Source organism: Sorex fumeus, unplaced genomic scaffold (genome assembly GCF_029834395.1).
Source record: "Sorex fumeus unplaced genomic scaffold, SorFum_2.1 ptg000044l, whole genome shotgun sequence".
Classification (NCBI taxonomy): Eukaryota; Metazoa; Chordata; class Mammalia; order Eulipotyphla; family Soricidae; genus Sorex; species Sorex fumeus.
The window spans coordinates 69,959,587-70,031,675 of record NW_026606101.1 but is presented as its reverse complement, the minus strand read 5'-3'; the positions used below and the strand labels follow the sequence as shown (position 1 = coordinate 70,031,675).

The window sequence follows — 72,089 nt, the reverse complement described above, 5'->3', positions numbered from 1 at the left end:
ACAATTTTGTTCAAAGCTATCCCTTTGTAATTATTCCCTTTATCTTGATTTTTTTTTTTTTTGCTTTTTTTGGGGAGGTCACACCCAGCAATGCACAGGGTTTAATCCTGGATCATGCACTCAGAAATTACTCCTGGTGGTGCTCGGGGGACCATATAAGATTCTGGGAATCAAACCCGGGTTGACCACATGCAAGGCAAATGCCCTAACCGCTGTGCTATCACTCCAGCCCCTATCTTGACTTTGTTTGTCTTTTTTGTTTATGTTTTTGGAACACGTCCAGCATGGGGCTCTGTGCTCAGGGATCACTCCTGGGGTTCATCTGTGGTGGTGATCAAATCCGGGTCTGATGTGTTTGAGGCAAGTGCCTCACCCCCGTATCATCTCTGGCCCCTTCCACAGGGGAAGGCATGTGTTATCTTTCTCCTGGCCTGGGGCTGCTCAGCGGGGAGCTGGTAACTGCAGGAAGGGGGTTTTCCTTCTTGGGGGCTCTAAGGTCATTAAGACGGGGACCATGAGGATTGGCCACTCGGGCCAGTGTGGGCTGGACTAGACTAAAATAGCCAAGGGGCATCTGAAATCAGCCCAAGCTGGGTGCTTCTCTTTTCCACCCCAGACTCTCTCTCACTGACCTCCAGCTGGCTGGACCTGCCCTCTGATCCAGTCCGAGTCCCTTTCTCCCAAGACACTTTCTTGGCCTTGAAGGATGGCATCCTGCCAAATCTCCCATGTAGCTCCCTACCTTGGGTTTGGAGGATGAGTAACTGGGGTTTTCTGAACGCCAGCTCCATGCCCTGACCCTTTCCATGTGGGAACCCTGCTGCCCAGTGCTGAGGTGAACAGATGCTCAAGTCTGTACACCTGGCCCCCAGCCCACCTGCTTTGCACAGTGCATGTGTGTGGTCCTCGCCAAGACTCAGTTCCTGGAAAGCAGGAGTACCATCCTCTCCTTCTCTGATCAGCCTAGTGCTGGAGAGGAGACAGAAAACGACCTCTTTCAACCTCATCAAACCTGTGGACAGGCGCCAGGCTCTGCAGACCGTCCACGCACCTCAGTGAGAACCCAGATGGTGGACCTGGGGGGGAGGAGATGGGGTTCCAGCCTTTCTGCACCTGTGCACAGCAGCTGTCTGCAGACTGCAGTGGAAGGCCACTTTTTTTTGGGGGGAGGGGTGCCTTTTGGGTCACACCCAGCGAAGCTCAGGGGTTAGTCCTGGCTCTGCACTCAGAAATCACCCCTGGAAGTGCTGGAGTACCATATGGGATGCTGGGGATCAAACCCAGGTCGGCCGTGTACAAGGCAAACACCCTCCCCGCTGTACTAGCGCTCCGGCCCCAGAAGGACACATCTTTCAAACATTTCTTAGGACCAAAGAGATCGTTCGTCCAGCGGGGAGATTGCTCATCCTGCACGCAGCCACCTCAGGTTTGATCCCGTCACCACATAGGGTCCCCTTAGCCTCCTGAGCACAGAGCCCGGAGTATACCCTGAGCACCGTGCCACAAAACAGAACAAAAGGCAAACAAACAAACAAAACTTATTAATGGGGGTGGGGGAGGTCAAGGTAATGGCTCACAGATGGTACCTGCAGGAGCCTCAGGCCAGATCTGCTACATCCTAGACCCCTGAGCACCACCAAGAGTGGACCCCAGCACATTCATTTTCTTTTCATTTTCCTCTTTTTTGTTTGCTTGGGGGCCTCACACGGCAGCGCTCTGAGCTTGCTCCTGACTCCATGCTCAGGGATCACTCCTGGTGGGGCTTGGGTTGAGGTCCCCAGCACTGGAACCTAGGCAGGGCATGTGCCAGGCCTACCCTACCCACTGTACTACCTCCCTGACCCTAGTTTTCCTTATTGAGGGTGGAAGGGGGCATTCTCATTTCCCCATGCAAAACATGTCTTCCATCCTTTGGACCCCTAACTTTCCTTTATAAAAAAAAAAAGAAGTGGCAGGGGGGTCCAGCTGTAGTACAGCAGGTAGGGTGTTTGCCTTGTATGCAGCCGTCCTGAGTTAAATCCTCAGCATCCTATATGGTCTCTCCAATAACTGCCAGGAGTAATTCCTGAGTACAGAGCCAGGAGTAACCCCTGGGCATTGCTGGGTGTGATCTAAAAAAGCAAAAAAGAAAAAAGAAGTGAGTCACTCTTTGCCCTGCCCCCCAGAGAGACTCACCAGGGTGGAGTGCGGTTAGGGGGGCTGTTCTCTGTCTGCTGGGGTGTGAGCTGTGACTTGGGATGGCTGGGAGGATGTAAAGACAAGCAGAGCTTTGCTGCTTCACAGCAAATCCAGGGAAGCCACGGAAGGCAGGGACACACAGCAGTAGTGAGCACGTCACTGACTGTTGTCCTTTTCTATCGAATCAAAGTGGGGTGGAAACCAAGATTTCTTTTTTCTTTTCTTTTTTTTTTTTTTTGCTATTTGGGTAGGGCGTCCACCTTACAACATGGTCGACCCGAGTTCGATTCCTCCGCCCCTCTCAGAAAGCCCGGCAAGCTACTGAGAGTATTCGATATGCCAAACACAGTAACAACAAAGTCTCCAATGGAGACGTTACTGGGCCCGCTCGAGCAAATCGACGATCAACGGGAGGGCTATTTGGGTCACACCCAGTGATGCACAGGGGTCACTCCTGGCTCATGCACTCAGGAATTACTCCTGGCAGTCTCAGGGGACCATATGGGATGCTGGGAATCGAACCCGGGTCGGCCGCATGCAAGACAAACGCCCTATCTGCTGTGCTCCAGCCCCAAGATTTCTTTTTGGGATTTGTTTTGGGGTCACACCCAGCAGTGTTGGAGGCTACTCCCAGCTCTGTGCACGGGGGCGACTCGTGGCGCTACTGGGGGGACCATGCGATGCTGGGAATGGAACCAGGATTGGCCACATGCAAGGCAGAGTCTAAATTTAGCTCATCATCTGTATCACTAAGATAAAAGCTACGATTTTTTTCTAATGAAGAATAAAGAAGGAAAAATGAAGTCTCTTCATGTTACATTCCTGATCAGTGGCTCCTTTGGTTGTTTTTTTTTTTTTTTTTTTTTTTTTTTTTTTGTCGTTGTTGCTCCTTTTGTTGTTATAAGTAGCCTTCTGGCCCTGGGTCAGGATTTCTTAGCTGCATTGAGCCGCCCAGCACCAACAGCAATAAATTACAGAACTGGAATTCGAATTTTGGCCTGGCTGGCTCCGAAGCCGCCAGCTGCTAGGGTATACAAGGCTAATTTGGGGAGGACCCTCCTTGTTGAGAGGGAGGCCAGCCTCGGGCTCATGGGAAACAAGTGACTCAGAATAGCTCCCCTCCCTGGTCTGAATGATCCACTCCTTCCCTCATCTGTCACCGCTTGGGGACTTTTTGTCGGCTCTCGCCTCTGTGGCTGTCAAGCATTGCACCTTTTCCACTGAATTATCTCATGATATCCTCGACACAGCCTCTCATTCCCTTGGAAAATGAAGGCGTTTCTGATGAAAATGGACATTACCAGGCCATCTATTAAAAGGTCTGGGGATTCCCGGAGTGCTTCAAGGAATGCATAATGGCCAATTAAAGGAAAGCATGCTCCTAGCCCACACTGGGGATTGCAAAGAAATTTGGAAGACGTTCAGAGCGTTTTCCTGCACCAATTCCTGTTCCTTATCCCAGAACCCAGAGGAATCTGTGGGAGGCTCCGAGAGACTGATAACCCTCCATCAACCAGCGGTACGCTCCGGACCCTGAAGAGTGCCTGTTTGAAATGTGACACGCAGGGAGCCATTGTAGATTCTACAAGGTTTCACAGGGCTCACAAGCCGGCCTCCTAACCCTGCTAGGAGTAGCCTTACTGGTGCTTGCACCTCTGGGCAGGTTTAAAGATATATTCAGGCTATGGGCGATATGGTTATAGTCGAGTGGTCATGTACAAGCTTAGCATGTTTGAAATGTGTGAAGCTCTGAGTTTAATCCCTGGCAGTGAAAACAAACAGGAAGCAAAGAGGGAATGAGGTTACCACAGAAGCCAAGCAGGATCTTTGCATGTATGAGGCCCTGGATTAGATACACACACACTCTCTCTCTCTCTCTCTCTCTCTCTCTCTCTCTCTAGGGAGACCTGATATCTTACTGTAATATACACATCTAGATTGGATCAGACCTGGAAGAAAATTTGCTGCTGATAATATTTGGGCAGTTTGAATATAGATTAGATACTAGCACTTATGAATGTGAAAACTCTGCTCAGGAGTAGAGCACCAGGGCCAGGCCTACGCCTCTGAACTTGATGATCCAACTCGCTGCACTGCGGGTGCATGTAAGGATTCTCTGCTTTTAGGGGCTGGAGCGATAGCAGAGCAGGTAGGGTGTTTGCCTCGCATGCGGCCTTCCATATGGCTGGGTTCGATTCCCAGCATCCCATATAGTCCCCCGAGCACTGCCAGGAGTCATTCCTGAGTGCAGAGCCAGGAGTAACCCCTGAGCATCGCCGGGTATGACCCAAAAAGAAAAAAATAAATAAATAAAAGAATTCTCTGCTTTTAGAAGTGTCACAGGCAACAGAGAATTGATGCATAGAATTGAGGTTCTTTTGGGGGTGAGGGTGGGGAGATGAAAGGGAGGAGCCTTGGGGGAGGAACATGGGTACACTGGTGAGGGGCTTGGAGCTGGAATTGTGGACAGGGAAACCAACATTCACAGTACTGTAGATCACAGTACCTCGATCAACAAAGTGACTTAATTAAAATTGTAAAAATAAAAAAGGATTCCGCACTTTTTTTTTTTGGAAAGGCATACGGAAGTAGGGGTGAGATCGTATGATGCAGGGCTGGAGAGAGAGCACAGTGGCCAAGGCGCTTGCTTTGTATGCAGCTGACCGGGTTCGATTCCCAGCACTCGCTACAGTCCCCTGAACCCACCGGAAGTAATCCCTGAAGTAGCACACATTGAATAAGATGTAAGGTAGAAGGCAACCGATCTCAATTAAGAAAATGTTAGCACACGAGGCCATGTTAGTAATCTCCGATACAAGGGCTCCATAGCCACAGGGTGAGATACAACAGTCTTCACACAGTTTCTTCTAAGAAAAACACTTTTTTTTTTTTTTTTTTGCTTTTTGGGTCACACCCGGCGATGCACAGGGGTTACTCCTGGCTCTGCACTCAGGAGTTACTCCTGGCGATGCTCAGGGGACCATATGGGATGCTGGGAATTGAACCTGGGTCGGCCACGTGCAAGGCAAATGCCCTACCCGCCGTGCTATCCCTCCAGCCCCTTTTGTTTGTTTTTATTTATTATTTTTTTTGAAAACTTTTTTGATCACTACAAAATAAATTATTTAGGGCCTGCTATTGGGGCAGGCTTGGGTGGTGGTTCGGAAAGTTCAAAACAACGGTTTGGGAATGTGTAATGTGGTGGGGTTGGTGTTGGACTATTCCATGTAATAAATTATTGTGAACAACCTTATAAAAATTTAAATCAAATAAAAAAAAACCAAGTAGTGATCCCTGAGTACAGAGGCAGGAGTAAGTCCTGAGCATAGCTGGGTGTGGCTCAAATGCAAAAAGTATCAAGATGTGTAATAACAGTTTGGGTGCTCTAAGCCATTATACTTAAGTTTTTAATGCAAAAACTACTTTTATCTATGCACTTATACTTTGGGGGCCTCCCAAGTGGTGTTCTAGAGGTTTCCAGCCACAGGGCCAGCAGTTCAACCCCAAAGTCCACAGACACAGGCTACCCGTGGCGCTGGGCCCCAGAGCTGCAGGCAGTCGTGGTGCTGTGCTGTCTCTAGTCTCTTTACAAAATAAAAGTTTTAGTTTACTTTTGGGCCACACCCTGTGGTGCTCAGGGCTTCCTCCTGGCTCTGTTCTCAGGGATCACTTCTGGCAGGGCTCAGGATGACATACAGGGTTCTCAGTAGGCAGTATGTAATGCAAGCTGTATTATCTCTGCAGCTCCTCTTAAAGAAAATACACAGAGATCTATAATTAGTACTAGTTGATCGACTAGGAAAAGGATGCATTCTTGCAGGGTTTCTACAAATTTGGCTTAGCTTTAATTAGAGGAAAAAAAATCAGATCAGGGATGTATCTCTTTGGTAGAACACTGGCCTTCCTAGGTTTGATCACTGGTCAGAAAATATAATTTAAAAAAAAAAGAGCCAGAGCGATAGTACAGGGGTAAGGAACTTGCCTTGCACATAGCTGACCTGGGTTCTCTTTCTGACACTCCATATGGTCCCCTAAGCCCCAACAAGGGTGATCCCTGAGTGCAGACCAGGAGGATGTCCTGAACACAACCAGCTATAGCCCCAAAACCAAATTTTAAAAAATTATATATATATATATATATTGATTTGCTTGAGTGGGCCCAGTTAACGTCTCCATTGTGAGACTTGTTGTTACTGTGTTTGGCATATCAAATACGTCACGGGGAGCTTGGCAGGCTCTGCTGTGCGGGCGAGATACTCTCGGTAGCTTGCCGGGCTCTCAGAGAGGGGCAGAGGAATCGAACACTGGTCGGCCACGTGCAAGGCAAATGCCCTACAAGCTGTGCTACCGCTCCAGCCTATATAATATATATATATATATATATTTAATAGTTGAAAATGAGTATTTGTGCGTAAACCAAAAGCTCTTTTTCTTGGCAGGAAAATAAATTAGCAATCTCTTAAGTATGTGCCCACCTCAACCTGCTCAACCCGCGTGAGTGGAGATCATAGGAGGTTCTGGTGCAGTGGGTTGGAGCTCCTGCTTAGATTTGCAGAGTCCCTGAGCACTGCCCGCTGTGCCCACCCCCCAGGGGAGATCCTGAAGGCGGTTACCAAGCTTTGATCCCCAGACTAGAGCCAAGATGCGAGCAGGAGGCAGTTCCCGAGCTGCTCAGCATGGTCTGACTTACTCCCAGTCTCACTCCAGCCCTGGCCACCAGGCGGACCAAGCCCAGCCTCGGGAAGGCCCTGGCCTTCTCTCACTGCCCTTGTCCTCTCTGGCCGGGACCCTGCTGCTTCTCCAACCCTGCCCCCCACCTCCTTTTCCTTTTGTCCCCCCCCTTAGATCTCCACAGGAATCCAGTTTCAGCCCCAATCACTTCCCTGCTGACACCATCCAAGTCTGGCTTTTGTTTTCACACTTCCTGCAGGAAGTCATAGAGGGAAAACTTTCATTTGACCAGGAAGTCAAGTCTGAAGAGGCAAGGGGTTGCGGGTGGAGGTTGGGGGTGGGGGGGTGGAGGGGTGGAAAGGCCTGAACCTATCAACCATGTTGTGACTTATCAGCAGGCCAGCTCCAAATAACAAATTGAAGGGAAAGGTATACACACAGGTTTTCCTACGTGACCTGTAATCTGAACTCCTGTTAGAGACCTCAGATCCTCTTAGTTTTGAAAGCCAGGCCTTAAATCATAGGAAGTAAGCTACAACTAACTCATCTGGGCTGTGGGTACCAGATATATAAATAGATAAACTAAACTAAGTAAAATTTGTGCTGACTTTGAGCTGTGTAAAGGATCTGAGAGAGAGTAAGGGGTTAAGGCACTTGCCTTTCACACAGACAACCCTGGTTCAAAGCCTCAGCACCACCTCTGGGCTCATATGATCCCCCTAGAGCCCTCCTCGCCCCCACCCCCAGTGATCCCTGAGCACAGAGCCAGGAGGAAGCCCTGAGCATTGGTGGACTGCTGGGTGTGGCCCTAAAAAAACAAACTTTTTATATGTTCTGATACTTGTGCCTTCAAATTTCCTGGGCTTTGACTAAGGAGCAAGAGACAAGAGCTAGATTACGTGCCTGATATGTACAAAAACCTCCTGAGCTCCTTGGGTCCTGAGCACCTCAGGACCTGAAAGGAAGTGACCCCCCCAACCCCCCACACACATCAAATTGACATGGCTCTCACGAATTTTTATGATAGAGGAGAGAGTACGGTATGGCTGGCCATGTCTCAGCAGGCATGTGAATGTTTGCAGAATGAGCAAAGTCTGTCTACAGTTCTGAATGAGCGTCTTACAGAGACGTCTGGACACTGATAACAGACTCTAAGATGCTTGACTCAATAGCCATTGATTTCAAGTGGACGCTCTCCCTTTGGGTCAGGAGGTAATTGAGGTGGTTCCAGGCCACTGTTCTACTGCTAAGCTGAGGCCAGGGACAAGACAGTGGCAAAGAGCCAGAACCACAAGAGGCCGGAGTGCCTCCAACATGTCCCTTTTTTGTCTGTTTTTGTTTGGATGCTATATCCGATGGTGTTCAGGGCTCACTCCTGGCTCTACGCTCAGGATCACCCAGGCGGTGCTCAGGGGACCAAATGAGATGCCGGAATCAAACTCCAACTGACAGCATGCAGGGCAAACATTCCAGCCATTGGCTCCAATAGGTGCAATCTCACTGAGAAACGCCCTGGAGGGAGGCCACAGCCCCCTAACCCCCATCACACAGCCCTGTAAGTCAGCAAGGCATGCACCCAAACACCTGCACCAGCTCCAACTTACAGCTTTCTTTTTCCCTTTTTGGGTCACACCCAGCAATGCACAAGGGTCACTCCTGGCTCTGCACTCAGGAATTACCCCCGGCAGTGTTCAAGAGACTATATAGGATGCTGGGAATTGAACCCGGGTTGATCACGTGCAAGGCAAAAGCCCTACCCGCTGTGCTTTCGCTCCAGCCCCCAACTTATAGCTTTTAACCTGAAGCTAAATCACATCTCCCTGTTGCCCCCAGAACCCTCCACAATGGGTAGCAAAACCTCTGCTCGTTTTTGACATAAAAAGTTCAGAAGAAAAACTCTCAGAGATTTATGGATTTATGGATTGTGTGTGTGTGTGTGTGTGTGTGTGTGTGTATGGGTGTATGGGAGGTACGCATGGCCACATCCAGCAGTGCTCAGGCTTACTCCTGGTTCTGTGCTCAGCAAACACTCCTGGTGGGCTCGGGAGACCATATGGGTGCTGGGGATGGAATCCAGATAGGTCATGGGCAAAGCAAGTGTTCCACCCACTAAACCATCTCTCTCACTCTTGAGCAGATGGATTTCGAAGCAGCTCTTATGCGAATGCACAACTGTAATTCTTTTTATTGTCTTTGTTGTGGGGTCAGACCCAGCAGTGTTTGGAAGCAGGAGATGCTGAAGAACAAAACTAGCCATCTGCATGCAAAGCATTTTCAACATCTTCCCAGCCCTGTACTGGAACACAAACTTCCCGGAATTAGACAGACAGAGGCTGCTTCCTGACCTCCCACCCAGAGAAGAACCTGCAGAGACAAGTGTGGGATTGAATTTCCTCAGAACCAGTAGGTTCTGTCCTTTGCATCTGAAAAGGAATAGAGAAAGTTCTCCTCCTTTCTTGAGAGACCAGCCACTGAGGGGAGGAATACATGCATGCGGAATGCATATCCAAGAGAGGAACTGAGAATTTATGGCATGCTCTCACAGTTCAATAACAAGAAAACAAACAAGTCAGCTAAAAAGGGGCAATAAAATTCATGTATGTAACAGGGCCAGGATGATGCTTCAGTAGATGAGAACATGCTTTGCATGTAAAGACCCTGGGTTCCACCCACTGCCTGGCCTGCACACACACACACACACACACACACACACACACACACACACACACACACTTTTTTGGGGGGATAGGGATGGAGGTGGTGAGGTTTTTTGTTTTAAAAAGTATTTACTTTTTTTTTTTGCTTTTGCTTTTTCGGTCATACCCGGTGATGCTCAGGGGTTACTCCTGGCTCTGCACTCAGGACTTACTCCTGGAAGTGCTCAGAGGACCGTATTGGGATGCCGGGAATTGAACCCAGGTGGGCCATTTGCAAGGCAAATACCCTCCCCGCTATACTATTACTCCAGCACCAGTATTTACTTATTTTAATTCATTTTAAAAATTGAATCTGTGAAACACATTTACAGAGTTGTTCGTGATTGGATTTAAGGCCATGCCAAGTAGTACTTGGGTTATTCCTGGCTCTGTGCTTAGGGATCACTCCTGACAGTGCACTGGGGACCCCGAGCAGTGCTGCTGAGAATTAAATTGAGCTCTTCAATCTCAGCACTCTCTCTGGTCCCACTGAGCCACTTCCCTGACCCCAAGAGAAACCAGAAATGCTAACAGTCCCCGCCCCCGCGGCCACCAACAAACATGCAAAAATAATAATAGCACAGAAATAATAATAGCACACGAGCAAAGGTTTGGCTGACGCATCGTGCGAATCATTTGCCCTCTCTCCGCGCATAGGTCGCAGTGCTACTGTATGTGCCGCTTATACCTTAAACAGAAGCACATCGGTGGTACCTTAGTAAAGCGGGGGGCATCCCCAGGGCTGGGGGTGTGAGCTTGTGCCCTGAACCCGGCAGGCTCTCTCACGGGCTCTACTGCGCAGACCCCAACAGTAACAACCTAAATCCACAGGCAGTGCAAGAAAATTAGACGTGAGACCTTTCTAGGGTGTGTGTGTGTGTGTGTGTGTGTGTGTGTGTGTGTCACACTGAAAGGGTTTTTGGGGGCCACTCCTGGCTGTGCTGGGGGACCGTAGGTGACTCAAGTCCAAAAGAGACAAAATAAGTTCCCATAAACACAGACGCCTTCGAGCCCCGCGCCTGCTCAGGACCCACCAAGCCCAAAGCCCGCGCAGACCCACAGGGAGCCCAGAAGCAGACCTTGTCCCCACCCCGCACCCCACCCCCGCGCCCCTCCAGGGTCCCCGCTGCCGCCTCTCCAAGGCCCTGGGTCGCCCGCCCCGGCCCATCTGGGCTAGGCTGGGAGACTGGGGGGCGGGGGACCGGCAGGCAGACACAAAGCAGAGCCTGCCGCCAGGTCCCCCATAAGGCGACTCTCATTGTTCTCCGGAGCCTCTCCGAGCCCGGGGGAGGGGCGCAGGCGACTCCCCCAGCGTGGACAGATGGCGAACAAAGGGGGCGAAGGCGCCAGGTCACACACCACAGGCCCGGCTGTGTCCTCCTGCAAGGCAGCTGCTGCCCGCAGGACCGGGAGGGAGTGGAGCTGAGGGGGGCGGGGGGCAGGGGTAGCTGGGAGCTGGGCCCACCTCCAGCCCCACCGCCAGACCCTAGCCCTGTCCCACCGGCGAGGGAACGGAGTCTGAGAAAGGCTCTGTCCCGGCCCGCCTGAGGTCCGGGCCTCTTGCACACAACTCCTCGCCAAGGTCACAGACAAAACGGAAAGAATTCCTCTACCTGCATTAGCGAAACCAGGACAAGTCCCAACCCTCTGCAGGGAGAGGGGAGGGATTGACTCAACTGCCTGCCAGGAAATACATCTCAGGTGTTAAGAACCATCCTCAACTATGTAGTTTTCTTTGTACAGGTCCTTCAGGCTAGGGGGAAAGGCAGCTCAGATAGAGAGGGGAGTAGGAAATAAAGGGTGTTGGGAGGACCCTCCCAGGATGGGAGAGGCATGCTGAAAGTAGACTATAGACCGAACACGATTGCCACTCAATGCCTCTTTAGCAAACCACAGCACCCAAAAGGAGAGAGAGAACAAAGGGGAATGCCCTGCCACAGAGGCAGTGTGGGTGGGGGGTGGGAGGGATACTGGGACCCGTGGTGGTGGAGAATGGGCACTGGTGGAGGGATGGGTACTCGATCATTGTATAACTGAAACCCAAGCACAAAAAAAATTGTATGTCTACAACCGTACCTCATGGTGTTTCACAAATAAAAATTAAAAATAAATAAAATTAAAAATGAAAAAAGAATGATCCTCAAAGAACGCCAGGGGGGCTCACGGCTGTGCATGAATGTGGTCTGCATTTAGGGGGCTCCCTGGGGTGAGAGTGGCGGTGGGGGGTATGGTCATTCAAGCCCCCCCCAGTCCCTTTCTGCCTCCATGGGAGATGCTGGGCAGAGGGGCTGCGTGTATTGGGCCAGAATTCATGGCCCTTCTCCCCTTTCTGGACACACAGTGACAGTGGAAGGGTACCTGATGGTGGAGGGGTACCTGCTGTCCTCTGGCCCAGGACCACATCCCCTTCCAGTTACAGCCACTCAACACCTATGTATGATTCTGGCAGGACTGGGGGGCTCCAGGGGGGGCTGTGTGCCTTGGAAGAGAAGCTGACCTCTGTCAGCTGGGCTGCAGGTGGGGGCAGGTGGTCACATGGCCTGGGGGAGCCCATGGAGGTGGGGGGGGTGAGCCTGCCCTGAGGGTGACCAAGCTAAGGAGGTCAGAGAGGATAAGGGGATCAGGGCATCTCAATCCTGCACTGCAGGCTGTGAGCTAAATGTTCCTTCCTTCTTTCCTTCCTTCCCTCCTTCCTCCCTCCCTCCCTCTCCTGTTCTCTCTCTTTCTTTTTTGTTTTTGGGCCACACTGGGCTATGTTCAGGCATTACTGCTGGCTCTGCATTCAGGAATTATTCCAGGTGGTGCTTGGGGGACCTTATGGAATGCTGGGGATCAAACACAGGTTGGCCGTGTGTAAGGCAAACACCCTATCTGCTGTACTATCACTCTCAACCCTGATTTATTTCTTTGTTGTTCTTTGTTTTCTGGGCCACACGGGGCTGTGCTCAGGGCTTTATCCTCCCTGACCCTGTGCTCAGGGATCAGTCCTAGAAGTGCCCAGGGGACCAGACGTATGTGGTACTGTGACAGGGATGGAACCTGGGCCAGCTTTACCTGCTAAACTCTCTCTCTCTCTCTCTCTCTCTCTCTCTCTCTCTCTCTCTCTCTCTCTCTCTCTCTCTCTCTCTCTCCCTGGCCCAGAATAATAACTTCTTACTCTAATCTACCAACTTAGAGTCTCACCACCAGGTTTTAAGGAGTAGCCCTTAAAGAGGGTGCAGCGTACAGATGCAATTTCAATAAGTTGCAATGGTTCCTCTGGGGTGGGTTGCGCGGCACCCAGCTGTGCTTGGGGGTCATTGCCAGCAGCACTGGGGGGATTCAACAGGTCTCCTGCGTGCAAAACCCACCAACCGCTCCCTTTTTTCTTTTCTTTTTTGAGGGAGTGGCACAGCCAGCTCTGTGTTCGGGGATCACTCCTGGTGGGCTACTGGGGGTTGAACACAGGTGAGCTGCACCTTATTCACTGTACTATTTCCCTCGAAACTGTGCCCCACCCCAGCCCTTCCCAGACTTTGGGCCTCTGCCCAACCCCAGGGTCTCCTGCTAGCTTCCTCGAGTTCTGGGAGGAAGTGTCCCAGGCGGATCTGCTACGCCCACCCTCCGTCCCTCCCCCCTTGTCTGGATTCCGAGGAGGCCTGGTTCCTTTTGGTGGTAAATGGGGCTGAAAAGAACACAGCCCTCTGAAAGGCTGACAGGCAGTTCCCACAATCCCCTGTCCGGGCTTTTGTGGAGCAGTCAGGGGAGACAGATGCTGAGAACAACCTCTCGGCGCTCACAGACTTGGCCTCTGGCTGGCCCTGCCGGAAAGGACCGTGGAGAAAAGCCCAGAAAAGCCCAGCCCAGCTGTCTTTGCATCCCCGCTGAAGAATGGCTGGCCAAGAGCTGACAGGTGTGGGGCTGTGTCTTCCTGGGACCCGTTCCTCCACGCAGCTAACTGACCTTTTGTCTGGTTTTGTGTGGAGAGACTTTGGGCCATAACCAGAGGTGCTCAGGGCTTACTCCTTGTTCTGCATCAGGAAGTGCTCCTGGCGGGGCTGGGGGAACCTCGTGCCCTGCCGAGGATCAAACCTGGGCAGCTGGGGGGTTAGAGAGATAGCACAGAGGGTAGGGCATTTGCCTTGCGCGCGGCCGACCCGGGTTTGATTCCCAGCATCTCATATGGTCCTCTGAGCACCGCCAGGAGTAATTCCTGAGTGCATAAGCCAGGAGTAACCCCTGTGCATCTCTGGGTGTGACCCAAAAAGAAAAAAAACTGGGCAGCTGCGTGCAAGGCAAGAACTATCTCACCGGCCCCACCAACTAAAGTTCTGGAAGAAATGTGTGCGTTGTCTTCACAGAGAACCCAGTGGCACTAAGTGTGCTATTGGATACGTGTGTGGGAAGCGGGTGCAGGTTCCCCAGGGCTTTGATACGGTGTGGGAAATTTATTAAAACCCCACAACTGGGGGGGCTGGAGTGATAGCACAGCGGGTAGGGCATTTGCCTTGCATGCAGCCAACATGGCCGACCCGGGTTCGATTCCCAGCATCCCATATGGTCCCCCGAGCACCACCAGGAGTGCACCTGAGTGCATGAGCCAGAAGTAACCCCTGAACATCACCGGGTGTGACCCAAAAAGGAAAAAAAAACAAAAACAAAACAAAAAACAAAAACCTCACAACTGGGGCCAGAGCGATAAGACCGCTGGTAGGGCATTTCCCTCGCAAGCAGCTGACCTGGGTTCGATTCCCAGCAACCCATATGGTCCTCCAAGCACTGCCAGGAGTAATTCCCGAGTGCAGAGCCAGGATTAATCCCTGAGCATTGTTGGGTGTGACCCCGAAAACATAACTAACTAACTAACTAAATAATAAAACCTCACAACTGCCCTAGGAGCTCAGGGCCATTTCCATCCCTGTTGTACCAATGAGAACTAAGGTTGTGTGAGGCCAGTGCGATAGTCCAGTGGGGACGCTAAGGGATGCCGAGGGCCGAGTCAGGGCCCACCACACATAAGGCGAGCACTCTCCCTGCTGAACTGTCTCCCCAGCCCCAAACGAAACTATTACGTGCAGGATTCTTCATTTCTGAATTTCTGGTAGAACTGTGAACACTGGCAAGGGGCGCAAGGAAGTTCCGTGTCTGTTTCATTTGCTGCAACACTCCCGCACTCCCCCCCCCACCCCACACACACACTAGCACCGTCCTGCCCACCAAGCCCACAGGGCATCACTCGCCTTCCTCAGCGCCCCCTAGTGTCCTCACTGAAAATGGCAGGCGAGGGCCTATGGGAACCGCGTCTTGAGTCAGGCCATGCCTGAGAGTACTGCTCGCTGAGTCCCCAGAGAGCCCGGGGCCGGCATCAGTGTCCCAATTTGCCCACTGCAGAAGCAGACGATGGCTTTTATTCCAAGTCTGCAAGAGTGGGAACTAAGAATCCAGGGGGACCAGGCGATGGCCCGTGGACACGGGGTAGGGGGGCACTTGTGTGTGGTTGACAAAACCCAACACCATTGATGAAACCAGGACTGATCCCCGAGTACAGAGTGAGGAATCAGCTCTGAGAACCTCCAGGTGTGGCCTCCCCTAAAGACAAAAACAAATACAAAGTTACCCTCTTCCCCCAAAAAACCCCAAGTGACAAAGGAGGCTACTAAGGAGCGTGGCTGTTTTCCATGTACATACATACACACCTGCCTCTGCTCTTTTCCTTAAATTTTGTTTAATTTTATAAAGTAGTTTTTAATTTTAAAAAGAAGCCGCGAAAAGTATCCGTAACGCCCGCCTGTCCTTCGCCAACTACAAGACCAAGATGACTGCCCTCCGACGTCCTGATGGATCCATCACATCCTCCAGAATGGCAATGGAGAAGATTATCCATGACTTCTACTCAGATCTCTTTGATAGCCATGTCCACTTACGACATACCAAATTCCACAGGATGGATATGTCGTTCCCAATGTCTCCCTTCCGAAATCCAACACGTCATTTTGTTGGTAAAGAAACGGACAGCACCCGGTCCAGACAAGGTCAGACCTGAACACCTGAAGAACCTGCCATCAGTACTCATCAATACACTGGCTCGGCTCTTCACACGCTACCTGTCTGAATGCAAGGTTCCATCCCAATGGAAAATCAGCAGGACCGTACTACTGTTCAAGAAGGGAGACATCCATGACATTGGCAACTATCGCCCGATCTGCCTATTGTCTGTCATCTACAAGTTGTTCACTCGAGTCATCCTAAATAGGATTGGCAGAACACTAGATGAAGGACAACCATGTGAGCAAGCCGGGTTCCGCAAAGGATTCAGCACCATTGACCATATCCACACGATAACCAAGCTCATTGAGGTTTCTCGGGAGTTCAAGATGCCGCTCTGCTTAACGTTCATTGATTTAAAGAAGGCCTTTGATTCTGTTGAGACGGAAGCGGTCATTGAAGCCCTAGCCAATCAGGGCATTCAAGCCCAATACATCAGGATCCTCCGTGAGCTGTATTGCGGATTCACTACCAAGATCTCACCATTCTACAAAGAAGTGATCGTTGATGTCAAGAGAGGGGTGCGGCAGAGTGATACCATTTCACTGAAACTCTTCAGTGCCACCCTCGAGAACATCATGCGACGACTGGAATGGGAAGGAATGGGAGCGAAGATAGATGGTCGGCAACTACACCACCTCCGCTTTGCTGATGACATTGTTTTAATAACACCAAACATCAGCCAATTGGCACAAATGCTGGCCAACTTCAACTGTGAGTGTGGAAAAGTTGGACTACAGCTGAATCTTACGAAGACAATGTTTATGAGAAACAGCCTCGTCCCTGACGCTCCATTCGCTCTCAACGGAACGACCATCTCCGAATGCAACAGCTATGTGTACCTAGGTCGAGAAGTCAACATGACAAATGACCTGGCACCCGAGCTGCGCAGGAGGAAGAGAGCGGCTTGGAACGCCTTCAAGAGCGTGGAAGAAATAGCTAAAAGGATGAAGAACCTCCGGCTCCGGGCACATCTCTTTGATTCCACTGTTCTTCCTGCATTAGCATATGCCTCAGAGATCTGGGCCCTACGTAAACAGGATGAGAACGCTATTCGGGTCTCCCAAAGAGGAATTGAAAGAGCTATGCTTGGAATATCACGTTTCACTCAAATGAGAGAAAGAATCCAGAGTTTCGACATTCGTTGACGATCAAGAATCAGGGACGCTGTCTCGTTTGCCAAGGTGTCAAAAATCAGATGGGCTGAACACGTAATGAGATTTAAAGACGACCGCTGGACTAGAGTTGTTACCGACTGGATTCCATGGGATGTCAAAAGACCGCGTGGCCGCCCACCTACCAGATGGTCAGACTTCTTCATCAAGGTCATGAATGATCGGTTTGAGACTCTTCATGTTCCTAGAGCGAACAGATGCCATTGGGCTACACTAGCACGCGACAAGGACAAATGGAGACGTTACTGGCGCCCGCTCGAGCAAATCGACGACTAACGGGAAATCAAGTGATCAAGTGATAAAGTAGTTCACAATATTTTATTACATTTCATATTCAAACACCAATCCCACCACCATTACACTTTTCCACCACCGTATTTTGGATGTTTCCATCTCGAACCCTAATCCCTGCCCCAAGCAGGACTGAAATAATATATTTTGTACTGTTTATTTTGAAAAAACAGCTGAAAATACTACCAAGAAAGTATCCTTAGAGGAAAGCAAGTGAAGATTGTTGTATTTCACCATTAAGCTCTTCCATAAGAGATCACTAACAAGGTTGAGACTTGTGTGCTTTTATATATATCTGTAAAAAAAGAATATTTCCCTCTAAGATTGGTTGCCTACTACTTTGAACCCCATCGAATGTGGTGCAGTGCTCTTGGAGTATGGGTAAGCTGTGTCCTATGAAGTGTCACATGGCCGCAAATGCGGCCGCATAGTCTAGCAATAGGTTTACTCATGGGTGAGACTCAGCCTGAGTGTGTGGAGAGCGGCCTTGAGCAGGGTGGCAGTTAGTTGAGTTTTGGAGGTTTTTGGCTGCCGGGGCTGGGTCCCTTGGGATGGGGAGGGCTCTCGCCCAGCCCCCTCTGGGGCACCCTGAGTGAAACAGCCTGGCTCAGGGTCCGGCAGCATGGGTATGGCGTTCGCTCTTTTCCTTGCAAGACACTTTCCAGCGGACTTGGTCAGCTGATTAATCCTTGGCTGAGGAATCTGGATCCCACGATGATACGTTTGTGCCGAGGAGACAGAGGAAAGGTGTGGCGACGGGTCTCCTTTAAGCCCACCCTCTCCCTGAACGTGGGCACACGTGGCATCACACAGCCCCGCAGACTGCCCTCGGCTGCCACAGCAGCGGCCTGGGAGGAAATGACAGGAATGCACACGCACCCCGTCTCTCCCATCAACACGGGGGGGAAGCAGCAGTTCCATCTTCCAACCGGAGACTTGGGCAGGGACCAACACGGAGTTTTCTGCGTTCCTTCTCCATGGTACCCACCCACTTGTGCCCCCTGCCTTGTTTTCATAGGTGCCTTTCACGAGTGCATGAGGCCAAATGCTCTTTTCTCCCAAGATCTCCCTCGGCCACACACTTTTTTGCTTTCCTTTTCTGGACACAATCAAGACTGGGGAGGCAGTTTGCCTGAGCCCTGGGGAGGCCAGGGAAGGGCTCTGTGGGTATTTCCTCTGTGCCAGAGGTAGGGATCCCCCAGAAGCCTGCATGCAAGGGACTCCCCAGGAGTGCTGATCAAATGTAACGTTCAAGGGGGCTTTATTTTCTGGATGGAAAGAGAAGGTGACCTATTCCTCTCGCTCTTGTGCGGGGTGTTGGAACCAGCCTCATGCGTGCAAGGCTTGCGTTTTTATCCTCCACCTGCACCCCCAGCCTTAAAAGGACTCCCCTAGAGGCCGAGAGACAGAAGCTAACAGGAGCACTTGTCTTTTTTTTTTTCTTTTTGTGTCACACCCGGCGATGCTCAGGACTGACTCCTGGCTCTGCACTCAGGAATCACCCCTGGCGGTGCTTGGGGGACCATATGGGACGCTGGGAATCGAACCTGGGTTGGCCGTGTGCAAGGCAAACGCCCTACCCGCAGTACTATTGCTCCAGTCCCACTTTGTCTTCCATGCATGCTTCCCGACAGCACACAAACTCTCCAGAGTACTGTCCGGGGTCACTCCTGAGCACAGAGCCAGAAATAGCCCCTGAAACCACCTCGAGGTGTAACCCAAATCCTCATCTCCCTCCACTCAAAGATGACTTGTTTTGAGACCCAAGAGGTTATTATTATAGGATTAGTTTGGGGGCTACGCCTGGCAGTGCTCAGGGGTGTTCAGAGCTTACTCCTAGCTCTGTGACAGGGATCACTCTTGGCAGGTTCAGAGGGACAGATGGGGTGCTAGGCTGGAGCTCGGGTCAGCCACTGCAAAGAAAGCGCCCGTCTGCTGGACTATCTGTACTACCTCTCTGCTCTAGCCCCCCTCCCCCCAAACTCTTGTTAAAGTTTCAGTTCCCAGGATCCGGACTTCAGGGCAGTGCTGCTCAGGAAGCCAGTGCTTGGTTACTGTGTTACTCCTTCGCCCTCCTCCAGCTTCTCCTAAGGGGTGGGATATGGGGGGGGGGGGCGGGGTGAGCATAGCTGGGTGGCACAAAGAGCTGAACTTTCCACCTTGGGGAATCAGTCCTGATCCCCCACATGTGAAATTCCAGGAATGCAATTGGAAATGCAAATCCCATCCTTTGCAAACAGCTCCAGCTCCTTGTTCTGGCTCCCAAAGAGAATGAGCACAATTATGTGGGTCTTTCACTATAAACAATGAAGAGCTGTTGAAGAAAGCTCTGAATTCCAGGATTCCTCTGGAAGTCGTAGACATTTGCTGAGTCTAAATAAATGCACCAACAAGAAAACTGATGAGCGGATTCTGAGCTGCCGCAGAGGGAGCAGAATTCCTGGGCTGGGGGCTGTGGAGGCTGGTCCCACCTGCTTTATAGTGAGCCCTAAAGGGAGCAAAGAGGAAATTGCGCCCATAAACACCGACTTTAAACCCTTGATTTCCTGCATGACCGAGCAAAGTATTTCCTCTAATGCCCGCTCAGGTGAGCGTAAAATCTCATCCCCCCACCCCCTGTCCTGAGAGATGAGGGACTGGGAGATGAAAAACATGGCGGGCGTTTTGCACAACTGCAATTAGAGGCAGAATCAAATCTATGTGGAAGATTTGAAAACCCAGCATCCATATCCCACAAGGATTCCCTGAGGCCGTGCGGGTGCTGGGAGCACCAGCTGGGGCGCACACTTCCTAATCTCTGCGGCTCAATGGGACCATTAAGGCATAACGTTATTAACATGCAGCCCACATGTGGGCCTGTAGAACGGTATCCAGTAGTATCTTCTTTTTTTATTTCTTTTCCTCCCCCTTCCCTTCCTGGCTGCTATTGAGCGGCGCACAGGTGGTACAGGCTCCGGGCAGGGCAGTGTGGCCCCCACCACACCGGCCCAAGGGGCTCAGTTAGGTTCTTGATCTTTGTGTCCCCTCCCCCAAACGAAAGAAAGAGATTGGAGCTGGCCTTGCCTGCCCCCCCCCCCCGCCCCGTGTCTGTCTCAGTGCCTTGGCACCTCCTTGCTCACAACTCATTCCTGCCCAGCTTGCCGGCCCCGCCCATCAGCTTCCTTACCGAGAACTGAGCACATGTGGCCCAGCTGCCCCAGCAGGCCTCTGTGTCCTCCCCACCTAGAGGCTCGTGTCTCTCAGTGATTTCCTGGGGGTACTGGGCCCCAGGGGAAGTCAGGAGGACCGCAGAGATGGTACAGGGATGAAGCCACCTGGCTGGCATGGAGCCGACCTTGTTCTAATTCCTGGCACCAGTCTGGGTCCCCCCAAGCAACACCAAGGGTCACTCCTGTGCGCAGAGCTGGGAACAGCTACTGAGCGCCACAAGGTGTGGCCCGAAGCACAAAACTGAAAGCGCGAAACCAAAATCCCCTTCCAAAGGGAAGTCAGGAGTCTGACTGGGCGGACCTACAGCTCTGAATGGTCTTATCACCCCCCCCCCCCCACCCGCCCCCGACCGACCGTGGGGCCTTGGAGCCTCTGTTCAGCACGGGCCACTGCTGCCTCAGAGCCTGCCCCCTGTCTGGTAGTAGCTGAGGGTTCAGGAGAACAGCATGACCTATCTGAGGCACCCTGGGGCTTGCCCTCTCCTTCCCGGGAGCCTGGCTGTCTGTTCTCGGTGATAGGCCGAGTTCCCTTAATTCCCACCAGGCCTGCCCTGCACCTTCTCCTCCCAGTGCCTCTGGTGACTACCTGGGCCCCACACCCCATTAGGGAAGTGGGAGTGGGGCTCAGGCGTGATACCTGCTGGAGCTTGAGGGCCCATGTGGGTGGGGGCCCGGGGATGGAAGGAGGCTTGGACACATACAAGGCAAGTGCCTTAACCTCTGTACTGTCTCTGGTCCCCATACCCCTTTCCATGGTGCTCACACACACCAACTGTGATGCAGCCAGAAATCACGTAAGTGCCAGGACCATGGTGGGTGCATGTGGGACTCCTGGGATTTGGACTCATTACCACATGCTTGCAAGGAAGGAGTTTCAAGCACCTGCACATTTCTTTCATCTGGGCGCCCAACAGACTGTGTGTGTGTGTGTGTGTGTGTGTGTGTGTGTTTGTGTATTTGTGGTCTCCCATACAGTGCTTCAGGGTCTGGAGCCATGCCAAGTGACACTTGGTCTGGATGGCTGGATGGTTTTGTGGTGAGGCCTGGAGGTGTGGTGCTGTCCAGGCCCTGTGGGACAGGGCATAAGCAGCGCCACCCTGGAGGTGTTCAGAGAATGTGGTGCAGGGATGGAGCCAGGGTCTGAGTGTACTTTGTACCCTGATTCCAGGCTTTCTGTCCATCCACCCAGTAGCATCTTGAAGGATAAGTGTCTAACGGGGAACATATTTATGCGAATCACCTTTGCTTCTGTCTCCAGACTACCAAACCACCCTTATTCTCTCCATGGTTTTTGTTTCTTTTGGTTTTGTTTTCTTGTCTTGGGGGTTTGGGGTCACATCCAGTGATGCTCAGGAGTGACTCCTGGCAGTGCTCAGGGGAGTGCTCAGGGGACCATATAAGATGCTCAAGACTGAAACTGGGAGCCACATGTGTGCAAGTGCCCTCCCAGCTCTCTGGTCTCTGGTTTACAATGGACTGGGCTGTAGGCATCTCACACTTTTTTTTTTTGGCCACACTCGGAGGTGCTCAGGATCACTCCTCACTCTGTATTCAGGGATCACTCCTGTCGGCTCGGAGGACCATACAGGATGCTGGGAATCAAATTTGGTCCGCTGTGTGCAAGGGAAGTACCCTGCCCGCTCTAATCCCTCACACATTTTTTAAACGTCAATACAATAAAATTTTGAAGCGCTTCTTTGCAGGTGGATGCTGCTACTGGATTTGAGAGTTCCCCCCCCTTGCTGTTGGGGCCACTAGACCACCAACGCCTCAATCTCAACCTCAACCCTCACCGCGACCTGGGTTGGAGCAACAGCACAGCGGGCAGGGCATTTGCCTTGCGTGTGGCTGACCTGGCCGAACCGAGTTCAATTCCTCCGCCCCTCCCGGAGAGCCCGGCAAGCTACCGAGAGGATCTCGCCTGCACGGCAAAGCCCGGCAAGTTCCCCGTGACGTATTCGATATGCCAGACACAGTAACAACAAAGTCTCACAATGGAGACGTTACTGGGCCCGCTGGAGCAAATCGATGAACAACGGGAGGACAGTGCTCCAGTGCTGTTGGGGCCATATCTGGTGGTATGGCCAGATAAGCTTGGGGCTTATCTATTCCTTGGCTTTGCACTCAGGGACCTGCCGGGGCTATGGGAACCCTCTGAAGTGCCAAGGTCAAACCTGGTTCTGCTGCATGCTAAGAGCCTTATACCCTGTTCTAGTTCTCCAGCCACAAGGTTGGAGGGTTCTGATAACAGCTCCTGGGTTCAGGAGGTGGAAATCTTTGAACTTGCGATGCCTGCAGCTCCTGGGCGCCCCCTAGGGCTTCTGCAGGGACAAGACATTCTATTTCGACACATTTTCCCCACCTCACCCTGTGTTTGATCCACACGTGGTGTTGCTCAGGGCTTCCTCCTGGCTCTGTGCTCAGGGACCAGTCCTGGCAGGGCTCAGGGAACCATATGGGATGCCAGGAATCGAACTCAGGTTGACCGCATGAAAGGCTGGCATCCTACCCGCTGTACTATCCAGCCCCAAAACATCCTATTTCCAGCCAAACTTTTTCTATTAGAAACCTGTGTCATTTAAGAGAAACATTGGAATGAATTGTTTCCTTAAACTGTTTTTCATATAAATTGTAAACTGGCTTGCCTTGGTAATTATTTTCTAGCTGTTTCTGGAGATTTATGGCTTCCTTCCTTAAACGTCTGACTATAACACAACATCACATCTGTGCTCTCTCTTTTTTAGGTTTTAGGCCACACAGGGCGGTGCCCAGAGCTTACTCCTGGCACCGCATTTGGAATCACAGATGTGGTCTCAGGAATCGAACCTGGCTTGGCTACATGCAAGGCAAAACATCTTACCCACTGTACAGTCACTCCCCTGCAGCCTTTTCCACTCAAGTACAAAAATTAATCTAATCATAAAGCTAAAGTAAGACAAACCCAAGTTATGGGTCATGCAAACTGATTGGTCTGTATTTTGAGAAAAATCAGATGGTGCCTCTGGGATGCATTTCTTTTTTTTAACTTCATTTATTTATTGTAATTTTTTAAATTGAGGCTTTGTGATTTACTGTTATTCATAGTTGAGTTTCAGGCATACAATTTTTTTTAAATTTTATTTTTATAAAGTAGCTCACAATATTTGATTACATTTGTATTCGAACACCAATATCCGAACACCAATCCCACCACCATTACATCTTCCCACCGCTATATTTTCGATGTTTCCATCCCGAACCCCAACCCCTGCTCCAAAGCAGAACCAAAATAATTAATTTTTCTGGAGGATTTGGGGGATGTAAGGTTTTTTTTTTCCTCTTTCAGCTTTTGGATGAAACCCACATTTCCAGGCCTGCTCCATCTTCATGCCCACAGTGACCAACTGATTCTTGGGATTTTTGTTCTGTCTTGTTCTGGGGTCAGCCATGATGGTGCTGTGTTTGGGGCACACATGGGGCCGTAGATCCAAGCCAGAGCTCTCACGCAGAGGATGTATTGAGACATCGCTTGGGCCCTTGCTGAGTTTTTCTCTTCGTTCTGTCTCTGCTTCCTCTTCCCCAGGTATAAAGACTGTGGTGACTACATCGGACCCACTTGGATAAACCAGGACATATTTTCATTTTATATTTACTTTTTGGACCACGCCCGGAGTATGCTCAAAACTTATGCTTGGCTCTATGCTCAGGGATCACTCCTGGCGGGTTCAGGGGACCGTATGTGATGTCAGGGATGGCCGCGTGCAAGGCAAATGCGCCACCTGCTGTGCTATGACTCCCACTTGCAAAAGGAACATTTTTTTTTATCTTTTTGGGTCACACTCAGCGATGCACAGGGCTTACTCCTGGCTCATGCACTCAGAAATTACTCCTGGCAGTGCTTGGGGGACCATGTGGGTCGCTGAGAATCGAACCCGGGTCGGCCGCGTGCAAGGCAAACGCCCTGCCCACTGTGCTATTTCTCCAGCCCCCAAAAGGAACATTTTAAAAAGACACCACACAGGGGTGGAGAGATCGTACAGCAGGCAAGAAGCTTGCCTTACATGCGGCAGATCTGGGTTTGATCCTCTGCATCCCATGTGGTCCCCTGAGCACCTCCAGGAGTGATTCCTGGAGTACAAAGCCAGGAGAAAGCCCTGAGCATCAATGGGTGTGGCCCAAAAACAAAACAAAAATTAAAAGATACATAATATGATCAGGGAGATGGCTCACACGGCTGGAGCACATGCCTTGCCTGGGGAAACCCTGGTCTGATCCCTAACACCACACGGTCCCCTAACCAAACCCACGCCAAACGGCAGGGAATGGCACTGCTGGCAGTACCCACCCCTCTCCCCCACAATAAATCATACTGTGTAGAAAAATAAAGATTTTTGGGAGCCACAGTGTAAGAGTCCACTTACAAAAGGCAACCTATTCTTTGTGTATTCCCAAAATATATACTTGTATTTTTGGGACCAAGAGGTAGAGCTCAGACCTTTCCTGTGTGAGGCTCCAGGTTAGATTCCTGGCAATGCAAAATAAAATTCAAAAATTAAAGTGGGAGCCAGAGAACTTGGACCGTGGCGAGGGCGCTTGCCCTGCACATGGCTGACACGGTTCCATCCCGGCACCATATATGGGTCCTGAGCCCGGCCAGGAGCGATGCTTGAGTGCAGAGCCAGGGAAAAGTCCTGAGCACCACCAAGGACGGCCCCCAAAGCAAAAGAGTTGAAATGTCTTTGATCTTCTGCCTTTGCCATGGAACTGTCTTGCAAGCAATGAGTTAAGCTGGGGGAGTGTCGCATTCGCTGAGGGAGAGAGCCTGAGGCCGGGCTGGGAAGGCTCAGAGTTCAGTCCAGCACCTCGTGAGGCTCTGGACCTGCCAACAATCACATGAGTGAGCTTGGAGTCACAGCCCTCCCCTCCCAGGAAGGATCCAGGGCCATCATGGCTGCAGCTCACAGCTCAAAGCCTGAATGCCCGACCTGTAGGACACGGAAAGTGACAATAAGCATTTGTGGCTTTAAGTGATGAGATGCTTTTCTGTTTTTGTGCCACACCTGGCAATACTCAGGGGGGTAACTTCTGACTCTGTGCTCAGGAATCACTTCTAGCCATGCTTGGGGAATCATATGGGATGCCAGGGATCAAACCCGGGTCAGCTTTGAACAAGGTGAACACCCTACTTGCTGTACTATCGCTCCGGCCCCTTAAGTGATTATTAGATTTGGGGATAATTCACTGGTCAGTGAGAAGTCAGTGAGAAGTAAGGAAATATGTTTAGGCTTGAGAGATAGTACAGCAGGTAAGGGGCTTGCCTTGCGCATGGCCAACCTGGGTCAATCTCCAGCATCCATATGGTCCCCTGAGCCCTGTCAGAAGTGATTCTTGAGCACAGAACTAGGAGTAAGCTTTGAACAGTCAGGAATAGCCCCCAAACAAAAATGAACAAAAAAGAGAGAAAGAGGTTTTAAATTATTGGTGAAACAGAGCATCAATTTTTTCTTCAAGTCCTCCCGTGGGCTTTATCTTTCCGCCCTCCCCCCCCGCCAGCCCTGGTTCTGTGGATGTACCCACCACAAGAAAGAAAGAAAAAAAGAAAGAAAGGAAGGAAGAACGATTGGTGTTTACCATCCCCTGTCTGTTATCATTTGAACACAGATGCATTTCTGCCTCAACAAATGTTGGCTTCTGCAGACTTCTGGACCTTATAGAAGCATAATCTCATGAACTGGAGGCTTTTGGACTTGCTCCTCACATACAAAGCTATGAGCGTGAGATCAGACCACACCGCTCATGTTCTTGCATTTTTCCCTGATGTGAATTTCTCCGTCTTCCTCTCCTTGGACACTCGGAATGTTTTCAGCGTTTTGCTATTGCAACCGGGCTGCTATGGACATTCCTGTGCATGACTCCTAGGGTATGCGAGCCAGGATTTCTCAGCAGCAGACACCCACGAGCGCAGGTGCCAGCTTATATGGCAGAAGTGTCTGCAGCTTTCTAATTACAACGCACAACTTTTTCCAAAGGGATCATGGCACTAGACGATCCCAGCTGCAGTGCATACAAATTCCTTTCTTCTAAGTCATTTGAGATTGCCTGATTATTTACTTCTGCGGACTTATGATGTTACCTTGTGATTTAAATTTGCAGTTCTCTAACGGTCACGGAGATGAACATTTCATCACCTTGCTTATTGAATACTAGGTTTTATCTTTGTTTTTTTTTGGGGGGGGTCACACCCACCGATGCACAGGGGTTAGTCATGCCTTATGCACTCAGGAATTACTCCTGGTGGTGCTCAGGGGACCATATGGGATGCTGGGAATCGAACCCGGGTCGGCTGTGTGCAAGGCAAATGCCCTACCCGCTGTGCTGTCGCTCCCGCCCCACTAGGTTTTATTCCTATTTAGGACTTCTGTCCATAATTACCTTCTTTCTTTCAAGGGTAATTTATTATGATTATTTTTGGGGCGGACCACACCTGGTGGTGGTGTTCAGGGGCAAATCCTGGCTCTGGGATCACTCCGGAGGTGTTCAGGTAACCAGATGCAAGTGCTAGGAATCGAACTGGGATGAGCTGTATGCAAGGCATGCGCCTAAACCCTTTCCTCTTTTTTTTTTTTTAATTTCTATTAGTGAAACACCATGAGGTACAGTTGTGGACTTACAAATTTTTGTGCTTGGGTTTCAGTTATACAATGATCGAGTACCCATCCCTCCACCATGCCCATTCTCCCCACCACTGATCCCAGTATCCCTCCCCCTCCCCATCCCACGCTGCCTCTGTGGCAGGGCATTCCCTTTTGTTCCCTTTTGCCTTTCTTCAGTCCTGGGGATGGAACTCAGGGTATGTGCAAAGCAGGTACTCTGCCACTGAGCTTCCTCCCTGGTCCTTTTAACATGTTTCGTTTGGGAGTTAGACCCAGCAGTGCTCAGGTTAGACCCAGTTAGACCCAGGCTTACTCCTGACTCAGCACTCAGGGATCACTCCTGACAGTGCTTTGGGGAACCACTATGAGGTGCCAGCAATGGAACCAGAGTCAGCTGTGTGCAAGGCAAGTGCCTTACGGGCTATACTATCTCCCATCTGTCTTCTGTATTTTCTTCTTGAAGTTGGAAAAGTTTGGTCTCTGACACTGAAGTCTGATCCCTTTGTGACTTTCCCAATAGGGACAGCATCGCTGAGTGGAGGCAAGGGGTGACGATGCTGGCATGGTTGACCCCGAGCTAGTAGCCTTCTCCAACAGTGCCTCTGTCATGGGGTTCTGCAGTGCCAGCTTGGCCCAGTCCTGTCTCTGCAGGTGTGTCCAGACGACCCTCTTTGCCTCGTTCTGCTGGAAGATTCTGCTACCCATGCCTTGCTGTCAATCACTCCGTAATAATGGCATCTTCTTCCTTTATTTTTGCTTTTGTCCTTTAGGGCTACACTTTGGTGCTCGTGAGGGGGGCCTCATGCATGCCAGGCATGTAGTCCAGCCCTTTGAGCCGACTCCCTGCTCCCTTATCCCTCTTCTTTAGGTTTCCTTCTAGGTTATTCTGATCATGAACATTTGACAATTACTTCAGTTTATCTTGGTTTGGGGGCCACACCGGGTGTTGCTCAGGGCCGACTCCTGGCTTTGTGATGAGGGATCACTCCTGTTGCCAAGGGACCAAACCCGACTTGCTGCAAGGTAAGTACCTTCCGCGCTGTACTATCTCTTCCGCTCCAATTATTTTTCCACTTGAGCCACTGACTTCCTAAGCCATTCACATTAGGTTTTCATGCATACAAGGTTCCAACTCTCCGCAGTGCTCTCCTCCCTGCACCATGGTCTCAGGGTCCCCCATACCTTTGTAGGTAACCTCCATTCTGTACACCGGTTTCCAAGTTGCTGCTGCTGGGAATTTTCTATTCCTTGTCTCTGTACAACCCACAGATGGGCCCGGTCATTCTGTATCTGCCCCTTTCCGTTTTATTTTGGTTTTGGAGCCACACCTGATGGTGTTCAGGGCTTGCTCCGCTCTGTGCTCCTGGCAGGGCTTGGGAGACCATTTGTGCTTGTCAGGGATTGAATTCGGGTCAGCTGCTTCCAAGGCAAACACCTTACCTGTGGTATTATGATCTCCAGTGCTCTGGCCCTCTCCTGGATAACCACTCAGCGTGGTACTCCCCAGACCCATCCACATAGTGGCAAATTGCATGATTTCATCTTTTCTTACAGCCAAGTAGTATTCCACTGGGTATATGTACCAGTTTCTGTATCCAGTCATCTGTTTTAAGACACTTGGGTTGTTTCCAGAGTTTGGTTGTTGTGAGTAATGCTGCAATGAACTTAGTAATACAGATGTCTTTCTGGAATAGAGCTTTTAGACCCTTGGGGTTGTTGGCAATGCTTTTAATGAATTAAATTCCAAGAAGAAAGCTGTTGAGATGAAGTCCTGTAGAACTTAATCTATTAGCAGCAGGCAGCATTATTCTAATATTGCTAATTTCCCAGTGCCATATTGTAGCTCTGATTATCGGGTTGCCAAGTATTCTATCGTTTTCTTCGTGTGTGTATGCTTGTGTGTGTGTGTGTGTGTATAGCTTTTTTGGGTCACACCCAGTGATGCACGAGTTACTTCTAGTTCTGCACTCGGGTATTACTCCTGACAGTGCTCAGGGGACCGTATGGGATGCTGGAAATTGAACCTGAGTCAGCCGCATACAAGACAAATTCCCTACCCGCTATCGCTCCAGCCACTCTTCATGTTTTTTAAAAAATTGTTTAGGTCAAACCGATGATGCTCAGGGCTAACTCCTGGCTCTGCACTCAGAAATCAGTCCTGGAGGTGCTGAGGGGACCATATAGGATACAGAGCACCGAACCTGGGTTAGCTGCATGCAAGGAAAGTGTCATACCCACTATACTATCACTCTGGGTTCTTCTCATGTATTTTTTTGAACTTTATGTCCAACTATTTTTTTGTGGTGCCAGGTTCTCAAACATGAAAAACATGCTCTATTGTGGAGTTATATCCCTGGCCCACCAGCTGTTATTTTTCACTACTGTCTCTGTAAGTGAAAATTATTTTTTCACATGAACTTTACTACCACAGAACAGTGATGTCTATATAGTCAGCATTGTTAAAAGTAGATTACACTAGTAATTCACCTTGAGGATGGACATCTATATGGATGATTCTAGTAGCTTGGTTTCTTCCTTTCTATATCTGTCTAGGGTAAGTATAAAATTAAGTAAAATATTAATAGTGGCTTGAAGAGATAGTACCGCAGGTACAACCCATTAGCACAACCCATGGAGCCCAAGAGTCAAATAACCTCACAAGGACTGACTTCCAGATATTCTTTGCAAAGTTCATATTTAGCTTCGTGAAAAGATCACTGGACATAATTAAAATAAAATTGGGGGAAAGGGTGTTTTGGGGGGTCATATTGGCCTGTGCTCAGGGTCTACTCCTAGCTTTGTGCTCAGAGATCACTCCTGGTGGTGTTTGGGGGCCCATACGTGGTGCTGGGGATTGAACCCAGGTCAGGTCCCTGCAAGGCAAGTGTCTTAATCCTTTTACTACCTTTTCTATCCAGAAAATTCTTATTGAACTTAGGAAGGAGTTAGTCTGGACCAAGACCTAGAGCCATTACTAGTTCTAGTAGGAAAGTCAGCAAGAAAAAGTTTGTGAAAAAGAAAGTCAACGAAGCTTACATTTAACTTTAAAATGTACTTTGCACTAATAATTCTAAGAAAGGGTGATGTTATTCTTACCACACCAAAGCTTAGAGACCAGGGACGGGTCTGTAAACTTATGATTGGATCACAGGTCTGTGGGTGGGAGCACTGGGCTCAATTTCCAATGGGAAAGACAAAAGACCGCCATCATACTGTCATAAGCATATTTTAATTTTTTGAATAACAATTCAAATAAAATCCCGCTAATTACAAATACAGAGTAAATGCACATAGTTTACAGTCATGTACAGAAATGCAGTAGCAAACCTCACATACATGGTCAAAGGATGCCAATTCTTGAAGTAAAAAGCTGTAACTGATAAATCATTCACATATGTAGGGCTACACATTCAAAATGCCTATTAGCACAAAAACTGAATGACACTAGAATTTTCAGTTTCTAAAAGGAATAGCATAAAAATCAGTGTACTGATGAATAAGAAAAACAAGGGCATAATAGAGAAGAGATTTTGATAGGGCAGGAGTGAACTGTATTACAAAGCTTTCATTTAAAATTCCTCCCAACTGAAGTTTCTAGAAGTCTGCATGTTCTGAGGAATGTTAAAGTCGTGATCAATCAGGAGAAAACAGGCTGTGGGGGGGGGGGGGGGGGGGCTGCCTCCCAGGGCTCCCTCCAGTTTGGGCAGAAGAGCATGTTAACAGCCAGAGATAGACAGAAACAATGCTGAAGAGGAAAGGACAGGCCCGTTTCTATCCTTCCATCTCCCCGGTTCGAATCAACGTTTTCAGTGATAGCAAATTTGAAAATGACAAAATGTTAATCTTGAGGAAAGAAGCCAACACTATTTTAAACTCCCCAAACTCTGCTGGTACAAATATGATCATGCTATTTACAATGGGCTTAGGTTTTAGAAGAAAGGCTAGATTGGATGATTTAATCTAGCTTGGTTTCAAAGTTACAATTGCTTGTTGGCCCCTAGGAAAAAATCTGGCTCCAGAAGTTATGTACATAATGAAAACGAAGACAAGGCTTTGGTGACAGGTGTTGTTGTTGGTTTACTTTTCCTGGATTTAAAAGCACTGTATGGTACCCCACTATCTTAGGGTCAGTCACTCTCAGTCTGAACTCTGGACTTTAGGGATTCATTGGAGAGCCAGACAGTCCCAAAGTGTGTGTCTGCTGTCCTGTGGAGCATGCGCTTTCAGTCTCTACCGTCTTAACCCCAAGTCCACTTCAATGCTCGGAGATCTACCACAAAAAGTACCTACTCCAAGAGTGTATGAGCACCTCTACACTAGAAATAAAAAGCAATTTAAAAGAAAACTGACGAAAAAGTTCTTTCCAATGCCAAGTATTTTTTTTTAAATGGTGGTGCATTAAAAAAAAAAACTCCAGAAAACATTCAGACACTTAATACTCAACCTTTACATATACTTTTTTTGGGGTTTTTTGAGCCACACCCAGCAATGCTCTGGGCTTATACCTGGCTCTGCACTCAGGGATCACTCCTGGTGAGCTTGGGGGGACCATGTGGGGTGCTGAAAAATCAAACCCAGGTCAGCTGAGTGCAGACAAGCACCCCATCCACTGTACTAATTCTCCGGTGCCAGTGTAGCTTTCTTTTTAAAACTTTGTCATATATAAACTAAATGGAAGATTGTGCTTTTGGGGTAAAAAATAAAACAACGAAATAAACTGCATTGCTCCTTTTCAGTCCTTGCACAAAGATACAAACTCTAAGACCCTGGAGATCTTCTTCTGTACATACATAATCACATAAAAGTGGAATATAATGCACTAAAGGTCAAGGTGAATCTTATTTGCTGAGTACAAATGGGAACAGAATAGGTGTCCATTCTGGAAGGGCACTTGTCATGGATTTGCTACAATGAAGCAAGATGATGTTCTGCCTTAACTGCTGGTCTTCGGGTCATTCTTCATCATTTCAGGGGTACAGATCACTATGATTCGGCAATCTGTTACACATTCAACACAACCAATGTTTACAGCTCTTCACAAGGCAAATGGCACTGAGTAGGCAGTAAGTGGCACCTGAAAAGGCAAATACTGTATAGACAGAGGCTTTCTGGAGACTGAAGTTACGAGCCTTTTGCTGCGCTTGTTTTCTGGCATGATCCTCCTGATAAACATCAAAGCTGAAATTCCCCTTCAAAGGTATGTCTTATCCCAAAGGTATGAATGTGAATTTGCCTTTGGTCTCCAAATAGATTGGAATATTTAAAAATTCCAATTGAAGCACCTCAAAAACATCCAGTTAGTGAGCATAAGGAAGTTAAGAGGGTGGAGGACACTGAATTCACTGGTGACAACAGAGAACGCTTACCATGACATCACAGAAGTTTCTAGAATGTTGAGGGTACTAGGGCACTACAGTGCACACACAGAACACTTCTGACATTCATATTGGAGCCCTCCACCACTCACCTAAGACCCCGGAAAATGTCAGGAACACTGTTTGTCTCATTCATACATGGCAATACCCTTAAATAAATCATCTTCATGTGGAATTCCCTTGTACTCGCCCCCCAGCCCCACCTCTCATCAAGGCCACAAAGTGCATCCAGAGTATTTCTTAAGATAAAGCCATTGCACAAAACGTACAGTCCATGTATATGGAATGAGCGCTACACTGGAGTTTAATTACAGAAGTTTCATATACCTGTATAGTAACATCCAGAAGCAGAAGTTTCTTAATAGAATTACAGCAAATATCCTCCTAAGGGCCATACACGTAATACACAGAAGTATTCAAGGTGCAATTTCACTCAACGGCACCCTGCAGGGGCTCAAGCCCCTTGGCACACTGAATCTGCTTCCCCTCTTTCTACAATTTCGCCTTCAGGAAAGCAGGACAGGAGGAACCTCTCTTCAAAAGCGGTGGCTCAAATGCTCAGGGCTGTCGGCGTGGTGCGCCGCCTGCTGCGGGACAGCAGAGGCCCCTCTCCGCAGTGTTTCTAGGCACCCCAGTTTTATCAGGCACCTCCTTTCTGGGAAAAGGGCAAGGGCAAACTAAACATTACCATTTTCTCTACAAAATAAATTCATTTATAGATCTTCTGGAAATTATGCAAAGGATTTTGTAGTTTTTTTGTTTTTAATACGTCAACAGAAAGAGCCAGAAGAGATTGATTTCTTCCACTTTAAGAAAATGGTCACTAGGTCTGATGGGAACTCATATTCCTAACCTGAATAATATATCACTGAAAAGACCGTTGTGTTCATCCCCGTATCATGGAAGTTAGAAAGGATAGGACATGCCCAAGACACTGAAATGACCAGGAATCAACATCATATGGTTTCCTTTGTCCTACCCCAGTACCACCTGAGTTTGCGATACCAACAATGGAAGTGCCCAGGCCATGCTGGAAGCCAGGCCCCGTGAGTGGTGGGCCCGACCACAGATCTTTACATGCACTGTGTTTACTGTCAGAAACAGGGAACCACTAAAGCCAAACAACTGACTTCAAAATTACTGTGCCAGCTCCTCTCAAAAGAAAAAAAAAGGAAATTAACTCTGAAGGGCTCATTGTTACTGTTCTGTCATAGAGCTGCAGAGGAACCCAACAGAAGCGGGCCACTGTCAATACTATTTTCATCTGCCACAGCAGAGTGCAGAGCTGGGGATAGCTCTGGAGAAGGTTGGCAAAGTGCTCAGAAATAAAAACCTGTATTCTGCCATAAACAAAATGCAACTGGCCTGTGTGGCCAAGGTAGAGAAAATGGCAATTTTGAGGAAGGAGTGCTTCTAAAGGCATTTCCTTGGAGAGAGCCGAGGATTCCTTCATATCACTGCAAAGACCAAGCAATTTAGCACAGTTACTTTAATCTCTACAACCAAACTCGCACTTGGGCATAGTTACATGTTCCCAAACCGTTTTCTTCTGTCCACCATGCTGGCTCTGATACTCCATGGTCCACTGTCATCCTTTGGTCTTCCCTCTTCCCAGTCTGGCCACCGGCACTGCTATCCATTGAGTAAGTAGACCACCAACTCATAGGTGGCCATCAGAATGGCTGTGTTTGGGATCTGTCTCACCAGATGAGTTGTTAGGCCGCGGTAAAGAGACCCATAACCTTCCTCTTGAACCACCAGAGATAATGTCTGAAAAAACGATCTATACTTCGTCCCTTCTTCACGTAGTCGCGTTCTTACAACTTCTGTTTGGGAGGGGGGAAAAAATGATTATCTATAAGTATTAAGGATTAACAGGACAGTGCTATTAAGGTTATCTCTGTAACCCCTAATCCTGACCAAATCCCACTCAGCAGTTTGTGTAACATAAACTTAGTACCAGAGTCCCTTTTCTGGGGTGGGGGAGATGGCACAGGGTTTAGTTAAAGCACTTGCCTCGCCTATGGCCTACCCCACGCGCCATAGGGCCCCAAGTGTGCAGGATGACCTCTGGAGACCCCCAAGCATGGGGAGAGCAGCCAGAATAGAACCTCAGGGTCCAAGCAAGCTCCATCTCCTTGGAGCCTCTCACTGAGACAGCCACCCAATTGGTGGAGGAGTCCTGGGATGTCTGAGCACTGTTTAGGAACCCAACCCCCACAAATGAGCCATTTTCTTTCTTGATGGAGAGTGGGGAGGCATGCTGGGAACTGAGCCTAGTGTTTCATATTTCTATATGAACCATGTAATGTGTGTGTGTTCTACTGCTGAGCTACATTTCATGCCTCAGGAGTGAATTTTTATGTATATGTCAAAATCATGCAATAACACCAAACTTCTAAGACACTCAGCAAAAATCAAAAGTACTGGACATACAGAGAGACACAGGACGTAAGGCACTTGCTTTGCATGTACTCAGCCCCAGTTTGATCTGGATACCACATATGGTCCTGGGTACCACCAGGGTCACTCCTGAGCACAGAGACAGAACAGCTGCGGGGCATCACTGTACGTGGCCCCTCCAAGACCCCAAACATGTGCACCAGTTATACAGATCAAGGGAGAAGAAGAGATCAGGAAAAGACACCAAAATGGTGCCACAGGTGATACAGGTAGACAGTGAGCCAAAAGTGACAAGGTAATATGAGACACAAAATCAATCTAGCTACAATAGCCTACAGATTCAAGATCAAACTTCATGAGGAGTAATCATAAATTTAAAAATCTAAACTGCCAGGTAAAAGGCACCATTTGTCAACTAAGTCAACCAGTATTCATAATTCTAGATCTGAAAGATATCTGAGAAGACTACAGCAAGTGCAAATTTTCATCCTAAAAAGTGTGGGAACTGGGGTCACTCTGAGGGTTAGTCAGTGCAGGTCAGGCTGGGCAAGATTTTCAGCTGCCCACTGAATGCAGAGCCTGCTCTTTTGGCCCCCAGTGTCTCCCCAACTTTCAGCAGTCTTGGTAAGTAGATGTGATGAATGGCGTCCTCCTGGATTCCTGTGTGGCCAGACTCCTGAGAGAGCCTCTTCTGATTCCAAAGGGCAAGAGGCTAACCACTGTCCACCACTGCCCTCACGTGACAATCCCCCCGCTCCTAGTCCTCTGGTAGAAGCCAGGACCCAACTGTGCTGCCCACACCATATGCTTCTGACTTCTCGTACAGACCTTTGGGGCGTCCTTCAGGAAAATGGAGCCTGTTCCTGATTCAACTTAGTAAAACTCTTTCCTTGGGAGTTTGTGATGTTCATAAGCGACATTTTAGCACAAATGCCTCCGAGGTCTATTTCACTTTTCTGATAGAGCTTTTGCTCTGCTGCATGAGTGAACAAAGCAGGGCATCAAAGGGCCTATGGATCATAGCTGGAGGTAGAACACAAACTTACATGTACAGGATATGAATCTGAGCTTTGGCACCATCTGCTGCTCTCACCTGCCACTGCTGGGCCCTAGTATCTCTGCATCCTTGGCCCGAGCACCAACAGGTCTAGAGTCAGGCTGTGCTTACCCAGGATTAGACCCTGGGGAACGTCCCCCTCATCAAATCTGTCCAAATGTCACCTGGTAGAATGTGACTGATGCCCGAATAGATCTTGGTCTAGACAGAAAGAATGGTAACTCACCGCTGTGCTTATACAGCACATACAGGCTGGTTGTTTACACAGAATGGTGCCATTACAAACAACTCCCAAAGAACCTGATTTTGTTATAGCAGAATCCAGTAAATAAAGGCTTAAATGAAAAGGCTGTCAGTGAAGGTGTCTCAACACAGACACACCCTTACCATGGGGATAGGCTATAGTCGTGGCACAGGTCTTTGAGGTGGCAGCGGCTAGCATCATTCCAACAAAATCAGATGCTTCCTTCACAGACTCTTCATCATCTTCCATGGGCGAAGCAGCCTTATACTCCAGTAGTCTTTGCTTAATACTTTCATAAATAACGAAGTGGATAACAGTCTCTGAGATGCCAGCATACGACGCAGACATGCCCCTATAGAATCCTCTAAGTCCGTCAGTCTGATACACTTTAGCAACACACTCAAAAGCACCCATGCGCTTTTCCCCACGGTTCCTAGAATAAACAAAAAAGAAAGAAAAGTCTTATTCATGTAAAGTTGTCTAGGTTTTGTTTTGCTTGATTTTTTGTTTTTTGGGCCACAGCTGGGATGTTCAGAGAAACTTACTCTCTGCTGGAAATTAAACCTGGGTAGGCAACATGCCAATTTGTTATTCTCTCTCAGGCCCCAGCAGTACATTTTTAAACCAGACAAGTAAAATACAACAGAAATATAGGCCTCTTTAACTCATAAAGTAAAATCAGAAATTCTAAATTATCATTTTAGATTTCCTCTTCTGTCCCAAACTTGTCAACAACTCAAGTGAACAATAAATAAGAACCTCCACAATTATCAACTACTTAAGTACTATTCCCATGAAGGTCTTCCTAGCTATTTAAGGTCTAGCTTATACAAGTATGTAATTGTTCCTTTTTTTAAATTCTGGAGACCACACCTGGTGGTGCTCAGGGCTTATTTCTGGTTCTGCAATCAAAAATTACTCCTGGCAGTACTTGGGAGACCACATAAGGTGCTGGGGATAAAAAGCTACATGCAAGATAAGCACCCCACCCACTACAATATCACTCTTGCCCCTACAATTTTAAGTTTTAATATATATGACCTTATCTGTAAGAAATGGTTTAGGGGCCCAGAGAGATAGTACCGTAAGTACCTAAACTGTAGGTACAAGGCACACCTGCCTTGAACGTAGCTAGTCTGGGTTTGATCCTGGGCAGCCTAGATGATCTTCCAAGCCCTGCCAGGAATAAACCCTGAGCACCGCTGGGTGTGGTCCAACCTGCAACCTATCTGAAAAAGTTCAACCCATAAGAAACTGGGGGGAGGGGGCGCGCGCAGAGCGATAGTACAATGGGGAGGGCCCTTTCTGTGCATGCTGACCTGGGTTTGATCCCTGGTATCCCCTATGGTTCCCTGAGTACCACAGGTGGAATTCCTGAGTGCAGAGGCAGGAGTAAATCCTGAGCACTGTGGGGTGTGGTCCCCTCCCTCCAAAAGATACTGTCTTGGATATTATTTTATTCACTTGCTTTGGGGCCGCCCCAGTGTAGTGCTTGTCGGACTGGGGATGGAACACAGGTTCCTGCATGCCAAGCGCCTACTCCAGCTCTGTGAGCGAAGCCCCATCCCCTGGAACATGATCGATGCTTCTGATGGCAGACCCAAGTCCCAGAAAACAAATTCAGCAACAAAAGCTAAGAAAAATAAGCTTAGATAACCAACACACAGAAATTTATAGAAAGATAAATTAAACCCAACTTTTAGTTTGATAAATGTACATACCTCGCATCAAGCTGTAACCGAGTCTTTATAAGCCAAATGGGGTTGGTTGCTGTGATCGCAGTAAAACCTAAACAAACATGTTTAAAATGAACTTTGGCAAAAATTAAGAACACGTTAACTATATGGTTTTTAAAAATCATATACATATGTATTAAAGAAAATGCATATAAATGTCAAGCTACTGGTGTAAGCTTTACAGTTTTATTTTACACATCCAATCAACCATGAAAATGTATACTTTTAAAAATCTGTATCCTGACCATAACTAAAAGATTCTAAGAGAATTCTCTGCCTAGGTAAAAATATCTCTCTGGACGTATTCAGAATATCCTGTATCCCTCTTTAGGCTGAATCCAGAAACCCACTTCGACAGAGATATTTTGGGCTAGTTTTTTTTTTGGGGGGGGGGGGTTGTTTTTAACATGCTCTTATAAAAGCTACTTGGTGTTCAATTACCACCCCAATCACTATGCTCAACAAGTGTTCAACATGAATCTCAGCACTGGCCTTAAAAACACACACTAATACTGTTAAATAATGGTATCAGAGGCAAGGTCTCTGTTAGGGTTAAAATGACAAATGCATTTTTAATCTACTAAACACAAAGACTCAAAAAAAAAAAAAAACCCACACATAAAATTCAACAATTTTTGAAGTGGCACTTCCGTAAGGGAGAAATTCAGGACTGAAGGCAGATCTGGCTGACCTTAAAAGTTAGCTATGATGTGCCATCAGTGAAAGGGGAACTTCTACAATGGGCCACTTGAGGCAGTAGATTAAGATCTCTGGAAGAGGATACTGCTAAGTTAGTATTTATTTTCTCCTCTCGATTTTCCTAGTATTCTCCAAACTACGCCTGAATTCTGAATAAATAAACGAACAAAACAAAAAAAATAGCTGCACATGAATGCAGCTTGATGAAGGGACTTAGGAAGACTACTTCCCCAAAGCTTAGGTACAAAAATGTCAGAGACCTGGGGCTGGAGCAATAGCACAGTGGGCAGGGCGTTTAACTTGCACGCAGCTGACCTAGGTTCGATTCCCAGCATCCCATATGCCCCCTGAGCACCACCAAGAGTAATTCCTGAGTGCATGAACCAGGTGTAACTCCTGTGCATCGCTGGGTGTGACGCAAAAAGCAAAAGCAAAAGCAAAAAAAAAAAAAAAAAAAGTGAGAGACCTGTTATTTATTCACTGGCCTAGAAGTCAATGAAAATCTATATAAGAAAATTTTTTTGGAATTATCATTTTAATACTCTCTATTCTATCATATACTAGCAGGTCACACCCATTATTTTAGAAAGGCAGAATGCAATCAGCACATTTAACATGAATATGAGTAAAATACTTCTGGAAACAGAAGTGCTGATGTGCACACCAATCAATATATCTAGAAATATAATTTTGTTAAACTGCTTAAATGGTTCTCCAAGTGCCACCTGGGTGACTCCTGAGCAGAGCTGGGAATAGCCACTGAAAAGAGCTGAGTATCATTTCCTCCCACCTACCAAAACAAAAACTGCAATTTTGTTGACTGATTCTTGCCCCTTCTATGATGAACTAATTCAACTTTTATCTTCTTTGGGCTGGTGAGAGCAAGCTTTGGAAGGGGGAGGCCTGGGTTGGATATCTGGGATTGCATGATCCTTGGTCCTCTGAACATCACTGGGAGCAACCCACTAGCACAGAGCCTGGAGTAGTTCCAAGCACTGACAAGTGTGCCCCAAACAAAAACAAATTTTTGGTGCCACACCCAGCAGTGTTCAGGGCTTACTCCTGGTTCTGCACTCAGGAATCACTCCTGGTGGGTTTGGGAGACCATATGGGGTGCTAGGGATTGAACCTGGGTCGGCTGCACGCAAACAAGTGTCCTGCTATACTATTTGTTCTGGTCCCCCGCCAAACAAATATTTTTATTCCCCTAATCCACTAAAGAAATAACTAGTTATTTCACAAAAGAATGCTAAAAAACAAAACAAAACAAAACAAAAAAACAAAAAAAATGCTCAAATAGAATCTCTCAAGGGGGGTGGAAAGTTAGATTAACTCCACTAATAATTTTACAGTGGTTATTTTAATCCATTTCCCTGAAGCACTTTTAGTACTACATACATTCATATAGATAAAACTAGAACCTGACCAATCTCTAAGTATCAGCTGGTACTTGATTTTTTTTCTTTTTGGGTCACACCTGGTAATGCACAGGGGTTTCCTGGCCCTGCACTCGGGAACTGCCCCTGGTGGTGCTCAGGGGACCATATGGGATGCAGGGAATCGAACCTGGGTCGGCCGCGTGCAAGGCAAACACCCTACCTGCTATGCTATTTGCTCTAGCCCCCTCAGCTGGTACTTGAACAATAATAATTTAGGTCTGTGGCTCAGTGGTACAGCACATGCCTCATATATAGGAAGCCCTGGGTTTAACCCCAGCAACTAAAAAATACTAAATAGGGACTGGAGAGATAGGTAATAGGCCACTTCCCTTGCAAGCGACAGATCTGGGTTCAATTCCTGACACACATATAGTCTCCCAAGCACTGCCAGGACTAATCCCTAAGCAGAGTCAGGAGTTACTATGATCACTGCTTCATGTAGCTCAAAACCCAAAATTAACCAGAAAAAAATATTCAGTTTTAAAATGTTGAACAGTTGTCACAAAAAGACCATTTTTAAGTAAGAGGGTCTTTTTATGTTTATATTTTGGGTTAAAAAAAGGAAAAATATGAATTAGACCATTTGAATTTATTGTTTGGAAAATATTTTTCTTTCATGATGTGGCTTGAGAAATTACACATTATTTTTTCATTCTTGAACTTCAAAAATGTCAAACTAAAGCTATTTAAATTATATTTTAAAGCAAGTATGAATTAGAAAATCAGTATTCTAGTCATATCTAATTTAATGATTCTTTAGTGGAAGACTTAAGTGTTTGTATTAGTTGAATATTTTGAGGTTTATTAGTTAAATGCTACTAAGTGCGATGTATTCTGCATTGGTCTCAATTATTTCTATCATTATTGGTTTATTTTAATTAAAATTTGAAAACCAAAATAACCCCAGTTCTGATGGCCTGCTTTCAAGCCTGGTTATTTTGTTTCTTTCCTTTACTTTATGGGGCTTCCTCTCTTCTCTCTCATATTCACAAAACAAAACTATTTATGTCACAAAAAACTGCCAAAAGAATACCCCCTCCAAAAAAAACCAAATCAAAACAACCCAAATCTCTGAACCTTGTTGAAGTAAAAATCTCATTTATTAATTTTGCTTGAAAATAAAGTAAGTTTCTTTGATAAAAATTCTACTTCAAAAATTTCTACCTAATAATCAAGATGTAAAATTCTACAAAATGAGGCTGAAATAAATCCCCTCAGATACACATTTTAAAAATATCTGCCCAGGGGATTGGAGCAAAAATACAGTAGTCAGGGCACGGCCGACCTGGGTTTTGATCCCTGGCATCCCATATGATCCCCTGAGCACTGCCAGGAGTGATCCCTGAGTACAGAGCCTGGAGTAGCACTGAGTATTGCCCAGTGTGGCCCAGAAACAAAACAAACCCAAAAACTGTCCACCCAATTTTTTTAGTCGCCACTAGCAAATTTCAGTAACAATTATTTTCTGTAAATATTAATAAACTGTGGCAGTATGCAAACAACAGTTATTTCTTAATTAAATAAAATTCACTTTTAAACACAAATGAACCTACAGAACAGGACAGTTTTTAAATGTAGGTTAGAGAAACGTTGTCACTTCTTCCCTCTATTAATAGTCTGCCCTGACTACAGCCGCTTTTGTTCCATTTTGCCAATATGCTTGGTGTTTATCATAAAGACATTAATCTCCCAGTAAGAAAGACATTAATCTGCCTACAGTAAACCATTAGGTTAAATAAAAAGTCTAGCATAATACACAGGTTTTTAACTGTTGGGCCCTTACCAATTAAAACTGGTCCTTGTCTAACTTATATAATTACTTTCTCTTAACCAATGACACTCAAACTTAAGTAGAAATTATTAGGCTAGTTAAATATAGAAAAATTTGACTATTCAAGATTAAACAAGTTGTGAAGAAATAAAACTTTGTAAATGAAGATTACAATAAGGCAATCTGAAGTTGAAGTTGACAAAAAGGCAAACATTGGGCAACATTAACCTTCATATTTAGTTTTCTATAATTTTTAATTTTGACATTTAAATTTTATAAAATCGTGGCGATGTTAATACATATTAATATTCTGCACACAGTTAACCAGTAAAACGGACTTAGAAGCATGTGAAGACTCTCCGGGTTAAGAATGACATTGCTCTCGAGGCAGTCAAGGCAAAGGGCCATAGGGCTAGCAGGATTGTTAGTATGTTGTTACAAGCAGTTTTGAAAAAATTGCTTCTTGGCCTTTTTGCTTACGCATAGTAAAACAAAGTATTTCATAATGCAATGTTAAAATCTCCCTCTGATAATAAAAAACGGAAAAACAGATGGCACAGAAATCCGGCCTAAAGTAAATTTCATGAAAATATCTATTTCATTAAGTGAGTGACACCTGTAATAATGTATTCATTTTCAGAACTTTGGTTTCTTGACTTCTACATCAAAGCCCACCCCATGCTCTAAAAGCATTAAAGTTAAAAACAACAACAAACTCCAAATCAAACCTAAGCCCAAGATCCCATTTAAAACCAAAACGTCTAAGACTCTATATATTATTATCCTGCATTTGTTTGCTAAGTAATTCTAAGTATTATAGTAGGAGAGTCGAAAGCCAAGTATCAATAGATAAGAGTGTGGGAAGCAGGGAATTAGATTTTAAATCTGTTAAGCAAAGAGAACTACTAATCTTCCTACAGGTTGTCCAGCAGTATTATATCATTTACAAATGTATACTTTAAAGACTGTTACCAAAATCTTTGGAAGTCAGGACTATATAGCTAAGTTGAAGACCCCAGGCATTTATTACACAATGACTAAAAAGTTACCCACTTTCCTTCTAGAAGGAATTTTATGAAGGAATCAGAATTAAACTCTGAAATACTCAGATACCGTCAATTCAGGAAACAAAAGTTCTTTTCCCGCCTCTATAAACTAATTCCACAGCTATTATCAATTCCCAGGGTGTGTTCTTAAACTAGAGGCTGCAAGAGATGCTCAGATGAGTACTCACGAGGTGTAAGTTAGTCCATATTTCTACAGGAGTGACCTGCGGATGGGGAGCATGAGATGACAGGATCTCACTCTTTTCTCGGGAGAAATGTACAGTAAATGCCTAAAATAGACACAGGCTTTTCTGTATCATAATAACAAGCAGTGACCTCATCAGAAACATGTGTACAAAATGAATCCCATTGGAAGGATTTGAAAAATATTTACTGTGAGATCTAATTTTTTGAAAATTTTAAATTAAAAAGAAAAATGAAGGAATATCAGAATGGGTCATAAATTGTATTTTAAAAATGCACCAAGAACTGAAAATTCTGCTATCTGTAGCAGTTTCAGAGTCCAAATACTTACCTAAAGGACCAAGTTTTCCTTAAAGAAAAAATGCTAACCTTGTCAAACGGGAATCTAAGAAAATTTTCAGACACTACTATCAGATCCCATTTTAATCTATGGTAATCAGAGTTGAAACTATAAATCAACTTTCTTTCTTTACGTATCTTAAAGAAAATCCCGTAATATTTAAGAAATTTTGCAACTATAATATTTTTAATAAAATGCTGCATATGTTTTTAAAATAATACCTTTAACCTTTTGTACTACTGCCAGTTAATATCGCACATCCATTGCTAGACAATATTTTGGATTATTTTGTCTTTAATTTCTTGTGTTCTACAAAACAAAAACGGAAAAACATTTACACACAAACATATAAAATATATGTCAACCATCCATTTGGCATAGTGAGCTGCCACGGACAAACAAAACATTAAAAAAAAACCTACTTCCAAGATATTATGAGTAAAAACTTAACCTTTACACTAAACTTCAAGTAAAAAGAAAAAAATGTTAAAAGTCCCAATAAAAAAAAGGATCATGAATAACAACACTAGTGCTATAAAGCAAACCAAGTAGGTTTGTAGTATATTAAACAACTACACTATAGTCATACACAGGCCACAGAATACATAGGCCATAAAAAAACTTACAAAAATGGGGAATTAGTATAAAATGGAACTTCTACAAGTATTTACAGAGGGATATGTCAATTTATTTAAAAGGAAACAAAGAAGTAAAACACCCTCAATAAAACAAGTACCTTTGATAGCTAAAACATACTTAGCCCGACAATGATGACTCTGTGGCGGGATTATAGGAATGGCAGGTAAAACAAAATGTCAACATTACTTAATTTGATTAAATATCCTCACAATTCTCAATGCACAAAAATATAGAGCTTAATCTTTCACGTTTACAAATTACTCAGATGGGGGTGGAGCGAGAGCACAGCAGACTGGGTGCTTGTCCTGCATGTTGCTAACCTGCGTTTGATTCCCAGCATCCCATTCGTTTCTGAGTGCCAGGAGAAAGCCCTGAGCACTGCTGGGTGTGGCCCCAAAAACAAAAAACGAACAAATCCCTACAGATAGATCTTGAAACACAAAACCAGATGAAAATAAAACCAGTTTAGATAGACTGATTGTTCTTTTAAAGATTTAGAATCTAAATACTCAAGTTCATAGGAATGCAAAACGCAACTGATTATAAGGTTTACTAGGAACACTGCAGTATAAAAATCATTAATGTGTACTATTTGGTGTGCCAAAATCTTGAAGACATTTATCACTGATGGTCTATTTAAGCGATTTTTCAGTACTAAAATGACAAGGTTAGCATTTTTTTTAGGGGAGGCTACAGCCAGTTAAAAAACTAGTTTTTCACATGGCCCTAAGCACTTTGCCCATTTTATATTGAGAACCTTTCCAAATGACTCTGAAGAAAAATCGAGGCAGACTAATCTAGATTAGCTGAAGAATGAAGGGGGCAAAAGGCTACCTTATTGGGTCTGCAGAGAACCACTCAGCTTCACCAAGGAATTATGTACAAAAACTGCAAAGCTAAATGTTAATGCTCATGGATAGTGCAAGGAAGCTCTGGAAACACAATTCTCAGAAAATTGCCACTGCAAACAAATCAAAGAAGTATTTTCAAATTACACAGTAAATATAAAGTGCAACGATCTCACATCAAGTGCGAAAATTTCATCGAAACTCCACAGACTCAAGTTGGAAACTAGTATCAATGTACACAGATAAAGCAAACTGAGTTAACATTTGTACACATTTGAGGGGAAAAGTGCAGTAATACTGAAATTTTTTGCAATGTAATATAAATACGGTAATAATTTCTGATGAGAAAGGCTAATTAAAAAAGGTGATCTGAGGAGTTAATTATATTCTGACACTCAACATTTATAATAATAAATATAGTAACAAAATCTAAACTGAACATGACTGCTTATCTACTGTCTTGATGTCACTTTCTTCAAAAATTTTATGGGATCAAAAGAAAATTAACTCTAGTAATCCAGAAATACATTCTGAAAGAACCTACTACAGCAGTTAGACAGTTTATCATTGGCCACTAACTTTACCTTAGACCCACTCAAATTTTTATAAGGGAGGGAAATCCTATTTACCTGTATTCAACATATGTAAAAAGCACATTAAAGAAAACTCTAGGGGAAGAAAGCTCAAAGAGCTGGAATGTATACTTTGCATGCCATAGGTCCAGGTTTAATCCTGGCACCACATGGTCCAAGTCAGGAGTAGTTCCTAAGCACTGCAAGGTGTGGCCCCAAAACCGAAAACCACCAAAAAGAAAAAAATTCTAGTTGTAACTAGATAATCTCCATGGTATTAAAGAACTAATACTTGAAACCTGAATCTGTATTGACCAACTTCTGCAGTCCAGAGACAGTTAAAGGAGGATGATGTAAATTACATTGCTTAAGCTATTTCAAATATTTCACCACCTATATTCTTAAGATAGTACCTCTTAGCTTTCAAACTTCAGAGTCAACAATTAGTGGATAAGAGGTCTGGAAAAAAATTTTCAAAGTATACACGAATTTAACATATGGCCATTGACCTTTCAGAAATGAGTATTTCAAAAGTACACTTCATAAATGTGGTTCAATTTGGCCCAATTTATTTGTAAACAGAAAATGGTTAAGAGTCCAAGGCACTCATTTATCAAACAACTGATGAAGGTGGAAGTAGCTAAAATTTGCTTTATGAAGTCATAACTTCATTTGGAAGTATGAATCTGCAACAGAGCTCAGCAAACTGTCAGAAACATTCTCAGAGCAAGCATGCACCGACAGCCAGTGCCTACATTCCAGGTGTCCTCTAACTGATTCATGTGGAGTAGTACTAAACAAACCCTTCAAAATACAGACAGTACAGTAACAGACTTATCAGTTAACACATGACTCTAAAAAATCTCAGCATTTGAGCACAGGACAAAATGAATACTTTACCAAGAACTGCTGGCACATTTCAGACAGAGGCCAAAACATGCAGCAAAAAGGGAAAAGGCACTAACAGAAATTGAGGAGAGAAGAATAAATTGCAGCTCTACAGCATACAGTAAACTAAGTTTGGATTCTTAAAACTGTTCAAAGTGATCTCTAAGTAAGTATATAGTGAATTACACAAGACAATATAAATGCATTACTTATATACTATTATTTAAAATTCTAATTACAAAAAAAGGCATTTGAACACAGGTAGCATAGACTCTTGATGAAATTTAGCATATACTAATAAATGTAAAAATTAATTTTTGCAGATGCTATTCAATAACAAGCACATTAATTAAACTTTTCAACATAAATTATCTTAATTCAGTATTCAACCTTGGTTTTAATATCAATACTAGGCTACAGGTAGCTTTCTTTTTTTAATACTATATATTCATACCTGCCATTGCAGCTGAAATCATGTGTACCTGGGTAGAATCAGGATCTAATACACCATTCAACTTCTCCTTGCAGTTTGAGTAAGCAGCAAAATATATTGCTCTAGAATAAAGATTTGTGTTTTTATCAATCAGTGTGATTCCTTAATTCTTAAAATTTAAGTCACAAGCAAACTGACTTTTATAATTCTAGTGTAAAGAAACCTGAAATCCCGGCATATTTTGGTGTAATATCAGGTTAATATACACATTTCCCCCCACCATAACGACCCTGAGCTATGTATTTTTTTTATTGACTAAAAGACAAATTCTTATGTAAAGTTCCTAGTATCCTACGAACCTCCAGCATACCCTAACCCATACCTGATCCCTATTTCAAAAGCAACTAACAGAAACTAAGAGCTGTAAAAGATTTTGATGACTGGACAACACAAAACTCAGATGGGAAGGCTTGTGTAATGCGAGGGCTAAGTTAAATACACTCAACTGAGCTAGGTCAACGTGGTATGAGCACTTAAATAAACAAAGAAACAACACATTTGCTCTAGAGTGGGAGGGAGAATGGAACTGACTGATCACCGCAGATGTTGGAGCATGATGAGGTACTGGGTCATCGGTCTCTACCAGCACAGTGGCCCACAGTATCTGTCATCAAACAGATCTAGAAGAAATCAGTGTCCAGCAGCCAGTAATGTTTTCTAACATCTGCAAACATCCCACTGAATCTAGTGTTCATTTTATTGCTAATTTGTTGACTTCACTTTATGTATCCCAACTACTGCCTGCATGTTTAGTTTTCTGGGTACTTAACTGAATTTAATGTTTGCTGTATCCTGTTATTTCACAACTCTAATTATCTGTCCAGAAAAAGGCAAACAAGACCAATAAGAAGTTTTGGTATGGTGCCTTTTAATGTCCGTGAGAAAAAAGGGAAGTCAATCTAACTTGAATACAATAATTTACTTTTATGAGAATGGGGAAAGAAGGTACATAATCCTGAAAAGGGTGTATATTTTTAGCAATCAAGATGAAAACATATCCAGATATGAAAACAGGCAAGAACCATGTAAGGCAATTCACATCAGATACATAAATGGCAAATATTATAAGGAGGGAGCAATCACACAAAAATTAAATGTGCAAGGGCTGGAGAGATAGCACAGAGGGTAGGGCGGTCGCCTTGCACGCGGCCGACCTGGGTTCGATTCCCAGCATCCCATATGGTCCCCTGAGAAACGCCAGGAGTAACTCCTGAGTGCAGAGCCAGGAGTAATCCCTGTGCATCGCTGGGTGTGACCCAAAAAGCAATAAATAAATAAATAAATAAACAATGTGCAATAAAATAGAAATTCATGGCTAGTCTACCTGAGCCAGTATTAAAAGATATGGGCAGTGGTCATCATTGATAACATGCTAATATAGAAAGTAGTAAAGGCCCTCCCGTTGATCATCGATTTGCTCGAGCGGGCCCAGTAACGTCTCCATTGGAGACTTTGTTGTTACTCTGTTTGGCATATCGAATACGTCACGGGGAGCTTGCCAGGCTCTGCCGTGTGGGCGAGAGAATATAGAAAAATGAATTCATTATTTGAGAACAAAAACATGACATGCTTTTTCTGAAGGCAACACTGAGAAATACTGAAATAGTTTTTGTTTCTTGGCCCACACCTGGTGGTGCTCAGGAATTACACTCAAGAATTACTGGCACTACATTCAGGGATACTCCTGGCAGTGCTTGGAGGATCATATGGGATGCCGGGGGTCAAATCTAGGTTGGCTGTACGCAAGGCAAGCACCTTCCGTACCCTCTGTACTATCTCTCCGGCCCCAAGAAATACTGATTTTCAATGTGTGGGGTTGGAGATATAGCTAAGTGGTAGAGTTTGTAAGGCTTTGGTATCACAAAACAAAGTTAAATGAGCATGTCATTTTGTTCAGAAACTCCAATTATAGGATTGGGGTGGCCTGTCTTGTGTACTGTCACAGAATGGCAATTGGTGGTACACCAGTGGTTTTTAACCTTTCTACACTGGCTGAGCAGCACCCAAGAATGCTAAAGAACTTTTAGCATTTGCTAAAGTACTGTAAAGGCACACCTATGCTCACAAGCAGCAAAAATCTAGAAATAATCTAAAGTTATTTCAAAAGTGGGAAGCTTATTAGTCTCTGCAGCAAGAGGAATCAAGTCTAGGGCCTCACATATGCGGAGAATATGCTTGGCCACTGAGTCACATTCCTGGCTCAGTGAAAAAAATCATAACATATTCAATGTGAAAAGCTTCAAGACAAAATTTGTTACGTATTTTGTGTAATTTTTATTTACGTAATGAGTACAAAAAAAGCCTTATATATGACAAGCCAGAAAAATGTAAGATTTTATTTGCATAAAAGTTATTTATATCAATGGTGGTCAATTATAGGGAGAAGAGTTAGTAAATGTGAGATATAGAGTGAGGTACTATGTCAAACCTTACTTAATTATCGTTTTTTTTTATAACGAAGGTGAAACTTTCATTGTGAAAGTTCTATCCTGTCACATTTGTGTGTGCATGTGGCAGGATAGCCAATCTATATTCTTGGCCCCAAATTTGGGAAAAGTCTTTTTTTGGAGGGCGGAGAACAAGCCTAGCAGTGACCAGGGTTCACTCCTGGCAGTTCTCAGGGCCCATTAAGTGGCACCGAGGATAAATCCAGGTAGGCCACAAGCAAAGTAATGTATCTTGGACCTTGAAGAATTCTCAAGACAGAAAAAGAGTGAATTGAAGCTGGGGCCAGCTCGTACAGGGGATAAGGTGTTTTCTTTGCATGTGACCAACCCTACATATGGCTCCAAGGCACCACCAGGAGTAAGCCCCAAGCACAGCTGGGTGTGGCCCAGACCTCCCCCCGCCCCACAAAGGTGAGAGCTAATAAAACAAAGCTGACACATGACTTTGATACAGAAAGCTGAACATACATTTCTACTAGTCACATGAATTTTTCAAAGAGCTGGGAATGGAGAAAGCCAAGGACCAAAGATAAAATATTAAAACAAAATGAAACAGACCAAACCAAACAAAGATAAAATATTATCAGAGAGAGAGACAGGAAGAAAGGAGAGGGAGGGAGGGAAAGAGGGAAGAAGAGAGGGAGGGGGAGAAAGGGGGTGGAGACAGCGAGAGAGAGAAGAGAAGACCTGAGAACCTGCTTTGCCTATAGAAGGCCTGGATTTGATCCCTAGTACTGCATAATACCAAGCACCACTGGAAGCAAACCTTGAGCACTGTCAGATGTGGAGGAGGGGAGGGAGAGAGGGTTGGAGGCAAGGCCTTCAATGCCTTTTGACCTCTTAAAAAACTGTAGGGGGGTCCCACCCAGAGTCAGTCTCAACAACTACTGTGGTGGCCAATGTTCGGCTCCTTTAGCAGAGAAGGCAGCTAAACCATGTGATTTATAACCTAAGCCAAAATTTGAGCTCAGTTCTAGATCTCCAGATCCCCCACCTCCTCTCACTGGCTTCCAGTCTATTCTTGATGTGCATGTGGTGCTGGGAGTCAAAACCATGCGCTTGTATGTGCAAAGCAGGTGCTTGATGACCAAGCCACATCCCTGGACCCCTCCCTCCCACTGAATTCTGAACTTGGTATAATCCGTTTCTCATCTCGGAAAGACTACCAACACCAGTTTGCTATACAGACCCTGGTTCTCTTTAGCATCTTCCCACAGTAAGCTAGAACTAAGAAAGATGGTCACAGTTTTGCTTAACACTTTTTACCTTGAAGGAGCAACCCCCACTAAATTGGGGCCTAATCCTCTAAACAAGGAACGAGGTCCTTCTTTTTCCAAGATCATCCTGAAAAACAGAAAATATTATTTAGACAGGGAAGTCCTTGAAAGCCCGGTACTTTAATTGTATAACAAACAGGCTCTAAGTCCTCAGTTTATCCTCGAATATTATTTGAGCCAGTTATCCTTATTTATGAAAATAAATTTTCAGATCCTTATTTATGAAAAAGAACTTTTCTTGACTTAAAAAACGTTCCTAAAGGTTTTAAAGACGCCATTATAGATTTCTACAATAATTATTTCTTGTTGGTTTTTTGGGGGAGCCACCGTACTCCGGGGCTACTCTTCGATCAGTGCTCAGGGGTGGCTCCTAGAGCTGCTTATAGGCCAGGCAGAATGGGAACAGAATACAGGCCTCTTGCATGCAGAGCAGTGCTCAGCCTACTGACCTATCTAACCTATCTCTGAATCTGATCACGCCACCCTTAATTTCAATCCCTTTCATTTTACTATCTTTACTATTACATTCAACTCCTGATTAGAAATGTACGTTCCAAGTATGTTAAGTTCTTTCCTCAATATTAGACAACACTCAATTCTGCAGAATTATCTCCTCTGACTATTCCAGAGAAAAATGCTCTGGGAAAATTTAATCACCCTCGCATTCTTTTACAACAGGAGACCAGTTGTCATTTCCCATCCTACTCATTTAACTTTTATGAAATATTTGAGCACAGCGGTAGGGCACTTGCCTTGCACGCAGCCAACATGGCCGACCCGAGTTCGATTCCTCCGCCCCTCTCGGAGAGCCCGGCAAGCTACCGAGAGTATCTCGCCCGCACGGCAGAGCCTGGCAAGCTCCCCGTGACGTATTCGATATGCCAAACACAGTAACAACAAAGTCTCCAACGGAGACGTTACTGGGCCCGCTCGAGCAAATCGATGATCAACGGGAGGGCCTTTACTTTACTTTGCATTAAAAGGAGGAAGACTGGGCTGGAGCGATAGCACAGCGGGTAGGGCGTTCGCCTTACAAGCGGCCAACATGGCCGACCCGAGTTCGATTCCTCTGCCCCTCTCGGAGAGCCCGGCAAGCTACCGAGAGTATTTGATATGCCAGACACAGTAACAACAGTAAGTATAAAATATCAAAAAAAAAAAAAAAAAAAACTAGGAAGACTAAGGAGACAAAACAACGTGGGCAAGGGGTCCTATGTCACTGAGAAATTTCTATTTGTGGAAAGTTAAATTAGACAATGTAATAGACCCTATTAATAAGTAAAAACTTCCTGAGACAGACACATATGCCTTGCAAAGAAACACAGGCATATCTAATTCAGTGAAGAGCTTGAGAGTGATTTATAAATTCTGAAAGGCAAGAACAAAGATGGAGGAGTAGCTACTTTTATTTTATTTTTTTTGGTCACACCCAGTGTTGCTCAGGGGTTACTCCTGGGCTCAGGGGAACCTGATGGGATGTCAGGGATCACACATGGTTCAGCTGTATGCAAGGCAAGTGCCTACTTGTGGTACTACTGCTCTGGCCAGGAGCAGTTATTTTAATCCAGAGTTAACCAATGAGGTCAGAGGGCTCAGGGACTACTGGGAAGTCAGCCCTTCCCCCAACCAAAGAAGGAGCTTGGAGAATGTGTGTGGAGTAAGGCACTTGCCTCGCTTGTGGCCCTCCTGGTTTGAGCCCCATGGCCATTTGTGGCACCCTGAGGACTACCAGGGGTCATTCCCAAGCACAGAGCCAGCAACGGCCACTGAGCATCCCTGTGTGTTCCCCCTATAAGCACCAAGAATGAGCTCTTGAAAGATAATTCAGCACATGGTTAGTTAAGATTCTGAGTTGTGAGGTCAGACTTCTCAAGTATTAAGCTCAAACGTAGCTGATGAGTAGGGAGAACCAAATGTAATTTCTCTTACCTCATTTCCACTGATAGGAAATAGGAAAAACCAGTGGCCATTTTTGAGATTCCAGTGAAGACTCAGCAAGTTAATAAAGATACAAAGTAAGCACTTGACATCTTAATGTCATTATCATTGTGCCAGAACATTTGTTTACAATATGGGTTCTCTGATGCCGACTCAAGCAGTCCAGAGCAATGCCAGCAATACTAGACTCAAACAGTTTAAAATAAAAAATTGTACAGAAGCATATTTTGAATATTCATGATGCTAGTCATTTCTATAGCATAAATCCCTTTGAAAATCTGGGAGGGTCTAAAAGCTCTTCTTAAAGAAAAAGATAAATATCTGGCTGAGGATGTGGCTGGGAGGTGAAATGTATGCCTGACATATGTGAGCTCTGGGTTCCACCACCAAAATTGCAGAAACACAAAACCACACATTTGTAAATCCCCACCAACGATTTTGTATACAACTTTATCGAGTTTACAGACCTCTTGAGTTCATCCATTAGCTACCTGGGACACAAAGAAAAGCCCACGAGGGATTCTAAAGCTTGCCAGCCAAGAAACCCTGAACTGCGCTCTGACAGGATGTCTATAATCCGAAACAGTCATAATGACAAGAGGGGTCCCTGGGGACACACACAAGCAGAAATCTCATTCCCAGGTAGTGGGAAGGTAAAGAAGACCCCAAGCCGCTTAGGAGAAATGTTAGACCGGTCGCATCACTGGGCAGCTGTCCTCCAAGTCTATCCTGGAGAGAAAAGAACACATGTCCCTAGAGTGGCCTAATCTCCGCCAAAGTGTAAACAACCCAAATGGCCACCAACTAGTCAGTGAACAAACAAAATGGGGTAGTCATTTTGACAATAAAATGACACTTGTTAGAACATAATGAACTTTGAAAACATACAGCCAGTGAACAGAGACCACATTTTATGTGATTCAATCATGTTGAATGTCTAGAAAGGGCAAATCTATATTTGTAAATAAGCAAATAAGGGGTGGAGGTGAGAGGAAAGGAGGAGTGACTTACTGCTGATTAAGAAGGGTTTTACTTTTGTGCGGATGATGAACATGTTCTAAATGTGGAAATGGCAATAGTCACATGATTCTATGAATATACCAGAAACAATGGAACCGTACACTTTAGATGGCTAAATTCTATTCCAGTAAAGATGCTGATAGCCATAACAGTGCGATGAGGAGAGCAAGCCCTAGTCCCTGAGCAGGGAGACAATGGGAACAGGAGTGCAGGAGACTGATGGTTCAGAGACAGGTGAAATGTGGTAGGCTGATGCACAAGAAGGTCTGAAAAAACAGAGCCACCAAGATGTGACTACACTCCTACGAAGTCAGACATGACCAGACATAAGGGCCAGGAGATGACGCAGTGGTTAGGGTGCATGAACCAGGCCCCTTCTGATCCCTGCCATCTCTTGATCTCACATGCACAGCCAGGCACAGACCCAGAGGCCCTTAAGCACCACTTGGGTGGCTCGGTGGCTGCTGCACCCCCAGCACCGTTGCCTGAGCAGTGCTGAATCCTTGAGCCCTGCCACTGAAATGCCAGCCCAGTTGGCAAAGAATCACTGGTGGGAGCTGGCCCTTTAAGCAACACTTGAAAGGCCTGGCATCCCGCCACACCCCCGCCCAAAAAAAGGCAAAACCAGTGAAAATAGGACCAGAAATGTGCTTATATACATACATATAATCACATAACTATACATCTTTACTGACAGAGATTCAAAGAAAAATTTCTATGAAAAGATAATCAGTAGGACCAAAGTCAAAACCATACAATTAAAACACTTATTCAGAAGTATTTTATCTATGACTGGCCACTTTCATGAAATTAATTTTATTCTACTATTCACTATCCAAGTTCTTAGATAAATCTGAATAAAGAAAAGTGATAAAATATTTTGTCAGGATAAACACGGTATGCATTTATTTGCTATTACAAAACAAACATTACTGAACTAAGTTTGTACTGAGTTAGTTGATTAAAAACCACCAAGCAACATTAAACAAATCCCATTTTTATTTTTTTTCTTTTTGGGTCACATCCGGCAACGCACAGGGGTTACACCTGGCTCATGCACTCAGGAACTACTCCTGGCGGTGCTCGGAGGACCACATGAGATGCTGGGAATCGAACCCGGGTCAGACGCGTGCAAGGCAAACGCCCTACCCACTGTGCTATGGCTCCAACCCCACAAATTCCATTTTTAAATCAGTAGAGTTCTACTCTAAATCTCACTTATGTTTAGTTTATATAAATTAGACTGCTGATAATTGAATTTACTTCTGTACTTGTAAAATTAAATAATGCAAAATGCATTAACATAATAAAAAAGTTTAAAAAAGCATGAATAATCTAAAATGCTCGAGCGGGCCCAGTAACGTCTCCATTGGAGACTTTGTTGTTACTGTGTGTGGCATATCGAATACGCCACGGGGAGCTTGCCAGGCTCTGCCGTGCGGGCGAGATGCTCTCGGTAGCTTGCCGGGCTCTCGAGAGGGGCGGAGGAATCGAACTTGGGTCGGCCATGTTGGCTGCGAGCAAGGCAAACGCCCTACCGCTCAGTGCTATCGCTATATAAATTTAGAAAAGGAATTCACTGTAGAAAGAACAGGAAGATGGTTTTTGGCACTTTGACGGTGGTGAACATGCAATAAATTTACATGCCAAAGCTTAAGCATTAACACTGTTACCCCTATTAAAACAAACCTGTAAATTAAATAGAAATCTATTCTATAAATATTCTAAAAAATATTAGAAATGATTAGAATCTAACTGTACTCTCCATTAGGGATTATTATTTCAAATGGGAATATATAATACAGAGTAACTGTCATTATGTTTTAGAGCTTTTTAAAATATGGGAGAATATAAACAACCAACCACGGGCATCATTAGGGTAAACAAACTGAAAACAAAACCCTGAATCGGCCAGTTTGCAGCTCAGAGACAGAACACACACTGCATGGATGAGGCCCTGGACTCCATCCCTGGTCCCCATGCCCCCCACCTCCCAAATCCTGACTGCTGCGCTCTCACTTTAAGCAATGGAGAGGTCCTGGAGACATGACTCGGTTGACGCTGGCACCAGCCATTGTATTCAGCTGAACTTCAGAGATATACAGTGTCACAGAAGATGACTGCAGTCGTGTTTTCACAACTTCCAGTGGACATGTCAGAATCGCTCCCACGGTACCACCACATCTACCAAGGAACACAGAAAAGAAGATTTACTACTGAATTAATAAATTAGAAAAAAAAAATTAGCCCAGAACAGTGAACTGCAAAGGAGTGCACCACCGGTGCTTTGATCAAGAAACTGAAAATTGGCGTTTTTCATTTCAGAGACTCAATGAGGCAGGAGCTATAGTATGGGATGTAAGTTACTAGCCTTGCATATGGCTGATGCTCCTCCCATCCCAGGCATGCATGCTTTCCAAGAAGAGTCAGAAACAACCTCCGATCACCCTAGTGCTCCTCCCTTACTCTCAAATAAATGATTACCAAAAGAAAATGAAAGAACAAACACAAAAACAAACAAACAAACAAAAACCTCAACACCTCAATCCATTACCTACAGAGCAAGAAGAATCAGCTCAAGTGGCAGGAGTCATTACCAAACTTTAATAGTCATATCACAGTTTTAAATACCATTCAAAGGGTTTTGTTTGCTTCTTAACTAGATACTCTATGGCTCAGTTGAAACTTAGAGCATCGGGGCCAGAGCGATAGCACTGTGGGTAGGGTGTTTGCCTTGCATGTGGCTGACCTGGGTTCGATCCCTGGCATCCCATACGGTTCCCCAAGCACCGCCAGGAGTGATTCCTGAGTGCAAAGCCAGGAGAGACCCCTGAGCATTGCTGGGTGTGACCCAAAAAAGCAAAAAAAAAAAAAAAAAAAAAAAAAAAAAAAAAAAAAAAGCGACCTTAGAGCATCATGATAACCTATTTCCCCTACTTTAAATACCCATTTTCAGAAACATTTTGGTTACAAAACAATATATACTAGAGTCTTACTACCAATGTCAGTTTGAGTTACTATTGAAATTCTGTGCAAAGTGGGTAGATTAAGCTAAAATACAATTTAATTTAATTTTATTTTTTTGCTTTTTGGGTCACACCCAGCGATGCACAGGAGTTACTCCTGGCTCGTACACTCAGGAATTACTCCTGGCGGTGCTTGGGGGACCATATGGGATGCTGGGAATTGAACCTAGGTCGGCTGCATGCAAGGCAAACGCCCTACCCGCTGTGCTTTTGCTCCAGCCCCGCTAAAATACAATTTAAACACAAAAAATAGATTACTAAACATCAAAAAAAGCTCAGAACAAATCACAACATACTGTTTAGAGGCAGATAAAAGACAGGCTGAGTAGTTACTCTTTCTAAATGCAGGAGTAGAAAATAATTTTTTCTCATAGCATTAATAGCTACCTGGTGAAGCCCTGAGGATTATTTTCTAACCAGGAAAGAAAATCTTCCACAGGTTAGAGAGAGAGAATATAGCAAGTAAGGCACTTGCCTTGCACGTGGCCAACTATAATCTGAACTCTGAAACTCAATATGGTACTCTTTTATCCCTGTTGGGAGTACTGAGTGCAGATCAAGGCATAAGCCCTGAATACTTTGGATGAGGCCGGCCCTCTCACGGTCTGTCCCACTCCCCCAAAATACACACACACATTGGTGTTTGAATCATACCCAGCAATGTGCAGGGGTTATTCTTGGCTCTGTGCTCAGGTCAGGTGCGTGGGGCGGTGCTTGGGGGGGACATATGGAATGCCGGGGATCAAACCTGTTTTGGCCATGTACAAGGCAAATGCCCTGCCTGCTGTACCATCACTCCGCCTGTTCCTCAAAAGTTATCTGAACTGAAAGTTCACCAGACACATGGACACAAGTAAACACAGATTTGTCAAATTACTGGTCATCACTGAAATGCAAATTATTAAACCACATCAAACCCGCTGCACTTTGAGAAATGGCTAAAATGCCCGACAACAACCAGCGCTGGTAAAGAGCAGCTGAAACTCTCACAAGCTAATGGGAATGCAAATGACAGTCATTTTAGAATGATGGGGGGTAGCCCTGTAGTTTCTCAAAAAAAAAAAAAATTTTTTTTAAAAAAGATATTAAACATGCAGCTCTCACAAAGTCTTGCAAATCCTTCCACTACGTACTGACCTGTAAGAAATGAATAAACCCATATCCCAGAACCTGTTCAGGAAACATACACCAGCTTTACTATTGACAGCTGATGTGGTACACGGATACAATGATACAATTGCACATAAAAACCTGGATGAATCAAAAAGGCAAAATGCCAAATGAAAAAAAAATCACGTACAAAAAGTTTTCACTTTTCATTTTTGCGACAATCTGAAAAAGACAGCTAGATGCCAGCAATGAGATAAGAGTCACCAGAAGTAGTGGAAAAGCTTTGAAGTTGACTTCAAAAGGCATGAAAAACAAAACAAAACTAACAAAAAAAGTGGGCGGCCACACTCTGTGGAGCTTAGGATTTATAGCTGGCAGGACCTGTTCTGGGGACCACAAGTGGCATAGGGAATCACACCAGAGTCGATCATGTAAAAGGCAAGTGCCTCAACCTCTAGTTCCCTCTCTAGCCCCTGGAGCAATTTCTGAGATGACAGAAGTGTTCTGTATATTTAATACACTCACAAAGGAAGAAGTTTACTGAATATAAATTATGAGACAAAAAGCCAAAATGTGGAAACTACTGGGAAATATTAGTCTACGAGTTATTAAAGGTAGGTATTATAATGAATATGTAATGTAAATTTTGCAAACTTTAATCATAATATACTGATATTAAAAAAAATAACTAGAACTTCAAAATAGAAAATCAAACAAAATCACAGGCTGAAAAGACTACAACAGGTCAAGGTGGTTGCTGTACATATAGCTGAGACTGGTTCCATCTCCAACACCACAGGGTCCCTCCCAAGCATCACTGAGAGTGACCCATGAGCAAGAGTTCACAGCCCCAAAGATTAAAGTCATCCTGTCAACACAATAAATGTGTTTGCTATCATAAAATGTGTTATGAAAGAACACATTAACTAGGGTAAGAGATTTAAGGGGCCAGAGAGGGAGTACAGGTGTGCAGGGCACTATAGTAGGTAGGGTGCTTGCTGCTCGCCAGGAATGATTCCTGAGTACAGAGCCAGGAGAAAGCCTGAGCACTGCTGGGTGTGGAGCACAGACTCCCCACCCCAAAAAAACAAACAACAACCACCCTGCCAACACCAAAAATAAGAACAAAAAACAGATTTAAGAGACTGTAGAGATAATAGAGCATGGAGGGTACTTTCCTTACAGATGCCCTGGGTTGATTCCTAAGTATCACATACAATCCCCCCGGCACTACCAGGAGTGAGCCCTGAGCACAGAGGCAGGAGTAACAACTGCTCCAGTTGTGGTTCCCTCCACAAAAGGAAAATTAAAGGGCATTTTTACAGAGCTAAGAAATTTTATGCTTCACATTCAATTATATATCCACAAGGAAAAATCTTAAACGGTACTCCTAAGTTTACTTATGTGAACTGCTTTTATTTTGTTTGCTTTTGGGGGGGCCACACTTAGTGGTAATGAGAATTAGTCCAGGCAGTGCCTTGCATCCAATCCAAAGGGCAGAAATCCAGAACACCTAAGAGCCTGCACTGAGTTTATCTGAAGAAGTGGTTTATTTACAATAAACTAAATATGTTTTAAAAGTGAATTTGTCTAATTCCCCTGGTCTTGGGGCCGGAGCGATACCACAGCGCGTAGGGCCTTTGCCTTGCACACTGCCAACCCAGGTTTGATTCCCAGCATACCATATTGTCCCCCTCCCCCACACACACCACCAGGAATAATTCCTGAGTCCAAAGTCAGGAGTGACTTCTGTGTATCGCTGGGTGTGACCCAAAAAGAAAAAAAAAAGGGTTTAATCCCCAGCACTACCCCATATGCCAAATGAGATCCCAGAGGTACTGCTCTTTGACATCTCTGGCACCAGAACGAAATATGGCAAGTATCACAATTGAAATGTGAGCCCCTGATCATGGTGTGTACATCCTCCCCCCCACCCCATCTCCCCCACCCGACACCACGCATTCAAACAATGGGAAGAGAAGGGAAATTTTTAAAAGTGTTAGTGGGCCAGAGATAGCAAGAGTGAGAGTCTAGGGTTAAGGGTTACCTTGCATGCAGCCAACCCAGGTTCGATCTCAGGTACTGCAGATGGCACCCCCAGCCATGCCAGGAGTGATGCGTAAGCACAGGACTAGATTAAGTCCTGAGCACCACTGGATGTGACCTCTGTGGCTCTCCCCGCCCCACAACTCACTGGGGGCTGAGGGAGGAGTAGAAAAGGTATTCAGGAAAGAAATCATCATTATACAATTCAGCTCCACTATGAATATATTCTAATAGTAAGGTATGCAATAATTAAATTACTGACTTGACCAGAGGTTTGTGACTTTACACTAGTGTATTAAGGAGTGAGGCACTGTATCTAAACCCTCATCTACCAGAACAGTAAGAACAAATGCCTGAGAGTAAGTTGATATGGGGGAAGGGTGTTGGGGGATTCGGCTCAAATCCTCCACACTCCCCCCAGCTTTGTGCCATACGTAAACATTCTTAATTTTTTAAGAGAACTAAATTTTTTTAACAGTGGTAAAGTCAATGAACCCCATGGAAAAGAAATGTGCAGTATCTCTACCTTAGATCCATGTGTATGCCTGGAACTAAATTCTGAGTAATCTTGTAACTTGATCATTTAGGGTGATTCAATAACACACACACACACACACACACACACACACACACACACACAAAACTTAGATCAAGTTGATCCTGTGCTCAAAATTTTCCATGACTCCCATGTCATTCTGAAGAGCAAAGCCAAAATTCTCACAACGGCTTGCAAGATGTTAGCAGATCCGTAACCTAACCCCTCTGACCTCACCTCCTATCCATTCAGCCTTTCACCTACTTTGCTCCCAAAGCAAACACTGGTTCTGGTTTCTGCCAGAACTCTTAATTCTTTTTTGGGCGAGTGGGTTGAGAAGTTGAGCCACACCTGGCAGTACGCAGGGGTCACTCCTGGTGGTACTCAGGGATGAGTGGTACTTGTCATTAAACCAAAGATGGCCACATGCAAGCAAGCTCCTAGCCTGTCTATCTCTCCAGTCTCAGATATTAATACACCAACCATGCTTCAGTCTCCAGACCACCTTCTTACTATTTATTCCTTCTTTCTTCAATATTCTTGACTTAAATACAGGGTGGGTTCCTACCTCTTTTCATTCTTGTCTTTGCTCAACTGTTACTTCTCAGTTATGTTCCCACTGATCATCAGTACATAAAATTACATCCACCACCAACCCATTAACTTTCCTTTTTCATTGTACTATTCTTCTTGACAATGACAAATGACATTATTTTCCTCTCTTTATTGGATTATCCCCTTATTCCTGATGTTAGAGAATAAACATCAGGAAAGGTAGAAATGTTTAACTCATCATACAAATAACCTCAGTATCTAAGATGTCAATGACATAAGTTGAACAAGTAAATGAAAACGGACAATTCATATCTAAAGAGGTAGGAGACAATTCATCCGGTCCAACTTTCTTATTATGCAGATGAGGAAACAAAGGTCCTGAAAGGTAAATATAATTCAGGCAGACAAGTTAAAGAACAAACCATGCTTTTTTGAGGGAGAAGCAGACTGGAGAGATGTGCTTGCTTTGCATACAGCTAACTCTGATTCAATGCCCAGCATGGCGTATAGTCCCTTGGACACTGCCAGAAGTGATCCCTGAACACACAGCCCAGAGAACTGCTGGCTGTCACTCAAAAGCAGGGAGGAGGGTGATGAAGGAGGAGAGAGGAGGGGAGGTAGGAATCTGTACCTGTATTTGAGGAGAGAGGAGAAAAGGATGAGGAGCCCATAACCTAGAATTTTTCTAAATTATGAATCTAATAAAACTGATAAACCTTACAATACCTTCAGTACATACAAGCTAGAGCACCTAAACTGTATGTCAGTGAGACTATCTGGATCAATGCTTAAAGTTCTAAAGGATGGAGAGAGAGTATAGCGGCAGGGAAATGCCCTGCACACGGGAAAACTCAAGTTCTATCCCTGACACCAACTATGGTTCCCTGAGCTCAGAGCCAGGAATACGACTGAATACCATAGGGTGTGGCCCTAAAACAAACAAAAAACCCAAAATAAATAAAGTTCCATAGATGTCATAAATTTTAGAGATATGAGACAACTAAGGCTTCTCAGTGAAAATCAAATTAACTATGCATTGACTTTAGGGAATATTCAAGAAGTAGTTTTTTGAAATAAACTATTTTTGAGTTTTGGGGCTACATCCAGTAGTGCTTAGGGGCTTCTACTGACTCTGTGCTTGGGCCGACCATGGTGGTGCCAGGGACAGAACTTGAGTCAGTTGCATTTAAGGCAAATGCTATCTCTCCAGCCTCCTAAGACCCATTTAATAAAATAATCACTAAATATAAGACATTAAAACTACTTTCTTTTCATGAATAAGTAAACTAAGCTATCTCAGGAATTACTGAATAGAGAGACTTTGGCCTGTGGTAATCTAGGAGTGTAAACATTTAAGAATCATCAAATTGTTCCTTCTACTTGTTCCTTCTTGCACATACCAAGCTAAAATGCCTGCAACGCCAGGGGTTAACTCCTTAAGGGAGGATCCCTGAATAAAAGCACCACTAAAAAGCTACTTGGAACAGATTTCTGTTTTTGTTTTTTAAGGCAGTACAATATAACCAAGAGACGGGTGTACAAAAAGGTCATGAGACTAGAAAGATGGTACAGGGGTTAAAGTGCTTGCCTTGCAAGGGTGGCCCTGTTCAACTGTTGCATGGTTGCTTGAACACCACCAGAAGTGACCCCTGAGCATGTTAGGTGTGGTGCAGCCATCCCCCTCACCTGCACAATACAGAAACACAGGAGTCAGAAATGTGAATAGGAAGCAGCTTTGGCTTTAGCCATAAACCCCTAAAGCCATAAATCCCTTGACTGATAAATCCCTAAAGTAGGTAAACAAACATCAAACCCCCCTCCGCTGGATCTCCTCAAGCTACTGAACAACCTTGTAACCCTTGTGGGAAAGAGCTTGAAGGTATCAACCAAGGCCCACCAGGAGTCTTCGAAGGAATGGGCAGATCAAGCTAAAGAGCTGGGATTTAAAGACAATAGCTGTTTAACAGGAAGTCCTCAATTTCAGGAACCAGGACCTTTATTCTTCATAAATTACACTTGTTTTCACAAGGCAATTTACAGGTGGAAAACAATTCTCTGACTGGGTCCACCATATTGCTGATTAGAAATATACAAAAAATAGGGTTCTCTACAGAATTACCTGGAATTCTGTAGAAATATATTGGCTAACGTTGAGCAGACTATTTTGTCAAACAGCATTTTTCTGCTTTGCAATGTGAAATTCATGGGTTAATGTCGTTTTCCTGCCAGCGGGTTAACAATGCTATAATTTACTACTTAGAACATTACTCAAATTAGAAAATACAATTAAACAAAGATGTTAGCCAATTACCTTGCATATGGGAGTGGCCCTGTGTTTAAACCCTGACACCACCAAAAAAATAAAACAAACAAAAAAAATTAGCCAAGGAGTTTCTACAATCTCAAAGCAAGAAAGCAAGTAACTGTCCCTGGAATTCTATGAATCATTTGGGAAGTCTAAATAAAAAGCTGGTAAGTCACTCTCCCTGCACATGTCTTCTAAGTGTAGCCAAAAACCTCCCTGTTTCACCGCACAAAACTGAACCTCTAGTTGCATATTTGGGGGAGTCTTATCTCAGAAACCTTGGTGTGTGGGTAGGATACCTATTTTCTTTTCCTTTTGGGTCACACCCAGCAGTGCTCAGGGCTTATTCCTGGGCTCTGCACTTAGGAATCTCTCCTGGTAGGGCTTGTGAACCAAGGGGGAGAGGGCTGGTCAGGGATCAAACCTGGGTGGCTATGTGCAAGGCAAGTGCCTTACTACCCGCTGTACTGTCTGTCACTCCAGGTATCAACATCATCATTATTATTTTGGAGGACATAATATATGTTCTTGAAATAGCAAATGAAGGACACATTCTATATTTCATGCTCCAATTAAGGAAAAAAAAGCTAACTGGTAGAAAATAACATTTTTTAAAGGTCCACCCAAATGTTTTCTGCTGTAGCAAAAAAAAAGCAAAACAGACTAGTCTTATTTTGAATGCTAAGGCAAAAAAAAAATCACTGAAGAACAGAAAATTCTAGCCAACACTTTAAAGCTGTGATCACAGCAGTAAGCCCCTTCAGAAAGCTTACAATGTAGCTGTATAATCTTTATTGCGAATAGATAATAGAAAGAAAACCAAAATTCCCTGAAACTAGGTATGCAGAAGATCTAGAGCAGGTTAAAGAAGAGTTCCTACTACAAATAGCAGCTTTGTTTCTTTGCAGCAGATCTCAAACTTCTACTTGTTTCTAAGTTCTCTCCTATTCCAATTAGACTTTACTCCCAGTCTGCTCTTGGATCCTGTTCATGTAGATCACCCCAAAGGTCTTCAATTGTTCAATTCAATGATTAACAATTCTCAGACCTCATCTTAACAGACTAACAGTGTCTGCTCCATTTGAATTTCAGGGTAAAAGGTAAAGGTAAAGGCCCTCCCGTTGATCGTCGATTTGCTCGAGCGGGCCCAGTAACGTCTCCATTGGAGACTTTGTTGTTACTGTGTCTGGCATATCGAATACTCTCGGTAGCTTGCCGGGCTCTCCGAGAGGGGCGGAGGAATCGAACTCGGGTCGGCCATGTTGGCTGCGTGCAAGGCAGACGCCCTACCCGCTGTGCTATCGCTCCAGCGATAGAAAAATAGAAAAAAAATAGAAAAAATAGAAAAAAAATTTTTTTTGGTATCACATCCAGCAGTGCTCAGGGCTTCTGGCTCTGTGCTCAGAGATCACTCCTGGCAGTACTTGGGGGATCCTATGGGATGCTGGGAATCAAACCTGCATCAGCAAAGCAAGCACCCTACCTACTGCACTACTGCTCAGGCCCCATTAAAAAAAAAAAGTGTGTGTGGGGGGAACTCTGGGAGAGAGCTTCTTCCTACAGTATGTTCAGGGACCAGAGGACATTGCAGGTCATACTCAGTCTACAGCATCTCCTTACTCAAATCTAAAGTCATGCTCGGAGTGACTTAACCTAGGCATAGGCATCATTCATCTTTTAATACTGGGAAATGTCTCTGTCTCATCTAGATACTAGATCTCTTTCCTGGACTTCAAACCATTTGAACAAAAGCTAATTCTCCCCCTTGTCCCCTTTACAGAAAAAACTACTGGAAATCCAGGCTAGAGTGATAGCACAGTGGGTAGGGCGGTAGCCTTGCACATGGCCAACCTGGGTTCAATACCCAGCGTCCCATATGATAGCCCGAGCACTGCCAGGAGTAATTCCTGAGTGCAGAGCCAGGAGTAACCCCTGAACATCGCCAGGTGTGACCCAAAAAGCAAACAAAACAAAACAAACTACTGGAAATCTATACTCTTTAAGCAACAATACTACAGCTACTCCACCCCTTCCCCACTCCTCCAAATAACTGGATTCTTGATCTCCTCATTTCAACTTCTGATCTCCTTCTCCTTCACCCCCGTTCCACAAGCAAACACACCTAGCTTAGAAGAAATCAGTTCCTTCCATTCAGGAGTCTGAACCTAGGGGCAGTCCAGAGTGACAGCACATCATACATCCTATCTTCTCTACCTTGGAAATCTCACCCAAGCAGATTCAACCACATCTCCCAATTTCCACCACGGTATGACACCGTGGCCAATCACCTTCCTCCTTCTGCCCTTGGCCCATCTAGCACGCTGGGCACCTGTGTCTTTGAAATTCTTAATGACTCTTCCCATTTCAGAAAAAGCCAAAGTCCTTTAAACCCAAACACTATAGTTGCTCCTACCTTACTGGCTTCCTCCAAAGAGCTAACCTCTCCCAGACTTTGATCAGACCCACCATCACCCTCCTATTTAGAACTATCCCACACTCCCAGTACTCCTTTTACACTGCTCTACTTTTTTCCCATGGCATGAAAACTTTCTAATCATAATCATATTACTTATTTAGTCAACTTCTCCCCTCATAATACTATTTGATACTACAGTAAAACTGAACAAAAGAGAGATTCCTAATGTGTAGTTGCAATCTGAAAAGTGCCAACAAGTTTTCCACTTGTGCCTAGTCCTTCCACCCCCACCTCCTTTAGTCCCTCCAGATATGGCCCCATTGGCCTATGAGCACCACTGGGACTGGCTTCAGGCCCCCAATCACAACCAGGTGTGAGCCCCCCCCCCCCCTCCAATTAATATGGAAAAAGATTCTATTAGTCTATCTTACATTCTGAATCTTTCACTAACATACTTCGGTCATTTGGAAAATAATCACTGCATGATATGGGTCTTCCAAATGTTGATACGTTTTCTTATATGCCATCAAGCCCATTTCGACCTTCAAGATTTCATAAGTTCAATCTTTTCCTAGAAAACTTTATAATCAAATACCAACAATGCTATCAGCTTTCATTGACGCAATAGGTTCATTTCTCTCGTATTTGGAGAAACGGTCTGCCAAATGTTCAAGACTGAAAAGTCCAGTCCAGTCTATCAGCTTTCAAGAAGAATAATTTTCATGAAAAAAAGCTAACTCAGCTTTAGATCGAAACTGCCAAACAACTTTGGTATCAATTACTTTCTGGACATTTTCCATTTTATCAGAGAATATGAAATTGAGATGTGTACTCAAGTGTCAGGTTTTAGAAAAATTAATCATTTTTATTGCTTCAAGAACACTACTCCTTTATTGTTGCTGCTTTGAGGGTCACAACTGTGTTTCATGCTTACTCACAGCTGGGCTTGGGGGACAATCTATGGTGCCGGGGATGGAGCTCGGGTCAACAGTGTAACAGTGTGCCTGACAAGCACCTTACAGCATTTTCAAGGAGGTCCCTAATTGAAGCTGACTGTTTTAAAGAGTAAGAGCGCTGTGGCTTCAAGACTTCAGACTGAGTATAGGGGTCAAAGTCTAGAATGTGGCTGATACTGGTTCAATCCTCAGCACGTGGTCCATGTGCACTGCTATGCCACAGCTCCAGTGAACACTAAGATACCATCAGAGAGTGCATCAGCCCGTCAGACAATATCAGACAAGAGTGTCAATTCAGTGAACAGGTTTCTGCATAGCTAGCTGGATGAGACAATTTTCATTTCTCAATGTCAGAAAAGGTCCGGAGAGCATCCAGGGTCCCCAAACCACAATGCTGTACCACATTAATCCACTCAGAGGAAAACAATGTTTTTTCAGAATAGTGTAATCAGTATTACTTCCCTCATTTTTGCAATCAGTAAGAATGGGGGGGTGGGGGTGGGGGAGGAAAGTAAAAAGGAAATGAGGCTTAAACTACAGAAATAAAATAGGCAGTGTAAAGTGGAAATAAACTAGTTTCACTTTTTTTTTTGGGGGGGAGGGGTCACATGTGAAAACTCAGGGATCACTCCTGGAGGGGATTGGGGGACCATATGAGGTGCCAGTGAATTGAGCCTGGGTCGACCATGTGCAAAGCAAGCATCTTACTTGATGTACTGTATCTCTGGTCCTATTAATCCCACTCTTAGTAGTCTATTTCTGCCCTGATCTTATAGAACAGGTGAAATAACTGAAATATTATAACCAAACTTCTGTGGAATCAAAACATCAGACATCCAAATGGGAATTTCTTATTGAATTAACCAGTAATAAAACTTTTAATATGTAACTGGACAGATCACTTCTAGAATCAAATGCACAGCTCCTTAGGTAATGTGAGATTTCTCATTATTTCTACTAAGCTCTCACTATCATTACTACACAGGAAAAAAACAAAATGCTTGAAAGTATATCCCTCCCATGTGAGACAAAATTTGAAACCTCTCAAGTAAAAAGAAATCAAACTGTCACTTGGCAGATCTATGCAATATAGTAACTATAGACCATGTGTAATTCTAGTGGAGAATCAAATATTACTTATATTAAATCACATTGCTTATATCTCCAGATACACAAAAAGTACCAACAGAGGTACTGCTAAAACAAAACCTTATTAACCTCCATTTTGCAGGTCACAGGCAGCCTTCGTCCACTAAGTTGATGACCTTAAACTAAGCTGATGACCTTAAATTTAAACTCCGATTACAAACTCTGGCAAAAGCATAATGGGACCAAAAGCTGCCTTCAACAAAGCCAAGTTCTGCACATAAATGTCACCTTCAGCCAAGATCCAATGCTAGACATTTCGCATATCCATGCCTAAAAAGTTATCCAGACAGAAATTGTTGAATCCTGATAAACACATATTCATACTTACACTTACTATAGTCAGGAAAACTCAGGGCTCTAAATTGTTTTGGTCCAAGATTTGACCACAGTAAAAGGTTACTTGGTTTCTTAGTATGCACTGATTTTTCCATCACTTATCCAAATGATCCTTGTGATTCCCCATTCACAGAGCTAGTAAAAACTCTATCTGGTTCCTAACTGCTAATTTACAAAATTGAGAAATTGAGTTTTTTTTTGTATTCCTTTTTTTGGGGGGTGTCTGTGTATGCTGGTGCTAGGAAGGACACACCTGGTATTCCTTAGGGTTTACTCGTGGCTTTGAGCTGAGGGTCCACTCCTGACAAGGCTGAGAGATTACATGGGGGACCAGGAGTCATACCCCGGTTAATCACATGCAAGGAATGTATTATCTCTGTACTATCACTGTACTATCTCACCAGCCCCAGAAATTTAGCTTTCAATGAAGAATGTCCTAACAATGATTGCTTACACTAGCAATTTAGATAGGAAAAATTAGACTTCTTCCATTAAGGAGGCTTCTAACACAACCTTCTCTGCATTTCTACAATGTTCTTATCACCTATTTCCAGAGGAGCTGGCAGATTCTTTAGATTACTCACTCTGCAGACATATAAGCAGTTTGACCTTGGGTCCATTTTTTCACATCTCAGTATTTTTCCATATTTTGAAAGGATGGAGTCTGACTATCATTTTCTATCTTTCCTAGCTCTAAGGTTTCTCTTAAAAGAAAAGCCAAGCCATGTTTGGGTGAAAAGATCTATGTAACCTCAATATAAATGAAAAGCCAAGCGAATAAAGGGAAGCAAGTTAAAGGGCAAGCACTGATCTTGCAAGAGGTCTATGTATCAGCACCTCATTTTAAAACTCCAAACAGCACATGGTGTGTGTGTGTGTGTGTGTGTGTGTGTGTGTTGGGGGTTAGTCAAGTCCTAAATTCATTTATTTAGATACTGCCAAATGTCAATTACCCCCACTCCAAATCCAGGGCAGGGAGTCCTACAAGACACATAGGCACTCTACCCCTAAAATTTATCTCCTCCGCCTCCATTCCTGTTTCTTTTTTAAAAAGGCCTTTAAAACTATTAGTAAGAATAAAGTGGCAGGATATGTGGATTATGATAGTTATAGTGCAATCAAGGCAACACTTCAAATACATGTGCCCTTTAAACAAGACATGCATGATTTGTTTGAAAGCATAATGGAAATGTTGGGAGCTAGAAACAGGCTTTAAAGATCAGAGTCCAAGTTCCTCAAGCTACAGACGAAGCAATTAAATCCAATGTTTCTCCCCTGCCCCCTTCTATTTTTCAATCGATCCAAACAGCTGCCTGAAGCAGAAGTGCTGTCTCCTAACTTTCTAGAGTTGAGATGTGATCTACCAACACGAGGAAATTCCGATTCTTTGCCTTGCAAGATACCTTTCGGAGAACCCATACCTAGCCAACTGTTCTTGAAAATTTTACTTTGCTAAAACGATTGATAAATGTACCGGGTATAAGTCTTTGCTTAAACTGGGTTTCGAGTATTTAAAAAAGAAAACAGCTTTTTGGCCACAAAAGTAGCTGGCCATAATATAACTGGTGTGCAAAAAAAAAAAAAAAAACAAGGGGGGGGGCAACAATGGGTGCAGGAAAACGCCATTGGGGGAGGGGACTCACTGCCAGACCAGAGCCCAACTCATCTGACTCAGACGCCGAAAGACCTGGATGAGAACGGCATCCCTCTGACGTTCATAAAAGCGATCTACCGCCCAAGGCAATTCAACTTACAAAGGAGGGGGCTACAGGGTCCCACCGCTGGGGGGTCGTGGAGGGGGGGCTCCAGCCTCACTGCCAGGTCTGTCCCCCTAAGCCTCCCCACGATGCTACATAGAACTCCAGACTGCTAGGATTCTGCAAAGAGATTTCCAAGGCCCGCACTTAAATCCCCCCCTTAAAGGAGCCTCAACTGGCTCCAGGCAAGTGTGGGGAGGTCTCGAGCCGCCTCGCCTTGCGCCGCGCTTTGACCTCGCCCCCAACACACGCGCCCCCCGTACCCCACTTTCTCCTTCGCGCGCCCCGGAGGGCGCGGCGGGGGCGCGAGGGCCGGACTCCCCTCCCCCCGCACGGCCGCGGGCAGCGCCGCTCCCCGGCCGGACCCCGCGCGGGGAACACCCCGCCGCCGCGAGCGCGGGCGCCGAGACCCCCTCCGGCCGCCCGCCGCGGGCCGGAAGGGCCCCCCAGCGCCGGCCCTCGGGGCCCGGAAACGCGCCGCCCGGGCCCGCGGTGCGGCGTGAGCGACGTGAGGCCGCCCCGGCGCCCATTTTGTCCCGGGCTCGCGCTCCCCGCCGCGCCCCCGGGCCCGGGCCCCGGCCCGCAGCCCCGCCCCCGGGGTCCCCTGGCCGCCCCGGCCCGCGCCCCCCAAGCCCCCGGGGGCCCTCAGCCGCCCCGGCCGGGGCCCGCCGCGCCCTCCAGGTCCCCTCAGCCGCCCGCGGGTCCCTCGGCCGCCCGGCCCGCGCCCTCCCGCACCCCCGCGCGCCCCCTCGGCGCCCCGCCCGGCCGTACCCCCCAGCAAACAGATGCACCAGCGTGTCCCTCTGGCTCATTCTCTCTCCCGCATGTCCTCGGGCCGCGGAGGCGGGACGCGGATCCGGCCGCCCGCGACGGCCGGCGGCGGCGGTCCCGGGCGGGGGACGCGAGGCGGGCGCCGTCGGCGGGGTCGCGGCCGCACAAAAGCCCCGGCTCGGCCGTCCCGCGGCGCCGCAGCCGCGCCGCCTCCCGCGCTCAGGCCCGGCGCTCCCGACGCGAAGCTCGGCCGGCGGCGCGCGGGCGACGGAGCGGCGAGCCGGGAGGGGGAGGCGCGGGCTCATGAATATTCCGACGACCCCGACATAAACAGAGGCGCCCATTGGCCCCGGGCCCTGACGTCACGGGCGGGCGGCCCCTCTCACGTGACCGCCGAGGGGGTTTCTCAATGAAGGGCCGAGGGGCGGGGCCGGAGCGCGTGCCCGGGCGGCGGTAGGTCACGGCGCCCTCGCGCCCGGTCCGCGGGGTGCTCCGGAGCTGCGCCCCGCCGCCGCGGGGGGCTTCCCGGGGGTAGGGGTGGGGCTCCGCCAGCCGAGCCCCAGGCTTCCCCGCAGAACCACCCGAGGAACCGCCTACATCCCTGCTCCGGAAGCTGAGTCGGGGGCGCCAGCGTTGCCCAGTCTAACCCAAGCAAAAGCGAAAAACCCAACCCACGGCTGCAACAACAAAAAACCCGTCTACTTCTTAAAGAAAACTTTGACATTTGCAGCACAATTGAGAGGAAGCAACGGAGATTATTATTGTTGTTGTTGTTATTGTTCGGGTTTTGGACCCACCCTGCCCTGCTCTGGGCTTACTCCTGACTGCACTCAGGGATCTTTGCATTAAGTGCTCAGATGCTTTTCCTAGATCAATGCTCAACAGGGCTCCCCGCAGTGCTCAGGGAAGCATGCAGTGCTGGGATTGAAGAGTTTCCACCTGTAAAGCATACACACAGCCCACTGAGTTATTTCTCTGCCCGTTGCTTTGTATTCTCGACAAAAATGGTCATTGATTTCTTGAACACTTAACTAAACTGCTGGGCTCTGAACTAAACACTTCACAGAATTTTCTCATTACACTGTAACTGCCCTGCGAGGCAAGAGATATTATCGCCACCTTTTACGAGGAAACTGAGCAGAAGAATAATTAAATAATAATAGTAACTATAGCTCAAGGTAATTACCCAAGATCACCCAGTTCCTACCAGAAGAGCCTGGATTTGAACCCAGGTGGGGAAAAGCAAACCCGGTGCTAGAAAGTGCCATCAAGATGCTCATTGGATCCCCATCCCTCTTCTCTCCTGATGTGGCCAGGAGTCGGCCTGCATGGGGATCACATTCGGCTTATGGGGATTGCACAATTGATGCTCACACACACCTGGCTATGGTGCAGAGAGATCTTGCACATGAATGGAACACAGTGTGTGTAGTAGCATCTGGGATTACACTCAAGAGCCTCTGCTTGTTGGTTGGAGAGTTGGTACAGGGGTTAAGGGGTTAAGTCATTTTCCTTAAACATGGCTGAGCTGTGGCCTTCAGGGGGGCATAGGGTCCTCAAAGCACCAGCAGGAGTAAGCCCTGAGCACAGGGGAGTGTGACCCCCAACACAAAACAAAACAATACAATCCTTCAGCTTGCAAGACAGGTGCTTTAGTACTCTCCTGGCCCTGAAAGTGGTTTTATTTCCTTGGGTTACATCTGGTGGCGTATGGCGAGGGTGGGGATCTTATCTCAGGTATAAGGGTCCTGGTGGTGGTGAAGCCAGGTCTTTGCCAGAAGAATAAGGGTTTCAGTCCTTTGAACTACTACTTTC

The 72,089-nt window shown here is 45.7% G+C and overlaps 1 protein-coding gene across 2 annotated transcripts; it reads right to left on the bottom strand.

Annotated features, from left to right (window-relative positions):
- Positions 1-30,083: 30,083 nt before the first annotated feature.
- Positions 30,084-70,558, bottom strand: SLC25A36 (solute carrier family 25 member 36). Of its 2 annotated transcripts, none has more exons than XM_056121317.1 (7): positions 70,275-70,558; positions 55,332-55,496; positions 50,344-50,421; positions 46,592-46,692; positions 37,677-37,743; positions 36,099-36,388; positions 30,084-34,077 (listed from the first exon to the last, which is right to left on the bottom strand). In XM_056121317.1, the coding sequence occupies exons 1-7, from the start codon at positions 70,313-70,315 to the stop codon at positions 33,884-33,886; spliced, it is 936 nt and encodes a 311-aa protein (XP_055977292.1). In that variant the 5' UTR covers positions 70,316-70,558; the 3' UTR covers positions 30,084-33,883. The 2 variants fall into 2 exon arrangements, with proteins under 2 accessions (XP_055977292.1, XP_055977291.1); XM_056121316.1 differs by lacking the exon at positions 70,275-70,558 and adding an exon at positions 62,173-62,219.
- Positions 70,559-72,089: the final 1,531 nt, after the last annotated feature.

Excerpts from the sequence above, each read along its gene's own strand:
- SLC25A36 (XM_056121317.1), bottom strand. The coding sequence starts at position 70,315 with ATGAGCCAGAGGGACACGCTGGTGCATCTGTTTGCTGGGGG. Across the intron at positions 50,422-55,331 it reads GGACCTCTCCATTGCTTAAA|GATGATCTTGGAAAAAGAAG; the intron begins GTGAGAGCGCAG and ends TCTGTTTTTCAG. Across the intron at positions 34,078-36,098 it reads GACTATAGCCTATCCCCATG|AAGTTGTAAGAACGCGACTA; the intron begins GTAAGGGTGTGT and ends CCTCCCAAACAG.